At 43.1% G+C, this 56,147-nt stretch overlaps 1 protein-coding gene across 4 annotated transcripts; it reads left to right on the forward strand.

Moving 5' to 3' along the window:
• Positions 1-12,180: 12,180 nt before the first annotated feature.
• Positions 12,181-55,309, forward strand: RBBP8NL (RBBP8 N-terminal like). Of its 4 annotated transcripts, none has more exons than XM_083360843.1 (14): positions 12,181-12,434; positions 16,551-16,722; positions 18,634-18,676; positions 20,566-20,661; positions 22,864-22,976; positions 24,885-24,957; positions 35,237-35,391; positions 36,824-36,906; positions 39,617-39,780; positions 41,184-41,970; positions 44,218-44,329; positions 48,098-48,159; positions 48,944-49,070; positions 53,579-55,309. In XM_083360843.1, the coding sequence occupies exons 2-14, from the start codon at positions 16,656-16,658 to the stop codon at positions 53,704-53,706; spliced, it is 2,010 nt and encodes a 669-aa protein (XP_083216969.1). In that variant the 5' UTR covers positions 12,181-12,434; positions 16,551-16,655; the 3' UTR covers positions 53,707-55,309. The 4 variants fall into 4 exon arrangements, with proteins under 4 accessions (XP_083216969.1, XP_083216970.1, XP_083216971.1 ...); XM_083360844.1 differs by having other exon boundaries at positions 12,181-12,403; XM_083360845.1 differs by lacking the exon at positions 12,181-12,434 and adding an exon at positions 14,425-14,443.
• Positions 55,310-56,147: the final 838 nt, after the last annotated feature.

The raw sequence follows: 56,147 nt of genomic DNA on the forward strand, positions 1-56,147 counted from the left end.
TTCTTGTTCTTTCCCCTCTATTCTGCTGTCTCCAAGTACTGCCACGTTCTCTATTCCAGCTGTATTGTCTTTCTTATCAACAGTTGTTAAGTCTGGGGAGTTGTGTGACAGGCGCGTGTCTGTTTGAATTCTAAAGTCCAGGATTATTCTATTATTATTGTTACTGTTGTCGTTGTTGTTGTTTTTATTTGTTCACAATAGCAATAGCACATAGACTTATATACCATTTCATAGTTCTTTACAGCACTCTCTAAGTAGTTTACAGAGTCAGCGTATTGCCCCCAAGAATCTTGGACCCCATTTTACCGACTTTAGAAGGACGGAAGGCTGAGTCAACCTTGAGCCAGTCAGGATCAAATTCCTGGCAGTGAGCAGAGTCAGCCTGCAATACGGCATTCTAACCACTGCGCTGCCACGGTTCATTTGAAACCACAGTTCTTTAGCTAGTGTTGGCCTAGGTTAGGATGACGTACTGTATTGGTGCAATGTATTTACCGATCCAAGTAATATTATATGGGTAATCTACAATTAAATTCACAGTCAAAGTCTGATGAAAATCTAATAATTCAAGTCCTAGGAACTATTAAAACTGCATATGAAGATAGGCAATTCCAAGCAGGAGGGGGAAAGGAGAGGGGGAGGAAGGGAAGGGAAGGGAAGGGAAGGGAAGGGAAGGGAAGGGAAGGGAAGGGAAGGGAAGGGAAGGAAAGGAAAGGAAAGGAAAGGAAAGGAAAGGAAAGGAAAGGAAAGGAAAGGAAAGGAAAGGAAAGGAAAGGAAAGGAAAGGAAAGGAAAGGAAAGGAAAGGAAAGGAAAGGAAAGGAAAGGAAAGGAAAGGAAGTAAATAGATGGGGAAGGGAAGGGAAGGGAAGGAAGTAAATAGATGGGAAAGGAAAGGAAAGGAAAGGAAAGGAAAGGAAAGGAAAGGAAAGGAAAGGAAAGGAAAGGAAAGGAAAGGAAAGGAAAGGAAAGGAAAGGAAAGGAAAGGAAAGGAAAGGAGATAATTTTGAGATGAAAGCCATCTGGGTGACCTTGGGCCAGTCACTCAGTCTTAGCCCAACCCATCTCACAAGGTTGTTGAGGAAAATAAGAGGAAGAAGGAATATTGGATATGCCTTGAGTTACTTATAAAGTAATAAAGGTGGGATTAAAGACGTAATAAATACAATCCACGACTAGAGTCCATGCCAGCAGCTTCTTGTCATTTGGCCCCAGGGTTATTCAGATGCATTCTTCCTCTGATTATGGAAGTGGATTAGCTATTATGCTCACGATAGCCAGATGAATGCTCTTTCAGTTCAAGATGACGGTGTACACCAGTCATGCGCTTAGAAAGCCCCATTCCTTATTGCACAGGTAGTCCTCGACTTAAGACCACAACTGAGCCCAACATTTCTGTTGCTAAGTGAAACATTTCTTAAGTGAATTTGACCCCATTTTACGACCTTCCTTGTGCCACAGTTGTTAAGTGAATCCTTGCAGGTATTAAATTAGTAACAGGGTTGTTAAGTGAATCTGGCCTTCCCATTGACTTTGCTCGTCAGATGGTCACAAAAGCGGATCGAGGACCCCGGGACAACCTGCAACCGTCACAAAATGTGAGTCAGTTGCCAAGTGTTCCAATTTTGTCCATGTGAGCAGGGGGATGCTGCAACGGTTGTAAGTGTTTCAGTGGTGTTTTAACTTTGGTCACTAAATGAGCTGTTGTAAGTCGAGGACTACGTGTAACCCTAATGCAAGCTTGAATTAGGACTCTTGTGCTAATCTCTTGGGGTTTACTGGATCTTAATTTCAGAATCAGACGCAACTGGTTATTCCACCAGCAGTGTCTTAACACAGGGTGAATGCTTGCGAGAGGAAGAGGTATTAGATTTTGTTGAAATGTGTTTACTTTGAGCTTAAGACCGGCCATGCAACTTTGCTCCAGCATGCGTTCTCGGATATCGCAAAGGCCAAAATTGTTCTAGTGCTAAAGGCAGCGCACAGCAATAGCTGTGGTGGGGTGGGGAACCACGATCAGTTAGTCTCTGTTTTACTTGCTTGGTGAGTTGATGCTAAAAGATGCTTTTAGCAATAGCACTTAGACTTATATACCGCTTCACAGCCCTCTCAAAGCAGTTTACACTGTCAGCAATCTGGGCCCTCATTTTACTGACCTCGGAAGGATGGAAGGGTGAGTCAACCTTGAGCCGGTCAGAATCAAACGGTCAAGCTCGAAGTGCATGTATAACGTCGCCACCATTATTGCTTCTCAGCTTCCCAACGCATTGGGGGGAGGGGAGGGGGAAAATGGAATGCAGGCTCCAGACAACCAGAAGTCAGCCCTTGTGAACCAAGGACGTTTCAGCAGATGTTTGCAAACACAGAGAGACACTTTCTCATAACAATATATTGGCACTTGATTGGACCATATGACCTGCACTAACAGGGGGAGGGAGAATTCTATATTTTAACTATAGTAGATTGCGCGGGAAATAGCCAGAGCTGCTTTTGCTTCATTTGTGCCAAAACGATGTACTCAATAAAGTTTTGCATTAAGAGATGGGATTGTCTCGATGGTGGGCTTGTCAGTCGGAACCTTGACATAAACTCCTGGCTGTGAGCAGAATTAGCCTGTAATACTGTATTCTTACCACTGGTGCCACCACGGCTCCTATATCCTCTTATTGGGGAAATATGTGTCTGCTTGCAGCTGGCCAGAGATGGATTAGTGGCAGATTGCATTCAGCATCCTCGACTTACAACCATTTGTTTAGTGACCTCTCAAAGTTACAACACACTGGAAAAAAGTGACTTATGACTGTTTTTCACTCTGACTGACAGCATCCCCACGGTCACATGATCAGAATTCGGACGCTTGGAAACTGGTTCATATTTATGACAGTCGCAGTGCCCCAGGGACGTGTGATCCCTTTTGGCAACCTTCTGACAAGCGAAGTCAATGGGGAAGCCAGATTCCCTTAACAACCGGGTTATTACCTCACGAGTGGAGCTGTGATTCATCGTCCCAGGACGGTGTGAGCTGTAGAACCAGAAACACTGGAGCTCACAGAACCTCTATTTGCATTGTTGGAGAACTGGATTAATCAGGGCAAGTGCTGTTCTGTTCTTTCTTTCCTGGTTAGAGAAAAGTCCAGCCTGTTTCACCGCCCCGGTATCTTACCACTGGGAATGAATCTAGAGACTCTCATTTTGTCTTGGGAAGTGGAGTTGTTTTCACTTAATTCCTTAGAACAGGGATCCCCAACCTATGGGCTGTGGTCCACTACCAGGACGTGGCCTGCTGGCCACCAGGCTGCAGGACAAGCTCACACTAGCGCCACCACCGCTACACAAATAGGGCACCGCGTGGCAAAAACGGGGCGCCGTAGGGCACACTGCATGGCAAAAATAGGGCGGTGCTAGCGAGGGTCACGCGGGTGCTAGCATTGCCCCATTTGCATCACGTGTGCTGGGGGCCCTGTTTGTGTGTGCACGTGCGCATGTAAAATGCTTCCCCCTCCCTTTCCCTCTGGTCCGTCAACCAAGAATGTTTGGAGACCTCTGCCTTAGAACATAGAAAAATAAGGCTGGAAGGAGGTCTTCGAGCGCAACCCCAGGAGACATTATAGCCAGGGGTAGGCAACCTTGGCTCTTTTATGATTCGTGGATTTCAACTCCCAGAATTCCTGAGTCAGCTTGGAAACCTCTCCCTTTCCCCTCAGCATGGCTGGCTCAGGAATTCTGGGAGTTGAAGTCCACGAGTCATAAAAGAGCCAAGGTTGCCTACACCTGCATCATACCATTCCGGACAAATGGCTGTCCAGTCTCTTCTTGAAAACCTCCAGTGATGGACCAGCCGCTACTTCTGGAGGGAGGTCGTTCCATTGAATTGTTCTCACTGTTAGGAAACTTCTCCTTAGTTCTAGGTTGGTTTTCTTTAACAATCTTCCACCCATTGCAGGTAGTCCTCAACGTTCAACCACAATTAAGCCTACAATTTCTGTTGCTAAGCGAGACCGTTGCTAAGTGAGTTTTGTCCCAGTTTACAACCTTCCTTGCCACCATTCTTAAGTTAAAACACTGCAGTGGTTAAGTTAGCAACACGGTTGTGAAGCGAATCAGATTTCCCCCGTTGACTTGGCTTGTTTTGAAGGTCGCAAAGGGGGATCAGCTTGTTTCCCGGGCACTGCAACTGTCACAAATTGGAGTCAATTACGAACTGTCTGAATTTTGATCAGGGGGATGCTGCAGCAGTCGTAAGTGTGGAAAATGGTCGTAAGTCACTTTTTCCAGTGACACTGTAACTTTGAACAGTCACTAAATGAACTGTTGTAAATCGAGGTCCACCTGTACTGCTTTCATTGTAAAGCTAGGTAGGTAATCCTCGACGTACGACTGCTCACTTAACGATGATTCAAAGTTATGACAATCTCGGAAAAAGTGATTTATAATTGTCCTCACACTTATGACTATCACAGCACCCACCTACACACACACAGACTTGTGATTGCACTTGGGCACTTGGCAACTGGCTCACATCGATCAATTGCAACCAGTTACAGTATCCTGTGATGATCACAATCTGCGACCTTCCCAATTTCCAACAAAAGCAAACTCAGTTGTGGAAGCTGGATTCACTCACTCTGCAATGCTACTGTTCACAGTAGTGGAAATGTTTATGAGCTGTGATTCAGCTGTTGTAAAGGTTGTAAAATGTGAATTGTGTAGATTAGATGTGAATGGAGTTATGAATTGGGGGGATTGTATTTTCTTTGTTTTGTTTTTGCAATTTTTATGCACAGATTCCTCTAGAGCAGGGGTAAAGAACCTTGGCTCTTTTATGACTCGTGGACTTCAACTCCCAGAATTCCTGAGCCAGCCATGCTGAGGGGAAAGGGAGAGGTTTCCAAGCTGAGCCATGCTGGCTCAGGAATTCTGGGAGTTGAAGTCCACGAATCATAAAAGAGCCAAGGTTACCTATCCCTGAGGTAATGCTTAACTAATACACTGAAATGCCCTAGTCCAGGGGTAGGCAACCTTGGCTCTTTTTATGACTTGTGGACTTCAACTCCCAGAATTACTGAGCCAACCATGCTGAACGGAAAGGGAGAGGTTTCCAAGCTGGTTCAGGAATTCTGGGAGTTGAAGTCCACGAGTCATAAAAGAGTCAAGGTTGCCTACCCCTACACTAGAGCAAAAAGCTGAGAAAGGCTGTTCTATACCAGGGATCTCCAAATTAGGCAACTTTAAAGACTTGTGGACTTCAGCTCCTGGAATTCCCCAGCCAGGCAAGTTTTGGGGAATTCCATGAGTTGAAATCCACAAGTCTTAAAGTTGCCATGTTTGGAGATCCCCTAGTCTGATTAATTGTTCTGTCAGGAAATTTCTCCTTTGTTCTAGGTTGGTTCTCTTCTTGATTGGTTTCCATCCATTGTTTCTTGTTTTGCTTTGGGGTGTTTTGGAGAATAACTTGACTCCCTCTTCTTTGTGGCAACCCCTGAGATATCGAAACATGGCTATCATGTCGCCCCTCGTCCTTCTCTTCATTAAACTAGACATACCCAATTCCAGCAACCGTTCCTTGTGTGTTTTAGCCTCCAGTCCCCTGATCATCTTTGTTGCTCTTCTCTGTACCCTTTCTAGAGTCTCAACATCTTTTTTACATCGTGATGACCAAAACTGGATGCAGGATTCCAAGCGTGGCCTTACCAAGGCCTTGTAAAGTGTTCTAACACTTCATGTGATCCTGATTCTATCCCTCTGTTAATGCAACTTTGAACAGTTGCTAAGCACCTACTCTCTTTTATTCAAAATATTCAGAGTGAGACAGTATGTGTTGTGTATGTAAATAGTTAGCAATAAGCCATAAAAGATATTGCAAACACTGTGCAGCTTTGCAAGGGTTAAAGCGGGAAAATAAGGTGCAATCATTGGACGCCACAACCAAGGAGCGGGAAAACAGACAGTTTGTATTGGTTACAGTTCAAACGCTTTCTCTATAAAAGGGTTGCAACATTTGACATTTGACAGTTGACTTTGTGTATTGAATAAACTCGTTCAGTGTTAACCACTCTGAGTCCTCGTCAATTCGAACCAAACAACTGGCGACGAAGGTGGGATTGACAGAAGACCAGAGATAAGGAAGAATTGTCGTGAAGGCGGCAAAGTCTGAGCGAGTCACAGTCAACCGAGCGGCCGCGGCAGAATAGGAAAAAAATTCTCCGAATGGCGCAAATCGGGTCATTGAAGGAATTTGACCCTAACTTCCCCGAAGATTGGGAAGAATATATTGGTCAGGTCGAAGGATTCCTGTTAGTGAACGGAATCACCGACGACCGAAAAAAAGCGGCGGCACTTTTGACAATTTGCGGCACACCGGTCTACAGAGTCGCTGTCGGGCTGTGCCAGCCACAACCAGTCTCCAGCGTGCCCTATGCCGACCTCCTTGCAAAACTAAAGGTGCACTTTACTCCCCGAAGGTCCGAACTTTTTTGGCGGCGCATCTTCGAGAAGAGAAATCAGAGACCGGGGGAGTCCATACAGAAATTCGTCGCTGCCGTTAGGGAAGCCGCAGTTCGTTGCAAATACGATAATTTAGAAATTAGGATTCGGGACAGAGTTGTGCTAGGCTTACGCGATGAACAATTACAAAACAGAATAATCGCCAAACCTACTGGCGATTTACAGGAAGTGCTCGACGAACTCCTAACGTATGAGTCTACCGGGTATCGCGACCCCCCCCGCAGTAGCATGGCGACAGCACCTGAAATTAACCAAGAGGGCTATGTGGACTGCGGGGATTTGGGAAGATGGCACCCAGACAACTTAGAAGCGAAGGGCCCGAACCTGGCCGCCGGCAACAACCCGCAACACCGCAGAGACCACCGACCGGGGCACAACGACCGTGGCGGGACACCGCAACCAGACCGCGCGACAACGACACCCAGAACCGATGCGGCAGCTGTGGCGGCAATCACCCCCGCGCGTCCTGCCGATTCCGCACCGCCAAGTGCAGGGCTTGTGGCAAGACCGGCCACATCCAGGCCATCTGCAGAAACCGCGTCCGGGATTCCCGTCTGAATGAAGTCGATGTGTGGCCAGAGGGTAAGGTAACCCCCAATGCTAGTGGCAAGGAGACCCCTAGATCCCGGGCGAAATTTTCAAACCCAGGGGAGGTGGCCCGAGTCAATCGGAAAAGGCAGGGAAGGGGGCACAATTTTCCGGACGGAAAATTAAAAATCACAGTCCTTCTGCAAGGGGTTCCTTGCAGAATGGAAATCGACTCTGGGGCTTCAGTGTCGATAATTTCCACTGAAACCCTGGAAAAAATTGAACAACTAAGTGGAAAAAGAATTCCACTTAGCCCAACAAATATTCAATTAATGGACTTCCAAAAAAGTCCAATAATCGTAAAGGGAAAGACCAGCCTTAGAGTTAATTTTAAGGGATTTAAGGGGGTCTTAGATGTGGTAGTTACGGAGGGGAATAGGACTAGCTTAATAGGGCTTAATTGGTTTCCTGCCCTGGGAATTTGGATAGGGGGAATAAATTCTGTGATTAGAAATAAGACCCTCGAATCCGTCTGCAAAGAATTTGCAGACGTATTCGATGGATCTCTAGGCAAGTACAAAGGGCCCCCCATTAATTTTAACCTAGACCCCTCAGTAAATCCAATCAGGCTAAAGGCCCGGAGGGTACCTTTTGCCTTAAAAGAAAAAATCGAGGCCGAGCTCGACCGGCTTGTAGGCCTCGGAGTTTTAGAACCCGTTGAGGGCGGTTTATGGGAGACGCCGATCGTCACACCCCTCAAACCCAATGGGGATGTGAGGATCTGCGCCGACTATAAAGCGACCCTCAACATTGGAATGAAAAAGCATGCTTACCCGGTCCCGACGGTGAAGCAGGTCCTCGCCACGATCCAGGACGCCGCCATCTTCGCCAAGCTCGACTTGGCGCATGCGTACTTACAGTTGACTGTTTCCAAAGAGGCTGCAGAGGCGCAAACAATTGTTACCCACAAGGGGGCGTTCCGAGTCCACAGACTGCAATTTGGGATTGCAGCTGCTCCAGGCATCTTCCAAGAAGTGATGGAGAGGACCTTAAAGGGCATACCTGGAGTATGCCCTTACTTTGATGATGTCCTAATAGCTGGAAAAGATGAAGGAATGTTAGTAGAGCGGCTGGAACAGGTACTGGGTAGATTTAGAAAGGCTGGATTAAAATTAAAAAAGGAAAAATGCAGCATAGGGGTTAAATCCACTGATTTTTTGGGGTTCAGGATTGACAAAAGCGGAGTCCACCCTACCCCTGAAAAAATTAAAGCAATAAAAGGGGCTCCTGAGCCAAGGAACAAGGCTGAGCTACAGGCCTTCCTAGGCTTGGTAAATTTTTATCACACTTTTGTGCCACATAAGGCTGCCATTGCAGAACCACTGCACAGGCTTTTAGATAAGAAGACCCCTTGGCATTGGCAAGACAAGCACAAAGTGAGTTTCCAGACCTTAAAAGATATCCTTTCCAGTAGCTCAACTGTAACCCACTTTATAGAAAATAGACCAATCTACCTGGCGTGCGATGCTTCGCCTTATGGCGTTGGGGCAGTAATCAGCCATTTAGACACCCAGGGAATGCAAAGACCCATTGCTTACTACTCCCGCACACTAACCAAGGCAGAGCGGAACTATGCTCAAATTGACCGGGAAGCTTTAGCCATAGTGGCAGGAGTTAAAAAGTTCCACGACTACCTGTATGGCAGGAACTTTACAATACTGACAGACCACAAACCCCTGCTGGGACTGTTTACCACAGATAAACAGACTCCCCAAATTATGTCTCCCAGGATGCTGAGATGGTCCATTTTCCTCTCAGCATATTCATTTTCCCTCCAATACCGACCAGGTAAAGACATGGGTCATGCAGACGCTCTTAGCAGATTGCCCCTTAGCACAACAGAGGAGGACCCTGCCCCAGTGGGACAAGTAATGTCCCTACAAGATATTCCTGATCTGCCCCTAACTGCTAAAGACATAGCTGAGGCAACCAATAAGGACCCCATCTTAAGGAGAGTAATGGCCTGGGTCATGAGCGGTTGGCCCAACGCCAACCCAGACGTAAAATACAGTCCATTTTTCCGAAGGAAGGATGAACTATCAGTTCATATGGGTTGCTTACTTTGGGGAACTCGTGTAGTAATCCCAGGAATCCACAAATCAGCTATTCTATTTGAATTGCATGAGGGACACCCTGGAATAGTAAGGATGAAGGCCTTAGCTAGGAGTCACTTGTGGTGGCCAGGATTGGACCAAGACATTGAGGAATGCGTTGCCAATTGCCATCTGTGCCAACGTTCCAGGCCTGAACAACAACACATCCGCACACATAAATGGGAGCTAGCTAGGAATCCTTGGTCCAGGATTCATATTGACTTCGCTGGACCTTTCCAGGGGTTAACGTTCCTTGTAGTGGTCGACAGCTACTCCAGATGGCTAGAAGTAGTACCGGTCAGTTCAGTAACGGCAGGCAGAACAATACAGGCATTAAGGGGCCTCTTTGCCACTCATGGGTTGCCGGATTTAATAGTGTCTGATAACGGGCCACAATTCACATCTATTGAATTTCAGGATTTCCTCAAGGCCAACTCGATTAAGCATAAGACTTCTGCACCCTTCCACCCCTCCACCAACGGATTGGCTGAAAGGAACGTGAGGACCACGAAGGACGCGCTTAAAAGAATCATTCGAGGTGACTGGCATCAGAGACTAGCTGAGTTCTTGTTGGCTCAACACACAACCCCTTGTTCGGCTACAGGGAAAAGTCCAGCCGAAATGAGGTGGGGAAGAAAAATCTTGACCAAGTTGGACAGACTACACCCCGACCGACTCCAACCAAACATTGAATTAGACATTCCTAACAGAACATTTGAAGTGGGGGACTTGATTTGGGCCAGGAACTACGCCCAAGGGGATAAATGGATTCCTGGGGTGGTAACTGAAATCTTAGGTCCCCTATCATACATCATTGAGGGGGAAGGGAATAGGGTCTGTAAAAGACACATAGACCAGCTGAGGAAAAGATCTAGTGGGTGTGTGCCAGCTGAGGGGGACCAAAGCTCAGTTAGGGCAAACAGTACAGATAACATTAGGCCTGAAAGTGGTGTAGTGGTGGGGCAAGATGACATATTTCCTGATGCCCAGCAACAACAATTCAGTCCAATTGATTGGGAAATACCCCTGCGAAGTAGGCCAGTGACAACTGAATCCCAAACACAACCTAATACACAAGGCAGTACATCTGAAGCCAGTAACCCTGAGCCCAGGTCTAGTAGTAACCAGCACAGTAACCAGCAGCCAAGCAGTCAACCAGGAAAAAGGGTCCCTAGCAGCCAAAGTAACAGATACCCTTCTAGAATACATAGGCCACCAAAATACCTAATGGACTTTGTAAAGAAATGACACCAACTGGGGGGTAAGGGGTGTTGTGTATGTAAATAGTTAGCAATAAGCCATAAAAGATATTGCAAACACTGTGCAGCTTTGCAAGGGTTAAAGCGGGAAAATAAGGTGCAATCATTGGACGCCACAACCAAGGAGCGGGAAAACAGACAGTTTGTATTGGTTACAGTTCAAACGCTTTCTCTATAAAAGGGTTGCAACATTTGACATTTGACAGTTGACTTTGTGTATTGAATAAACTCGTTCAGTGTTAACCACTCTGAGTCCTCGTCAATTCGAACCAAACAGTATGCATACTAATTGTAATCGAGTTTGGGAGCTTTCAGGACAGCATCCTGGGGTAACAGTTCAGCCAAGCTCACAGGCTCAGGCTGAATGGAAATTGGAAAGCCAAGAATGCCATCACTTGCAGTCACAGGCTAGTTTATGATTCTGGAACAGGTGCCATGTGTCCAATTAGAAACAGTACTGTATTTCTGCCCACATTCCTGGGCTAGCTTTCAGCTGGAAAGTGTCCTACTTTGACCTTAATAGCCTATACCAAGTTTGACAAGCCAGATGGAGCAAGAGGGTAACATGAGCAGAGAAGTCAGATTGAAGAAACAGATTTGCAATCGCTTGGAAATTCTGATTTAAGTCTCAGGCCTTGCCAAGTGAAGATACTTCATGAAGAATCTGGTGGAGATTGCTCTGGATGCCTGGGGATTTGCGAGAAAGGTGTGGGGTGCGTATGGTTATTAGAAGCTGATGTTAGACATTATTCCAGTTGTGCTACATTTAGAGCTGGACAATGCTGCTTCCTTGCGCTCTTCCACTAAGCTTGGCAGAGGGCCCTTTTGTAAACTTCCAGAGAAGCACAGATTATGGTAGATGTAATGTATTGGGCCTAGTTTAACTTGAGTTGTACCAGTGGGTTTGAATGCTGTGAGATTGCTTAAGCAGGGAGCTGGGTAACGGTCACCAGCTGCTCAAACAGTCAGTCTCCAGGACCACCATTGGTTGGCTCTAGGGTGGCAATAGGTTGCTTTAAACCTATTGGCTGCCACCTAGTGGCCAGAGTATAAATAGCTGCGTTGCAGCCCTGGTTCTCAGTGCAGTTCCTGCAATTCAATAAAGCATGTTCCTGCCTGAACTCTCTCGCCTCGTCTCCTGTTTCCAGCAAAGAACCCAGTACACAACAGTACGGGTGCCTTGAAAGACTGACATTTTCTTTAAAGTTTCCTTTCCTTTCCTTTCCTTCTTTCCTACTTTCCTTTCCAAATAACAGAATTGGAAGGAACCTTGGAGGTCTTCTAGCCCAGGGGTAGGCAACCTTGGCTCTTTTATGACTTGTGGACTTCAACTCCCAGAATTCCTGAGCCAGCCATGCTGAGGGGAAAGGGAGAAGTTTCCAAGCTGAGCCATGCTGGCTCAGGAATTCTGGGAGTTGAAGTCCACGAGTCATAAAAGAGCCAAGGTTACCTATCCCTGAGGTAATGCTTAACTAATACACTGAAATGCCCTAGATCAGGGGTAGGCAACTTTGGCTCTTTTATGACTCGTGGACTTCAACTCCCAGAATTCCTGAGTCAGCCATGCTGAGGGGAAAGGGAGAGGTTTCCAAGCTGAGCCATGCTGGCTCAGGAATTCTGGGAGTTGAAGTCCAGAAGTCATAAAAGAGCCAAGGTTCCCTACCCCTGTTCTAGTCCAACCCCCTGCTCAAGCAGAAAACTACACCATTTCAGACAAATATTCTTTCTTCCCTCCCTCCCTCCCTCCCTCCCTCCTTCCTTCCTTTACTTTCTTTCTTAATATTATTATGTAAAGTTTTTACAAATAATAAATGATAATATAAATTAAATTCCAGGAGAGTGAGAGAAAATGAAGAGTAAATGAATAGAAAGTGGAAGGAAAGAAAGAAGAGAGAGAGAAAGAAATGAAAGAAAAAAGAAAAAGCAATAATTAAAGAAATGACTTCTAATCTTCATCACAAGTACAGGCAAACTGAATATTTCTTCCAACCCGTAAGATTGTATGCATGCATCTGTTCTGCCAATAGCCCATCCTTTATCCATTTGCAAATCCATAAATCATTAACCTTTCACTCCAGATATAAGCAAAAGTTCGTAAAGGGGATCCAGAACCTTATGAAATTATACCTTGTTTTAACCCTGATTGAACAAATTGGCTTTAAATTTCTTGCTTTTGCTTCAAAATTTTGCTTTTCTGCTCCATAAGCCGCATGTGTGTAACTATTTAGACATTTGGCAATTTAAAAAAAGAAGCATGAAATGACCTAGAACAGACGGAGGAAGAGTGTTCTAGAACCCAGATCTCTGGCCAACCCTTTCTGACTTAACTGGTGGCCCTTTTTGCTTCTTCCCTTGCCTGTTTCTTAACTAAACTCCCCTGACAGGTTTATTAGCAGCATTGGAAAACAGGGCCATGCAAAGTATGCTAGTCCATGAAAGCATCTCTCCTCCGAGCATTAAAGCAGCTGCATCCTTAAGTTTTGCACAGCTCTTCTGAAGATTGTTTTTGGTTATTTAACCAGATGTCAGAAAAAAAACAACAACAGCTGTTTGGTTTTTCTGGCAGTCCCGGTTGAAGAGTACAGACAGCCACACGCAAAAAATCAGAGGCTACGTTCAGAGCAGCACACCTGATTTTCCAAAGGACACATAGGTAGTTGACTTACCACCATTCCTTTAGGAACTGTTCGAAATTACAACAGCATTGGAAAAAAAATATACTGATGACCGTTTTTTCGCACTTGGGGCATCCCCATGGTCACATGATCAAAATTCAGATGCTTAGCAACTGACTCATATTTATGACGGTTGCCGTGTCCCGGGGTCACATGATTCCCCTTTTGCGACCTTCTGACAAGCAAAGTCAATGGGGAAGCCAGATTCATTTAATGACCCTGTTCCTAACTTAGCAACCGCAGTGTTTCATTTAACCACCATGGCAAGAGAGGACGTGAAATGGAGCTAAACTCACTTGACAAATGTCTCCCTTAGCAACAGAAATGTTGGGCTCAATTGTGGCCATCAGACAAGAACTACCTGTAGCCAGTGGTGGAATTCAAATATGTGAACAATCTTTTCTCTGTGTGGATGCCGCTTCTGGAAGTCCAATCTGGGCCTGAGCAACAAAAAAATTAGCTACCGGTTCTGCCGAAGTGGTGCAAACCGGCTGAATCCCACCACTGCCTGTAGCTACTTTCATATTTTGAGGAGCAGATGTCCTCCAGACATGTTGACATGCTTTGAAAATGTGGTGCTTTTTGTCTCTCTGTAGGAATGTTTCTCAGCAAACAAGAGCGGTCTTTCCTCCGTAGCCATCAAGACTAGCTGCCAAAAAAAAATATTGCAATGATGTTCTGCGCAATTCTCTACGTTAAGCTCAACGTATAACTATAACAGAATAATAGAGTTGGAAGGGACCTTGGAGGTCTTCTAGTCTAACCCCTGCTCAAGCAGGAGAGCCTATATCATTTCAGATAAATGGTTGTCCACTCTCTTCTTAAAAGCCTCCAGTGACGAAGCATCCCAACTTCTGGAGGCAAGCTGTTCCACGGGTTAATTGTTCTTACTGTTAGGAAATTTCTCCTTAGTTCCAGGTATCTTCTCTCCTTGGTTAGTTTCCATCCACTGTTCCTAGTCTTGTCTTCCAGTGCTTTGGAAAATAGGTTGAGCCCCTCAATTATTGGAGCACTACTTTCATGTCACCCACAACCCTTCCTTTCATTAAACTGGACATACCCAATTCCTGCAACCATTCTTTATATGTTTTAGCCTCCAGTCCCCTGATCATCTTTGATGCTCTTCTCAGCGCTCTAGCATGTCTGTATATTTTATCCAGTGACTTCTCTCCATAATATTACATACTATCTCTTTCTGAAGTCAGGGAAATCTGCCATGGCAAATTAGCAACCAAAAGAGGTTTTTTTTTCCAGTTTAATAAACCCACAGATTTCTTTTTAACTTCCTTTATTAGTGGAGTTACTAAGCCTGCATTCCAGCCACAGGTACGTATTAATGCAATTTGAGCTTCCTGGAAAAATTTATCTTCCTGAAAGCGTTTCCCATCAGACTCTTGTCACGGGTCCTGAACGGAATTGGCAAAGCTTCAAACTTGTGTAATAAAACTTTTGGAAACCCCTTGGGGAAATGAGACACTATTCAATGGTCATGATAAATTCAGACTGGTAGCTAAAGGAAATCTGTGCAAATGCAGTAATTACCCATGACAAGTAGGTGATTTAGAACACAATCTATTTTCTTCCTTCAGCTTCCTACAATTTATTTGGGCCTTCGAAAAGTGCTGTAAAGTACTCACCTAGGGTGAATAACAGTAATCCTCCAGGGGAACCAGGCAATATGCTTTATAGGCATATTATGTATTTAACTTTGTGGATCAGATATGTCATGTTTTATTTCCTTTTATTAACTTATTTTCCTTAAAACATAAAGGTTGGACATAAAATATTCTACAAACTAAGCAAAAGCATACTCACAGAGAAACCATTATTTATATTACACCCAGAAAACTGCTTGTAGACTATATGATCAAATACTGTCTTATTAAAGTTGTTAAACCACTTTACAAACTGTTCAAACTGTCCAATATTCATTTCCAAGACAGTGGCTAGACTATTGTAAGAAAAGGACTGGCAGAACCTGGAGGCAGAGTTAAAAGAGATATTAGCCTAGAATACCAACAAGGCCACAAGCAGGTGCTAACCTGCAATAGTTGAGAAGATTCCTATGCGTAGACTGTTTATCGATAAATCAGTTTAATTGGCCCTTCATGTGTGGATCTGGTCTTTTGCGCCTGTCAACTACTGTGTCTAAAAATCAGAATTTTGGAGTAGTTCTTTGAATGCTTTATTTATGCCAAAAGAGGATTTGATTCTGTCTAATTTTAAGCAACTGGATTTTCACTTTCTAAAATGCATGAACAAGAGGATGAGATCACCATCCAAACATCAGCTTCCTTTCTCCCAACCCAGTAATAAAAATATATTTTTAAAAAAGTTAATAAATACCTAGGTTTTTGACCTTCTATGGCAATGCTAGACAACTAGTGTTTATATACAGGTAGTCCTTGACTTACAACCTATCGTTTATTGCCCATTCAAAGTTACAATGATGCTGAAAAAAAATGACTTCTAACAGTCTTCTACACTTATGACAGTTGAAGCATCCCCACGGTCAAGTGATCAACATTTGGACTCTTGGCAACCATAGTTATGACAGTTGCAGTCTGCCAGGTCACCTTTTGTGACCTTCTGAGAAACAAAGGAGACATTTCCTGACAGTTAGAACAATTAATCAGCGGAACAACCTGCGTTATCAACTTAACAACTATTGGTTCACTTAACAACTTGTGTCAAGAAAGGTCATAAAATGGGCAAAACTCACTTAAAACTGTCTTGCTTAGCAAGGGAAACTTTGGGCACAATTGCGATCATTAAGTCAGCAGAAGTAACTACCTGTGCTAGTAAATCTCTCCTATGTGTCTGCTTGTAACCTTCAACTGGGTGAAATGCAGGGTGGCCATTTTTGAGTCAACCTACCTCAAATGGTCTAACTTGCAGAATGTGTTCAAAATCCAGAACTCATGACTCTCGTGGGATTTAAATTAGGTAAAATGGTGGTGCTTCAGTGTCTCCATGCTGCTTGTGCTTGCTCTGCCACAGTCAGATGATCACCATTTCTGACTCTCCTTACCAGGAAGCAAGGAAGCAAGAGAAGGAGTCAAGAAATTTAGATAAGGAATATCTCTAACAGGAAGACCCAACAGGTCACCCGTGGATTGTCAAGTGTCAATGCTGCTAACATTGGTTGTTTTTGCTTTGACAACAGATGGAGATGCAACCGTTTTCTTCTTATGTTTTACTCTTAAAGTTAGAGTTAGATGATGCTGGGGGGAGGAAGGTGCATGAGTGTTTAGCTAGACATAACCATACTGAACCTAGTGTGAGAACCAAGGTTATCAAATCTCAATGAATCCTGAGCTCCCAAAGAAACCATCGCATCATGGATCTTTTGACTAGGAAATAGCAACATCGGAACTATTCAGAAAGGGTTTTTGTTTTTTTGTTTTTGCATCTCTAAATTCTTCCCTCTTAGGCCACAAGCTGAACACTGGAGAGAAGGAGAAAACTGATCCGAAACCATCCGATCCGATCGCTTTCATCCCCACCTCGGACCCATCCATGTGACGATACAAAGAACATGGCCACTGAAAATTTTGCGGAAATCTTGAACAGACTCAAGGAAACACACGAGAAAGAAGTCCAAGGTAAGTAATGGTGTGTGGGTGGGGGGTGGGGTGGGGGGTGTGCGCGCACGCGTGCACGCAAAATAGGGCTTCCACACTGTCTGCTTAGTTGGATGAATAGATTTGAGGCAGAGATGTTTAAAATGTAAGCATCGGGTGAAAAAATGGATGAAAAGTGGAAGGATTGCTGATTTTGTAGAGTTACAACTCTTTGTGAACTCAGCCACTCTTTGAGCTGTCAATTGCAAATACAGTTACAATTGCAAATACAATTGCAAATACATGCCAGCTTTCAATCTTGCTAGGTTGTGCAGATTTGCTTGCTTGCTTCCCGATTTAATGTTTACATATATACTGTAGAATGACTTCAGTTTAAATCTACTCTATCATCTATCTGCTCTACCATATATTGATTTCTACCCAACCCATTCATCCATCCATGAATCCATCCATCCGTGAATCCATCCATCCATTCAACCAGAGACACATAAATGTACACGCCTATATACAGTATACACACATATTTCTACACGGGTAGTCCTTCGACTTACAAAAGCTCATTTAGTGACAGTTACAATGGCACTGAAAAAAGTGACCTATGACCGTTTTTTCACACTTATAACCCTTGCGGCATCCCCATGGTCAGGTGATCTACATTCGGATGCTTGACAACTGACTCACATTTGTGACGTTTGCAGTGTCCCGGGGTCATGTTATCCCCTTTTGCGACCTTCTGACCAGCAAAGTCAATGGGGAAGCCAGATTCATTTAACAACTGTGTTAACCAATTTAAGAACTGCAGTTCTTAAACTGCGGTGATTCGCTTAACAAACGGCGAGAAAAGTCGTAAAATGGGGCAAAACTCACTTAACAAATTTCTCTTTTAGCAACAGAAATTTTGGGCTCAATTATGGTCATAAATTTGGGACTACTTATCTATATCTATAATATATCTGTATCTGTATCTATCTATCTATCTATCTATCTATCTATCTATCTATCTATCTATCTATCTATCTATCACTATATCTATGTATCTATATCATCTATCTATCTATCTATCCTCTCTCTCTCTCTCTCTCTCTCTCTCTCTCTCCCTCCCTCCCTCCCTCCCTCCCTCCCTCCCTCCCTCCCGCCACAGTTGGTGCATTGGTAGCCTTTGGATTGCAATGTGGTTGGAGGTGTTTTCGAAAAGAGAAAAGCAGCTTCAGTGGTTTTTTGTAGGTAAACATTTGAAATGGGATTGTGATTTGGCCGAAGGAATTCCTGTCTACGTGGCATGCCTTTTATTCAGGGTAACATTCTTAAGCTGATTACTAAATTATCCTATTTTCAACACAGATAGTCCTCAACTTACAGTCATTCATTTAGTGACCTCTTGAAGTTACAACGGTACTGGGGAAAAAAAAGTGACCTATGATCATTTTTCACACTTAACGACCGTTGCAGCATTCCCCAAATGACCATGTGATCAAAATTCAGACATACAACTGGCCTCTATTTATGACGGTTGCAGTGTCCTGGGGTCATATGATCCCCTTTTGCAACCTTCTGACCAGCAAAGTCCCTGGGGAAGCCAGATTCATTTAACATCTGTGTCACTAACTTAACAGCTGCAGTGATTGACTTATCAACTATGGCAAGCAAGATTGTAAATGTGACAAAACTCACACAAACAATTATCTCACTTAACAACAGAAAATTGGGGCTCAATTGTGGTCATGAGGCCTATCTGTAGATGGAATTGTAATCTAACTAAATGGGTTTGGATTCATGCAATTGGTTAAGCCACAGGGAACCAATCATGGTTTCCATCAACCAAGTTGAGTGTGTTCTGTGATAGCCAATCATTAGATCTTTAATTGACCGGATTGAATTGTAATGTTCTACATCCAGCAGCAAAGATTATAGATTGTTTCTGAACTCTTCCAGGCCTGCAAACAAAACTGAATGAACTAACCAATGAGAAATGTCGGTGAGTGTAACAAATGCCATTCTGTTGGGCATGGGTTCGTGGGCTTAGGTTCTTTAGAACAAGACAGAATAAATTAAAATAGAAAATAAAGTTTAAGATTCATCCCTATCTTCTTAAGAGCCTGGGGGCTGATGCTGGAATCAAAATCTTTGTTTAGCATCTACAGAGGGGAAACATCTGGACAAACTGATTTTCGAATTTCATGAATAAACTACCATTGGCTGGTTGATCCACACTAAGACAGGGCTCTTCAACTTTTTCACCCATTGTACCACTTTTAGGATAGGGCAACATCCAAGTACCACCAGTCGCCTAGCAAGGTGTCAAAAACTTGATGACCAAAAAAAAGGAAAAAAGTGATGAAGTACAGGTAGTCCTCAACTTACAACACTTCATTTAGTGACTGTTTAAAGTTACAATGGCACTGAAAAAAGTGCCCCCCAAGCCACAGCTGAGCAAGACATTTGCCTGCCCGCCTGGCGGTGCTCTTCCTCCTGTCCGAGGTTTTTATTGTTGTGAGCATTTCTGTTGAGGATTGACAGCGGGGGTGTTTGGTTTTTATCCCCCCCCCCACTGGGTGGTTGCAGCAGGTTTTGGTCACTTCACATGACCCTGAGACACTGTGACCATCATAAATATGAATCAGTTGCCAAACATCTGCATTAAATCACAAGACCCTGGAGATGCTGCAACATTCCAGCTGATCAACACTTCTTCTGAGCTCAGAAGCACCAGGATTAGCACTGAGCTCCAGCTGGAGCCTGGCGCTGATCCTGGCGCTTCCGCTGAGCCCTGACAGCCCTGCAGCTCCAGCCATCTCTCGCTCAGGCTTGTGCGGTGCTGCCACTAGTTCAGCTCATTCCCCTCCCCGGCTACAACTTTTCTAGGATGGTCACATACCACCTGCCAGGTGTCAATGTACCACAGATGGTACCCGTACCACTGGTTGAAAAGCCCTGCACTAAGCCATAAATTACTGTTCACAGAGCACAGTGGCTATGTCAAGCCAGAATGAAGCCACATTTTGTTTAGCCTGATGGGCGAACAATTTTTGTTTCCTAAGTACAGATAATTCATGATTTACAACCACTTGTTTGGTGACTGTTTGATGTTACAGTGGCACTAAAACAAAATTGACATGCAACTGGTCCTAGTATTGGTGACCATCGCATCGTCCTCAGAGACACGTGATAAAAAATTGAGTGCTTGGCGACCAGCATGAATTTACGATAGTTGCAACATCCCAGGATCGTGTGATCACCATTTGGTACCTTCCCAGCCAGCCTCCATCAAACAAAATCCGGGGGGGGGGGGAAAGCTGGATTTGGTTAACGATGGCATGGTTGACTTAACAACTACAGCGATTCGCTTAACCATTTTAACAAGCAAGCAAAAACCATCATCGAATTGATGCAGTTTGCTTAACAGCCTGCTCCTGGCTTTGCAGCAGAAATTCTTACCAGTTGTGGTCATAGGTTGAGGACTCCTGTACTTTATCTCAGGGGTCTTCAAACTTGGCCCTTTTATGACTCGCGGACTTCAACTCCCAGAATTCCTCAGCCAGGCACGCTGAGGGGAAAGGGAGAGGTTTCCAAGCTGAGCCATGCTGGCTGAGGAATTCTGGGAGTTGAAGTCCACAAGTCATGAGGGGGCCATGTTTGAAGACCCCTGCTTTCTCTAGTCTTAATTATCCTATCAGCTCCTATTACTTTAGTTCTCCTTGAAGTTGGAGAGAGAGAAAGAGAAAGAGAAACAGAGAGAGAGAAAAGAGAAAGAGAGAGAGAGAGAGAAAAGAGAGAAAAAGAGAAAGAAAAAGGGCAGAGATGCATTTTGAGACCTGGGAATAAGGGTCTTCTCATCTTCCTCCTTGTTCCTCCCCCTTGGCTTAGTGACAACCAAAGAGTTGAAGAGCTCTTTACCAAAAACCACCAACTGCGTGAACAGCAAAAGGCGCTTAAAGAAAATGTGAGAGTTTTGGAAAACAGGTAAACAGCTTTATCCTATCCCAAGAGGGGCATTTGGGAGGAGGGGGTGTTCAAAAGTATTATGATGGGGGCCACAACCACTTGGCTGAACCTCTCTTTCATAAAGGTTGAGGTTAGCCAGTAACCAGATTTGGCAAATTTGTGTAAACCCAATTATTCATATCACGTGTAGAATATTTAACATAGGATCATCATCATAATAACAATGCACAATGTAAAAAAGATGTTGAGACTCTAGAAAGAGGGCAGAGAAGAGCAACAAAGATAATTAGGGGACTGGAGGCTCAAACATATTAGGAATGGTTGCTGGAATTGGATATGTCTAGTTTAATGAAGAGAAGGACGAGGGTGACATGATAGCAGTGTTCCAGTATCTCAGGGGCTGCCACAAAGAAGAGGGAGTCAAGCTATTCTCCAAAGCCCCTGAAGGCAGGACAAGAAGCAACGGATGGAAACCAATCAAAGAGAGAAGCAGCGTAGAACTAAGGAGAAAATTTCCTGACAGTTAGAACAATTAATCATTGGAACAACCTCCCTCCATAAGTTGTAAATGCTCCAACACTGGAAGTTTTTAAGAAGAGATTGGACAGCCATTTGTCTGAAATGGTATAGGGTTTCCTGCCTGAGCAGGGGGTTGGACTAGATGACCTCCAAGGTACCTTCCAACTTTGTTATTCTATTCTATTCTATTCTATTCTATTCTATTCTATTCTATTCTATTCTATTCTATTCTATTCTATTCTATTCTATTCTATTCTTATTCTTATTCTATTCTATTCTATTCTTATTCTATTCTATTCACATGCACATCTGTACATTAAAAATCTCCACTGCTAATTGGGGATATGAGGTAGCTATTGAAAACTGTGCCCGTTTGATACGATTTCTGTTCTAGCAGAACTTGACTTTCAAGCGTTACATCCTGATGAGAAAATGTATATTAGAAATAGAAAAGTGGAATACAGAATAACAGAGTTGGAAGAGGCCTTGGAGGTCTTCTAGTCCAACCCTCGGTTCAAGCAGGAGACTCTATAAGATTCCGGACTAATGACTGTCCAGTCTCTTCTTGAAAACCTCCAGTGATGCAGCAGCCACAATTTTGGGGTTCAGGTTGTTCCACTAATTAATTGTTCGCACTGTTAGGAAGTTTCTCCTTAGTTCTAAGTTGGACCTCTCTTTGATAAGCTTTCACCTGTTACTTCTTGTCCTTCTCTCAGGTACTTTGGAGAATAAGCTGACCTCTACTTTTCTGTGACAGCCCTTCAGATGTTCGAAGACTGCTCTCATCTCACCTACAGTGCTTCTCTTTGTTAGAGCAGACGTATCTAATACCTGCCACCATTCTTCATAAGGTTTTTTGCCTCCAGTCCCCTAACCATTTTTTGGGTAAATTTTGGCCAAATAAATAATAATTCTGAAAAAATATGAACCCCAAAGTGGGCTGAAAGAAATATCCTTGAGGAATAGGAGGAAGAGCCAGTGTCTAGGCCAGGGGTAGGCAACCTCAGCTCTTTTATGACTCGTGGACTTCAACTCCCAGAATTCCTGAGCCAGCCATGCTGAGTAGAAAGGAAGAGGTTTCCATGCTGAGCCATGCTGGCTGAGGAATTCTGGGAGTTGACGTCCACAAGTCATGAACAGGCCATAGTTCCCCATACTGGCTCAGGAATTCTCAGAGTTGAAGTCCGCAAGTCATACAAGAGCCAAAGTTGCCTACCTCTGGTATAGGTAGTCGTGGACTTAGGACCGCAATTGAACCCCAAATTCATGTTACTAAGTGAATTTCTGAGCCAGCAGAGCTCAGCTTGGAAACCTCTCCCTTTCCCCTCAGCATGGCTGGCTGAGGAATTCTGGGAGTTGAAGTCCACGAGTCATAAAAGAGCCAAGGTTGCCTACTCCTGGTCTAGAAGGTCGGAGAACAGAAATTTGAGTTCGAGGCAAAAATGTAATTCGAGAAAGTGTCGTAGATAAGACCCTCCCCAGTTTTCACAAAAATGAACAGAGGGAGGAGGGAAGCACATTGAGACTTACAAGATTCTGTTACTGGAATCTTATAATAAAAGTAGTATTAGCTTTTATGAATTTGGTTTCCAAGTCTGGTCTAGCTTGAAGTACTGACAAGTGGGGTTGGTTTGGTATGTCTGCTCCCAACTGGTTTTGGTGCTCTAAAAATGTCACACTGCTATTTTTATGACTTTGAAGGTTGCGAGCTGGGCTGTGCGACCGATGCCAAGTGACTCAAGAACTTGCAAAGAAGAAGCAACATGAGTTCATGAAGGCCCATTTTCAAAGTCTTCAGCACGTCTTCATCCTCAGTAAGTGCAGCAAATAAATACCTGGATTAGATTGAATAGAGGATTCCCCGGTAGAAAATTTTTGAAGTTGCCGACTTTATACAATATGGGTAAAGGTAGTCCTCGACTTACAACCGTTCGTTTAGTGACCGTTTGAAGTTACATCATCACTGAAAAAGGGACTTGTGACCGTTTTTCACACTGACAACCATTACAGCATCCCCATAGCCACATGGAAAAAATTCACATGCTTGGCAACGGGCTCATATTTATGACGGTTGCAGTGTCCCGGGATCACATGATCACCTTTTGTGATCTGCACATAGAATAACAGACTTGGAAGGGACCTTGGAGGTCTTCTAATCTAACCCCTTATATAGGAGACCCTATATTATTTCAGACAAATGGCTGTCCAGTCCTTCTTAAAAGCCTCCAGTGATGGGGCACGCACAACTTCCGGAGGCAATTTATTCCACTGGTTAACAACTAAACTCAATGGGGGAAGCTAGATTGACTTTACAACTCTGTTTCTAACTTAAAAACTGCAGTGATTTACTTAACTATTATGGCAAGAAAACTCACGTAACAAATGTCTCACTTAGCAACAGAAATTTTACGCTCAATTGTGGTCGTAAGCCAAGGACTTCCTGTAGTCACGAATGAAGGCAAATAGATGTGTCCTGGGATAATGTTGCAGGATCAAGTCTGTGTCAGTCATCAGGACCAGAGGTTTAGTCCTCTGAGTTTTCGGACTCATTCTGGATCCCATCCTCAGGGAACTTCTCTCTCACCAGAATGTGTTGTGATCCTGTAGCCCAGGGGTAGGCAACCTTGGCTCTTTTATGACTGGTGGACTGGTGGAGTTGAAGTCCACGAGTCATAAAAGAGCCAAGGTGGCCTACCCCTGGTCTAGGGCATTTCAGTGTATTAGTTAAGCATTACCTCAGGGATAGGCAACCTTGGCTCTTTTAGGACTCGTGGACTTCAACTCCCAGAATTCCTGAGCCAGCCATGCTGAGAGGAAAGGGAGAGGTTTCCAAGCTGAGCTCTGCTGGCTCAGGAATTCTGGGAGTTGAAGTCCACGAGTCCTAAAAGAGCCAAGGTTGCCTATCCCTGAGGTAATGCTTAACTAATACACTGAAATGCCCTAGACCAGGGGTAGGCCACCTTGGCTCTTTTATGACTCGTGGACTTCAACTCCCAGAATTCCTGAGCCAGCCATGCTGAGGGGAAAGGGAAAGGTTTCCAAGCTGAGCCATGCTGGCTCAGGAATTCTGGGAGTTGAAGACCATGAGTCATAAAAGAGCCATGGTTGCCTACCCCTGCACTGTAGCCCAACACTCTGGAGTGAGAGAAGTTCCCTGAGGATGGGCTCCAGAAGAAGCCTGAAAGCTCAGAAGACTAACTTCTCAGTCCAGATTGGACTCTGAGTGACCCAGATTGGATCCTGCAATAATGTATAGTATCAGAAACCTGTCTTTCTGATGATGGAAAATACCATTTCTTGTATTACATGTGTAGATCTATAGGGGGGAGGGGTAGTTTTTCATTGTAATTTTTGTGACAGATGCAAAGAATATTAAACAGTCCAATTGTCCGTGACTTCCTCTGACTGTTCAGATACCTGGTAGCTCTTGGCCTGTGACATATATGTTCTCTTCCAATATAACCTTGACACCATCTCAGCCATAAGATATAGAATAGAATAACAGAATTGGAAGGGACTGTATAGGTCATCTAGTCCAACCCCTTGCTTAAGCAAGAGACCCTATACCATTTCTGACAGATGGCTGTCTAGTCTCTTCTTGAAAGCTTCCACAATATCTGAAGGCAAACCGTTCCATTGGTTGATTGTTCTCCCTGTCAGAAGATTTGGGCCAGGGAAAGTTGATCTAATTCAACATTTTTCCTCCTTTTTTTCCATTCCAGCTAATGAAATGAATAAGCTGAGAGAAGAAAACAAGAGCGTGAAAGAAGAGCTGAAGAGGTTATGTGGCCCTGAGTAAGCTTTTCTAACTTTATCTCTTGCTGTTTGGGATACTTCTAAGTCAAGCCAATATGGCTGACGTCTTCCTAGCAAAGGTGGGCTGTCCCAGAATGCTTTTCTCCCAGAAAGGTGATGTGTCTTGAGAAGGTCTGAGAAACGTCTAAGGCTCCTTGGCCAATTAGATTTCAGCTCTGCACACTTGAGAGTTCAAAGCAAGATGGATTTGAAGGATCTCAAGAGCTTCTGGTAGGCTTCGCATTCCATTACTGGAGAAGAAAATGTCCTGGTTCTGTTTGGAAAGAGGATAAGTCCTTCCACAAACAGAAAAACCTATGGCTGGACCATATTTTTTAGCCTGCAAATGAGAACTTGCATAAAGGCTCCAAAACAGAGTACTCAAACATCTGCCCTGAAGAAATCTAGCGGATCAGAAAGGCTTCTACATCTTGATATACACAGTCGTCAGCCTACAACTGGTTGTTTAGCGACCACTCAAAGTTACAACGGCGCTGAAAAAAGGGACTTGAACCATTTTTCACACTTACAACCATTGCAGCATCCCTATGGTCACGTGATCAAAATTCAGACAGTTGGCAACTGGCATGCATTTATGACAGTTGCAGTGTCCCAGGGTCATGAGCCTTGGTGGAGCAGTGGGCTAATGCCTCCTTAAGTAACACCAGCTGCCTGCAATTAGTGCAGGTTCGAGTCCCACCAGGCTCAAGGTTGACTCAGCCTTCCATCCTTCCGAGGTAGGTAAAATGAGGACCCAGATTGTTGGGGGTAATTAAGCTGACTTTGTAATAATGCCGCTTGGGGTGTGTGTGTAAAAGCCCTAATAAGCAGGCATATACATAGAATGAAGGCTACTGCTAAGCTTGGAAGCCGCCCTGAGTCTTCGGAGAAGGACAGGATATAAATGGAATTAAAATTAAAAAATAAAAAAAATTAAAAAATGTGATCAACTCTGACCAGCAAAGTCAATGGGGAAGCCAGATTCACTTAACAACCATGTTACTAACTTAACAACTGCAGTGATTCCTTAACAACTGGTCAAGAAAGGTCATAAAATGGGGGTAAAACTTGGCTTAACACCTATCTTGCTTAGCAATGGAAAGGTTGGGCTCAGCTGTGGATTTAAGTCGATGACTACCTGTATGTAATTCTCTATTGAGAGACTGTCTAATGCAGGTGTCCAAGTGAATGTTTAGCACTAGTGTTTGGCTTTTCCATCGCTATCTGAAAAATGTGTAAAGTACAGGTAGTTCTCTACTTACTATCATTCGATTAACAACTGTTCCAAGTTACAAGAGCATCATTAAAATGCCAATGAAGGAAAATATTGACTTGGTTTGACAAATGTCAAGTCAAATGAAAAAAATGATGGTTCTCACACACCCATCACAGCATCCCCACAATCACACGGGCAAAATTCATGTGTTTCACAGCTTATCTCTATTAATAAAGGGGGATTTTTGTAGCTCAGGGTTGACATGAGGTGCTCTCTGAGCTAGCCTGTTTTCTTGCAGACGTAAATTTTATTACCCAAAGTAGGTAACATCATCAGTGCTATATCTAGTTTGAGTAAGAAAACAAGCAAGCTCAGAGAGCACCAAGGACCCCCTCAGTGTCAATGCTGCAAACATTGACATGTTTTTGCACTGACAATATAAGAGACAGCCTGTTACTTTAATTGCTTCATTTGGGAGGGAGGAAATCACCCGGAAGTTGTGATAAGATTGCAAAAGCCCCCCTACAGAATGGGAAGTGAAATCTCATATGTGAAACTAATTGGATAATGTGATTTATGATGTGTAGATAAGGGCGGGGATTGTATGTGTGTTATGATGGGTTTGGGGGGAGGAGATTTCAGATTCTGGCATCCCTCCATGAGTGCCGATGTTTCGTTTCATGACTAAGACTTTTTAGATAAATAATACGCCTGCAATTTGTTTGAATTGTCTCATTTATCGGAACCATGACACTCAGCTTATCTCTATCCTAAACTTGCCATTTTGGTCCTTGTCGTTGAAAGTTGCTCAAGTTTTTCATTATCTCCTCTGGCTTTTTTTACAGTAAAGTTTGTTTTAGCTCTGGGAAGCCAGAATGGCTGGCAGTGGAACCATGATATATAAACTATCCGAGATTTCATGGGTCTTTTCCAAAGATGACTTCAGCATTCATTGATTTAATGCTGTTGAGCTTCCAAGGCATTGGTGATAATTTATGGCTGGGAAGCGATAAATATAATATAAATATAAAAACAATATGCTGAAACCCTAGGAAGACTGCAGAGAAGAGCAACAAAGAAGATAAGGGATCTGGAGGCTAAATTGTTTGTGGGAACCAGGTGTGTCTACTGTAAGAGAAGGATGAGGGGTGATACAATAGCAATCTTCTAATATTGAGTGGCTCTCACAGAGAAGAGAAAGATACCTGCTCTCCAAAGCACCTCAGGGCAAGAGAAGAAGTAATGGGTGGAAACTAATCAAGGAGAGAACCAACCTAGGAGAAATTTCCTGACAGTGAGAACAATTAACCAGTGGAACAGCTTGCCTCCAGAGGTTGTGGGTGCTCCATCGCTGAAGGTTTTCAAGAAGAGACTGGATAGCCCTTTGTCCACAATGGTATAGGGCAGGGGTAGGCAACCTTGGCTCTTTTATGACTCGTGGACTTCAACTCCCAGAATTCCTGATCCGGCCATGCTGAGGGGAAAGGGAGAAGTTTCCATGCTGAGCCATGCTGACTCAGGAATTCTGGGAGTTTTCAGATTCTTTACAACGCATTCATAGCCAAGCTGTGGGAGGAGCACGGCCTAAAGAAATTAGTCCTATCAAAGCTGTGGTCCAAGAGCTTTTTGAGGATATACATGGCAACTAAATTTTTAACTTGGAATGTTAATGGACTAAATTCACCGCAGAAGAAGAAGAAAGTTTTTCAATATTTAAAACAATTCAAGATAGATGTTATATGTTTGCAAGAAACGCATATTAGAGTTTTGGATCAAAAGTATTTAATGAACTCGAGACTGGGTGCGCAATTTGTTGCTTCTGCAGAGAATAAGAAAAATGGAGTGGTTGTTTATGTTAAAAGTGCCTTAACAGCGGATTTAATTGAAGCAGATAAGCATGGAAGATATGTTATGATTGAGCTGTTGTTAGAAGGTAAAAAGACACTTTTAGTTGGACTATATGCACCAAATCAACAACAAGCTGACTTTTTTAGCTTACTTCACACAAAGCTTACCCAGTTGGATTATAAATCTTTTATTTTTATGGGGGACTGGAATGGAGTTATGGATGTACAGTTGGATAAGGCTGGAGCTTTTAAGCGCATTCCAAGTCATGCTAGACTGCCTAAATCTTTTTTTGAAATGAAGGATGACCTGGAATTGCGAGATATCTGGCGTGAGAGACACTTGCAGGAGAAGGATTATACTTTTTACTCTGATAGACACCAATCTTTTTCGAGGATTGATTTTATTTTGTCGACTAATGATTTTTTTTTGAGAACTAAAAAGGTGAAGATTTGTGCAAGAACTATCTCTGACCACAGTCCAGTTTGGTTGGAGATTGATAAGGAAAAAAGAGATAGGCGCTCATGGCGTGTGAATGAGAATTTGTTTAGAAGCCAGAGAAATGTGGAAGAATGCAAACAGCGGATGAAGGATTTTTTTGAGATTAATATGAACAAGGGTACCTCTATGGATATGGTTTGGGATGCTAGCAAGGCCTATATGAGAGGGGTGTTGATACATATGAATAATAGATATAGACGTGTAGTGGAGAATAGAAGGAAAGAACTGGAGAATGAAATAAAGGAAAAAGAAAAGGCTTTGATTTTGAACCCAGAGGATATGAAGATCAAGGAGGCTATTAGATTGTTAAGAGGACAATTTGATAAATTAATGGCTGATCAAGTGGCGACCAATCTGCGGTTTGCTAGGCATAATACTTTTTGCAATGCCAATAAACCAGGCAGATGGTTAGCTTATAGACTGAGGAAAAAACAAAGGGCATCTAATATAGATAAGATTGAGTATAAAGGAAGGGTCGTGTTTCAACAGAATCTTATTAAGGATGCTTTTGTGGATTTTTATTCGAAATTATATACTAAAGAGGACATTAATGCAAAAGATATTGATATGTACTTGGAGAATGCTAGCATCCCGGTTCTTACGCAAGTACAAAAAGAGGGGATTAATCAGCTGATTACAGAAGAAGAAATTTTTACAGCTATTAAGGAACTGAAGGTGGATAAAGCACCAGGCACGGATGGCTTGACTGCGGCCTATTATAAAAACTTACAATTAGAGATGATAAAACCGTTAAAGGAACTGTTCCAGACAATCCAGAAGGGGGGAAAGGTGCCACCGTCTTGGAGAACAGCTTTTATCTCTTTGATTGCGAAGGAAGACCAGGATGCTACTTTAGTTAAAAATTATAGACCGATATCGCTTTTAAATACAGATTATAAGATATTTGCTAAGGTTTTGGCTAATAGACTGATGAGGGTTCTACAACAGGTGGTTCATGGGGATCAAACGGGGTTTATTAGTGGTAGACAAATGAAAAATAACGTGAGACATATAGTTGATGTGTTAGAGTTTTTGGAAAGGCACAACCAGATCTCTGCAGCGCTAATCTTTTTAGATGCTGAAAAGGCTTTTGATCAATTGAATTGGCAATTTTTGTTGAAAGTTTTAGACAAAATGGATTTTGGGGAAAAATTTCTACAACCGATTAGGGCATTATATCAAAAACAAACTGCCCGAATTATAGTTAACAATAGTCTGACAACAGCATGTAATATTGAGAAGGGCACAAGGCAAGGGTGTCCGCTATCGCCCTTGTTATTTGTGTTAACATTAGAGATATTATTGGTTAAGATTCGGAATTCGGATAAAATTAAGGGGATACAAGTTGGAGATCAGGACTATAGATTGAGAGCATTTGCAGATGATCTGGTTGTTACAGTGACCCAGCCAGAGAACTCTGTTGTGGACCTGATGGAGATAATAACACAATATGGGAAGGTTTCTGGATTTAAAGTAAACATACAGAAAACTAAAATTTTGGCTAGAAATATGACAGTTTCACAGAAGGCTCTCTTAGAAGGATTAACTGGATTTGAGATTGTTAAAAGGGTTAAATATTTGGGGGTGACTTTGTCGCCCTCTAATACAAAGCTATATAAAATAATTATGAAAAACTATGGGGGAAAATTCAAAAAGAATTGGAGAGTTGGGAAAAATTGAAATTGTCTTTGTTGGGACGGATTGCAGCAGTGAAAATGAATGTCCTGCCCAAATTTTTATTCTTATTTCAAATGATACCGATTCTTAAGAAAGATTCTAATTTGGAGGAATGGCAGCGTGGTATCAATAAATTTGTGTGGGCAGGGAAAAAGCCACGAGTTAAACTTAAGATTATGCAGGATACTCGTGAGAGAGGTGGCCTTAAATTGCCTAATCTTAAATTATATTATGAAGCTGCTGCATTAGTAGGAATAAGCGATTGGATTAATTTGACGCAACCGAGGTTATTAAATCTTGAGGGCCATGATTTGTTGTTTGGCTGGCATGCATATTTGTTGTATGATAAGAAGGTAGATTCTGTGTTTAGGATGCATATTTTAAGACAGGCACTGCTGAGAGTTTGGAAGAAGTACAGATACAAGTTAAGCAGCAAGATACCATTGTGGGCAATTCCAAAACACGCAATAGAAAATATACATGCTGGTTTCAAACACGATGAGACTACTTACAAGGAAATTTTAAGTTTGGAAAGGAATGTTTGGTGCCTGAAATCATATAATTTCTTGCGAGAAGAGAAGGTTGTTCAAACTTGGTTTCAATATATTCAGTTACGGGCCAGGTGGAAAGAAGACCAGAAAAATGGATTTGTAATGACTGATGAAAATTTGATAAAGCAAGTTAGAAATCAGGGACCAGCACATATTAAACGGATATATCTTGCATTGATAGAGATCGATTCAGAAACAGAGCTGGTTAAGGATTGCATGATAAAATGGGCCCAAAATATTCAGGAAGTTATTACAATGGACACCTGGGAAAAGATTTGGGTGAGGAATGTAAAATTTACACAAGCTCAAAATTTAAGAGAGAATTTTTACAAAATGTTTTATAGATGGCATTTAGATCCTAAAAAGCTTGCAAGTATGTATCCGAATTATCAGCCTAAATGTTGGAGGTGCGGTGATGAAGATGCAACATATTTTCACATATGGTGGACTTGTAAAAAGGTTAAGGCTTTTTGGATAAAAGTCTGGTGGAATATGCAGAAGGTTTTTAAACGGAGGATAAAGTTTTGCCCACAATTTTTTTTGTTGGGAATAATTGTCGACGCTACAGTTGTGGACTCCAAGTTGATGTTGAACTTAGTTACGGCAGCAAGACTTTTGATAGGTCAATATTGGAAGAAAGAGGAACTGCCGACTATACAAGAGTGGATTTTAAAGGTTTCCGACCTGGCAGAGATGGCGAAGATTTCGGCCTATTTGAAAGATCATTCGCAAGAACATTATATTATGGAATGGAGAAAATGGATTGAGTTTATCCAGAACAAGTATAGGGTTAAGAAGTTTTACGTAGCATTCAAATAAGTCTTCCTTCGCTTTGTTTTTTCTTTTTTCTATTTTAGTTTCTTATATATATTTAATAATGCTAAGTTTTGTTTGATCCTATACAAGCTAGAGAGTAATGGATTTTAGAACTTGTAATTGCTAGTATATGGTTGTTTATGATTGCTTTTTTATATATATATACCTTGTATTTAGCTCTGGGAAGTCGGGGGGGAAGGGGGGGAGGGGGGGAGGTAGGGGGGTGAGGAGGGAGGGGGGGAGGGGGGGAGGTAGGGGGGAGGTAGGGGGGGAGGAGGGTGGGGGAAGGGGGGGTTCTTTAAAGGAAAACTGTATTGTAAAACTTTTCAATAAAAAAAAAAGGAATTCTGGGAGTTGAAGTCCACGAGTCATAAAAGAGCCAAGGTTGCCTACCCCTAGTATAGAGTTTTGATTGAGCAGGGAGCTGAAGTGGAAGACCTCCAAGGTCCCTTCCAAACCTATTACAGATAGTCCTCGACTTACAACATTCATTCAGTGACCATTCAAAGTTACGACGACACTGAAAAAAGTGGCTTATGACTATTTTTCACAGTTACGATGTTTGCAGCATCCCCAGGGTCATGTGATCAAAACTTTGGATGCTTGGCAACTGGTTCATATTTATGATGGTCACAGAGTCCCAGGAATCACGTGATCCATCTTTTGGGACCACCTGACAAGCAAAGTCAATGGGGAAGCCAGATTCACTTCACAACCAGCTTACTAACCGAACAACCACACTGATTCACTTAACAGCTGTGACAAGAAATGTCACAACGCGGGGCAAAACTCCTTTGACCAATGTCTCCTTTAACAACAGAAATTTGGGACTCATTGGTTGCCGTAAGTAAGCATGGCTGGCTCAGGAATTCTGGGAGTTGAAGTCCACGAGTCATAAAAGAGCCAAGGTTGCCTACCCCTGTCGTAAGTCCAGGACTACCTTCATTCTATGTTCTAGAAAGTGACTTCAACTGTCAGCAGATGGCACTATTGCTGTATTTAAATTTAGCCGGAGGAAGCCTCGTGAAATATAAACCTGGCAGTGAAGAAAGTGTCCCTTCCTGATTACCACGCTTGATCCCAGTCCTCTCTGCTCTAGGTGAGGCTACAGTGAGGAAACAGCTAAATTTCCAAAGGCTTTTCAAGGGTAAAACCAAAGTAAGATCAGCCCTAATAAGACCACACCTGGAGTACTGCAGCCAGTTTTGGTCACCATATCACAAAAGACATGTTGACAGTTTGGAAAAAATTCAGAGAAGAGCAACTAAGGTGATCAAAGGCCTGGAGACTAAAACATATGAAGAACGGCTACGGGACTTGGGTTTGGCTAGTCTAAAGAAAAGAAGAAATAGGGGAGACATGACAGCAGTGTTCCAGTATCTGAAGGGCTGCCACAAGGCAGATGGGGTCCCGTTGTTCACCAGAGCACCAGAGGGAAGGACGAGAAACAATGGTTGGAAATTGATCAAAGAGAGAAACAACCTGGAATTAAGGAGAAACTTCCTGACAATGACAATCAATCAGTGGAACAGCTTGCCTCCAGAAATTGTGGGTGCTCCATCCCTGGAGATTTTTAAGAAGAGACTGGACAATCACCTGTCTTGAGATGGTATAGGTTCTCCTGCTTGAGCAGGGGGCTGGACTAGAAGACCTCCAAGGTCCTTTCCAGCTCTATTCTATTCTGTTCATTGGGAGTTGCAGTTGACCCCTTTGAGATGAATGAAGAATTGCACAAATCAGATTGCTCAGGCAGTGACCTTGGGCCGTTTGTGCCAAAGATATTTCCACTAGATCAGGGATGACCCTTTTATTGTGCAATCCCACCTCGCAGCCTGGAAAGCAGTTCCTCCAACTAAAAAATGCAGCAAATCTTTATTTTAACTACTGGAAGGAAAGAATGCTGGCTACACCCAAATGCCTGTGAAATGGCATTTGGGATATTACACATGCACAACACCGTCTGCGTAGCCTGGCATTTAGACTCGCCTGAAACGATGAAAGGATGTTTCCCGTTGCATCTGAAGTCCACTAAATCAAGACTTGGTTGCATGGATAAAATTTAATGCCACTTTAGAAGATGATGCATTATTTGGACCACGTTAAATGTTTAGATTTTTTTTTTAAAAAATGCTGTAATTTTAGGAAATGTAGACTCCTTTGCAGAGCATAAAGAAAGCCCATCCCCTGCAACAGATTGTCCTGGTTTTAAAGGGAAAGGTAAAGTTTCCCCCATGCATGCGTGCTAATCATTTCCAACTCTAGGGGCCGGTGCTCATCTCTGTTTCAAAGCTGAAGAGCCAGCGCTTGTCCGAGGATGTCTCTGTGGTCATGTGGCCAGCATGACTAGACGCCAAAGGCGCAGGGAACGCTGCTACCTTCCCACCGTAGTGGTCCCTATTTTTCTATTTGCATTTTCATGTGCTTTCGAGCTGCTAGGTTGGCAGAAGCTGGGACAAGTAACAGGCGCTCACTCTGTTACGCGGCACTCAGGATTCGACCCACTAAACTGCCGACCTTCTAATCGACAAGCTCAGTGTCCTAACCCACTGAGCCACCACGTCAAAACAGTCCCATATCATGTTCTTCATCATTTAATACAGAAAAATAGAGACTCCTGTGATGCCTGAAATGTCACCTGACAAAGCCTTGAAGAATGTCCTATTAAGCTCCTTCACAAATACATACATACAGCTAATGGATGATGATGTTAACCATAATGTTGCCTAGTTATCTAGAAATGTCTGCAAGAAAACAATTAAACTCAGAGACCACGAAGGACCCCACAACTAGAGAACTAACAAAAGGGTTTCCTCTAAATTAGTGCTGTAGTTCTCAACTTACGTCCATAACTGAGCCCAAAATTCATTAGCTTTTAAGCTAATTTTGCTCTGTTTCACAGCTTTTCTCTTTTACAACCACTGCAAGTATTAAATTAGCAACCTGGTTGTTGTGACTCTGGCTTCCCCATTGACTTGGCTTGTCAGAAGGTCGCAAAAGGGGATCATATGACTCTGGGACACTGCCACCGTCATAAGTATGAACCAGCTGCCAAGTATCTGAATTTTGATCACGTGAGCATGGGGATGCTGCAACAGTGGAAATGTGAAAAATAGTTCCTAAGTCACGTTGTTCAGTGCCGTTGTAAGGACAAATGATCACTAGCTTGTAAGCCGCCCTGAGTCTTCGGAGAAGGGCGGGATATAAATGGAATTAAAATAAAAATAAAATAAATAAATGAATTGTAAGTTGAGGACTATCTGCACACACTTACGACTGAGCCAACTTTACTACTGCCATAAAATTGGCTGAGTCATGTGACAATAATAAAAATACCAGACTCCTCAAGTTTCCCCTCTGACATCACGGGTCCCCCGCTCACCCAAAACATCTCCATAAAATGCTTTGCTGCACTCCATGCCACTGCTTGCAAGAGACATAAATGTGGCGTGAATAAACAAGGATAAAAGCAAAGTCCTCGTATTTGATCTGGGATATTTTACGGCGTGGCATTCTCAAGTGGCCCAGTGCCAAAGACGCCTGGCTTCTGGTTTATTTTTATTTTTATTTCATTTCCAGAGCGGTTATAAAAACCACACGAGATATCCAGACAGATGCCTTTAAAACCTCTCTCGTTTCATCTCTGTTTCTGTTTGCTTCCTATGTGCGGCAACAGGGACAGGCCGAAGGCTTTCAAAGGGCAGCCCAGAGAAGGAAACTTCGCCCCAGACTTGTCTTTGTCCATCCTCTCCAGCCGAAGCAGGAAACTGAGTGCGGGGAAAAACCTCAGCCCAAACAGAGAAGACGAGTATCACGAGACACTGGAAGGAGGCACGTTGTCCTGCAACTGGGCCCAGTTTACTTTTCAGTCAGTTCTAGATCTGGAGCCTAGTAGAACATCCAGCAGAAGAGAGACACTACCTTAGGATATTGGATTGGACAACCATTTGTCTGAAATGGTATAGGGTTTCCTGCCTGAGCAGGGGGTTGGACTACATGACCTCCAAGGTCCCTTTCAGCTCTGTAACTCTGCTTTTGCCACCATGGGTATAGGTTCTCCTGCTTAAGTAGGGGGCTGGACTAGAAGACCTCCAAGGTCCCTTCTAACTCTATTCTATTCTATTCTATTCTATTCTATTCTATTCTATTCTATTCTATTCTATTCTATTCTATTCTATTGCGTTCTATTCCACTCCACTCCATTTCATTCCATTATTATTCTGTTCTGTTCTGTTCTATTCTATTCCATTCCATTCCATTCCATTCCATTATTATTCTGTTCTGTTCTATTCCATTCCATTCCATTATTATTCTATTCTGTTCTGTTCTGTTCCATTCTATTATTCTATTCTGTTCCGTTCTGTTCTGTTCTGTTCTATTTCCCTGCTTTGCATGTCAGAGAGCCCAGATTTAAGTCACTTCTTCAGCAAATGCTGGGAATTTTTTTTTGCTTAAAACCATGCCCTGTTGCTCTCAACCAGAATTAGTGGTACAGGTAGTCCTTGACTTACAACCATTCATTTAGTGACCATTTGAAGTTACAAGGGCACTGGAAAAAGTGACTTAGGGCTGGCCTTCACACTTAAAATGATCACAGCATTCCCATGCTCATATGATGACAATGTATTTATTTATTTGTTCAAATGTATTATTTATTTTAATTTTATTATTTTATTAATTGAATGTATATGCCACCTGTCTGGCAGACACGTGACTCTGGGTGACTTACAACCTGGCAAATTTGGGTGTTTGGCAACTGGCTTGTACTTACGACGGTTGCAGTGTCCAAGGCTCATGTGCTTTCCTTTTGCAACCTTCCCAGCTGGCTTCTAACAAACAAAGCCAATGGGAGAGGCCGGATTTGCTTAACAGCTGCATGAATTGCGTAACAACTGCAGTGATTCACTTAACAACCGTGGCAAAAAAAGACCATTAAAAATCAGGCAGGGCTCACTTAACGACCATCTTGCTTTGCAATGGAAATTCGAATCCCGATTGTGGTCGTAAGTCGAGGATTACTGGCACTGAGCCAAATGGATCCATTGTACTTAGTGCCTTCCCAGTGGATTTGGACTAAAAACCCCAGAATTTCCAGTATATCTTATGGGAGGTCATGTTGGTTAGCAATTTTAGGAACTGGATTGTCAGCAGATCCAGAGAGATCCAGGTTGGGAAGAATGGCTTGCAGTTTAAGAAAAGAACAGTCTCCATTTGCAGCACTACGTTGTCTGAAATAAGTGTTTGTGGTCCTTTCTTGTTACAGATCAGTCTCCTGAACACAGATTTTCTCCAGAAAGCAGAATCGCCCCTAACATCCTTCTCCAGGGAGACCATGTTCTTGATATGGTAAACAATTCCCTGTCTGACCCTTGTCTTTTTTCTTTTTTGTCTTCCCTCCTCACATTTGATTCTTGACTTTGGGCTAAAAGGTCTCCTGAAGATGAACATCTAAATTATTAGCTGGAAACAGCCTAGATCAGGGGTGTCCAACTTTAAGACCTGTAGACTACAACTTCCAGAATTCCCTAGTCAGCATGACATGGCTGGCTGAGGAATTCTGGGAGTTGAAGTCCACCAATCTTAAAGTCGCCAAGGTTGGACACCCCTGACCTAAATGAAGAGAGAAAAGAATCAAGTCATGGGCTTCTTTGTAAAAATGTTGACCATCTGCCAAATTATTAACCTTATGTTTAATAAGCAATTATGCTTAATGTTCCTATTTTATACAAGCTGGAGAATTTGGCTTGCCAGGTCCCGGGATTATTCTTTCAACTGCAGCCTTCAAAGTGATCTATTTATATTTGTGATGAACTGGTCTCCTGGGACCTTTCTAATTTAAGGGCTCTGTTCTTATAACTTACTTAATTGGATCACTTGGGAGATAATGTATTGTAGGGATCGGGCAAAACTGGGTTAATTAACTGACCTAGTCAACTACTGTAATCTCAGAGGATTATTTTTAACCCAAACCAGATGCAGGCACTCCCAGGGTTAAACTCACCCCAAGAGGCAAACATGCCATGGGGAGACCCAAATTCAACTAATGAAACCATTTTCATTCTCAGCCTCCAAGAAAAAGACCTGGAGGGTAGAAATGAAAAAGTAACCCTTGTCATATCTCCTAGGGAAGAGGGAAATGGTTATCAATCTGTATGTCTCTCTATCTATTTCTATCTATCCATTTATCCATCTATCATATATCTATCTAATATATCTCTATCTCTATTCATTCCCCTCTGTCTGTCTATCATCTATTATTTATCTGTTTGTATCTATCTATCTATCTATCTATCTATCTATCTATCTATCTATCTATCTATCTATCTATCTATCTATCTATCTTCATTCCTCTATTATCTATCTCTATCTATCTATCTCTATTATCTGTCCTTATCTATTTCTATTCGTGCATCTGTCTATCTATGATCAATCTATTATTTATCTGTCTATATCTATCTATCTATCTATCTATCTATCTATCTATCTATCTATCTATCTATCTATCACCAATCTATTATTTATCTGTCTGTCTACATCTGTCTCCATCCATCTAATCTATCATGATCATCTATCTCTATCCATTCATCCATCTATTTATCTCCTTCCATCCATCAACTGTCTGTCTCTCAGTCAGTCTATCTATATCTGTCTGTTTATCTATCTGTCTCTGTCTATCTGTCTATCTGTCTATCTGTCTATCTATCTATCTATCTATCTATCTATCTATCTATCTATCTATCTATCTATCTATCTATCTATCTATATCTATTATCATCTATCTATCATGTTTTTGAACCATCCATCTCCCTCAGAGAGGGACTCTGGGTAGAGTACAGTAAAGTGATAAATTATAAAAACAGTGATTAAAAATTAAAAATTTAGAAGGAGATAAGGATGATTAAATGCTGCTAAAATTATTTAAAAGGGGAACAGAGGACTCTCAGGGGACTAACCAGCCCCACAGCTGCCCAGCTCCTCTGAGCTCCCCATGCAAGTTTACAGACCCATGTTCTGACTGCCTTTCGGAAGGCCATGTGAGTTGGGAACTGTCTCTTCTGGGGGGGGTGTTCCAAAGGGTGGGGGCAAGGGCAGGGAAAGCTCTCTTCCTGGACCCTGTCCATCAGAGTTCTTCAAGTGACAACTTATGCTGTACCACATGTTTTTGAATGCTGTTTGCTTAATTAGGGAGTTGGGTAACGTCGCTGGCTCCTCAGACAAGCAGTCTCCAGGACCACCATTGGTTGGCTCTAGGGCGGCAACAGGCTCCTTCAAACCTATTGGCCGCCCCCTAGTGGCCAGCAGTATAAATAGCTGCATAGAAGCCTTGGTTAACAGTTCAGTTCCCGCATTCAGTAAAGCACGTTTCTGCCTGAACTCTCTCGCCTCGCCTCCTGCTTGCAACAAAGAACCCAGTACACAACATTATGTATATGACTTACATAAAAATCACATGATTTTAAGAGGGAATTAATGTTATGTACATTTCTATTTTAAATTCAGACTTGGTTCATTGCTTCTAAAGTCCGTTAAAGTACAGGGCCCTTGGTGCTCTCACAGCTTGTTCGTTTTCTTGCATACATTTCATAACCAAACCGGGTAACATCATCTGAACTAGAAAGGAGTGGGGTTTGCTTTAAATTAATACTAGACCAACTAGATCAACAAGTAAACAATACTCCCATCCAGGAGCTTGGTAGACAAGCAATCTATCAGTAAATAACAGCCTAATCAAGAAACAACCAAGAACACTCCTAATAACATTTTATATATATATATATATATATATATATATATATATATATACAGTATATATATATACAGTATATATATATACAGTATATATATATACAGTATATATATATACAGAGCAAACCCCACTCCCTTCTAGCATGGATGAGGTTACCTACTAGGGCAATGAAATGTCTGCAAGAAAACAACCAAGCTCAGAGAGCACCAAGGATACTATAATTCAAACCTAAGCTACAATCTTCTATCAGTCCCGAAAATTGAAGTTTTATTGTCCTCGCCTATTCCTCTCTCCCTTCTCTGTTTTTAGAGCTCTCAGAAGAAAGTCAACCAATTGCAAGGAGCCATTGAGCTGATGAGAACAGGATCCCGAACCTCCTCTCAAGAAAGAGATTACCCAGAAAGTGGATCCCCGCCCCTTCCAAGCAAAACGCCGCCGTCTCCTCAGTGCGACCAAAGTCCCAGCTTTGAAGCGTAAGCGGTTATCCCTCCAGTTCTTTAGAAATTTGGAAAATTTAGACTTTAGAAAAGAGAGGGATGTAAGAGTTGAATGGACTTGAACTACATAGTACATTAGATTAGTAGGCGCTAAACTGGGGTTGGCCATGTGTGCTTGGGTGTGCATGCATGCACGTGTAATTTACACTAGGGCTGTGCGTGCTTTAAAAAAGGGAAGTGTGCATTAGCAGAGGTATAGAATCAAGATGATGCAAAATCTTAATGCCATTTTATAATACCTTGGTAAGACCAGACTTGGAATGCTGCATCCAGTTTTGGTCGCCACAATGTAAAAAAGATGTCGAGACTCTAGAAAGAGAGCAGAGAAGAGCAACAAAGTTGATCAGGGGCTGCAGGCTAAAACATACAAAGGACGGTTCCAGGAATTGGGCATGTTTAATGAAAAGGATTAAGGGTGACATGATAGCAGTGTTCCAATCTCCCAGGGGCTGCCACAAAGAAGAGGGAGTCAAGCTATTCTCCAAAGCACCAGAAGGCAGGACAAGAAGCAACAGATAGAAACTAATCAAGGAGAGAACCAGCCTAGAGTTAAAGTGAATTTTCCTAATAGTCAGAACAATTAGCCAGTGGAACGACCTGCCTCTGGAAGTTGTGGGTGCTTTCATCACTGGAGGCTTTTAAGAAGAGGTTGGATAACCATTTGTCTGAAAAGGTATAGGGTGTTATTGAGCAGAGGGTTGGGCTAGAAGATCTCCAAGGTCCCTTCCAACTCTGTTACTCTGTTATTCTGTTAAGTGCTTTGGGTCTCTGCAAGGCCTCCCTCCCTCCCTCTTTAAAGCCGCGATCTCAGCTTTAGGCAAGGCAGGGAAATGCTGCCCTATTGCTAAAGAAGTTGACTCTTTAAATTTAGACTGACTCTTAAAATAGTGGCATCATTTTCTCTGGCTCAGAGAGACCCCCTTGAAAAAAGTCAGGCAGCTTTAATAAATTGGGAGGGAGCTACTGTGCTTGCCCTCCACGGGGCAGGAAATTCTTCTGGTTAGCACAAGTAGTCCTTGACTTGCAGCTGTTCATTTAGCAACCATTCAAAGTTACAGCAGCACTGAAAACTATGACTTATGACCTTCGCAGCATCCCCATGGTCACAGGATCAAAATTCGGGCATTGGGGGGGGGGCAGGATTGCTGGAATCTCACTGAACAGCCTCAGCGATCCGTTTAACGCCAGAAAGGGTTAGAAAATCAGGGTGCGACTCGTTTAACAACCGCCTTGCTTAGCGATGGAAATTCTGGTCCCGATTATGGTCATAAGTCAAGGACTACTTGTGCTAGGTCCCTCTATGGAAGAACCGGAGCTGCTTACAACGATGAAATCTTGGCAGTCCGTTTTCCAAGTGCTGACGGTGCTGATTCTTTTAGATTTCTACGACCCAACAAATCAGATTGCCGGGCTTCCCCCTCTTCTTGTGAGAACCTGAGGTTTACCACCAAAAAAGAACAGCTCTACCTCTTCAACCAAAGTTTAGCCCTGCATCATCTTGGCCTCCGGAATAACCCCACCGGCAAAGAGGGCGATTTCCCTCACCACCTATTACTGGCTAAGGAAGTAGGCAGTCGAGTGAAGCCCCAGGATGAGTGGGAAGACCAGGCGACCATCTTGGATTTCCCTGGCGCCGTGTTGTACATGAAGGACCGTCACCTGGAAAGCAGGCTCCAGCTTCTTAGCAGCTCAGAGAGACTCCGTTGTTTGTTGATGCAGCCGCAGCACGGAGGAAAAGGAAGAAGAGAAGACAGTTCAGATCAGTCTTGGTGCCAGAGCCCTTCCACACTGCCAAGCGTCGGCAAAGAAGGGAAAAAGGGAAGAGCCAGCCCAAAAGATTTGATGGACGATACACTGGAGCAGCTGTTCCAGGTCAGTAGAGAAAACCTGGATCAAGGAGAGAATACCACAGCTGGGCAGGACAATTCCACCGAAGTTCCTCTGGATTTATCGGATTATGGAAGGGGAAGAGAAAGCGGCGCCAACTGGCCTCAATCCTCAGGGAAACGTGAAGGGCAAAGTCCAGGCAGAGATGAGAACGAAGACACTGCTGTTCAGAAAGCCACTTTATCCAGCTGGCTTGGTATAATCCAGAAACAGCATTACGGGAGCCAACCACTGGAACAATTCCCAGCCAGAGCCAAGGAAATTATAGCAGTTTCTCCGGTAAGAAATATATTTTCCATCTCTATGACTTTTCTTCAGCTATTTCTGCCCCAACCATTTCCTCTGTATATTCAGCTATCGCGTTTCCCCCAAAATAAGACCGGATCTTATATTGATTTTTCCTCCAAAAGACGCATTAGGGCTTATTTTGAGGGGTAGGTCTTATTTTGGGGGAAATATGGAATTAAATGCATCCGTCTGGCTGACAATCTAAACTGGGGCTTATTTTGTGGATGGGGCTTATATTATGAGCATCCTGAAAAATCATGCTAGGGTTTATTTTCCGGTTGGGTCTTATTTTGGGGGAAACAAAGAATTCACACATACTGGTAGTCCTTGACTTATAACAATTCATTTAGTGACTGTTCGAAGTTACAACGGCACTGGAAAAAATGACTTATGACCGATTTTTCACACATGTGACCACTGTGGTAACTCATTGGTCACGTGATCAAAATTTGGGTGCTTGGCAACTGACTCATATTTATGACTGTTGCAGTGTATTGGGGTCATGTGATCACCATTTGTGACCGTCCCAGCTGGCTTCCAACAAAGTCAATGGGGGGAGCCAGATTCACTTAAGGACTACACAATTCGCTTAACGACTGTGGCAAAAGCTCATAAAAATGGGGCACAACTCACTTAGCGACATAAATTTTGGGCTTAAATGTGGTCACAAGTTGAGGACTACCTGTACTTTGAGGCCACTTATAATTGCTTACAATTACACTTGGCTGTCAATAGCGTTGGCCTAGCTAAGGTTTAATTAGGCCGTTATGCTACACTAAAGTATTGATGGTCCCTGAGAATTGACTTCAATTAATACTGAATTCACTGAATTTTAAGGGACGCGGTGGCTCAGTGGGTTAGGACGCTGACCTTGTCGATCAGAAGGTCGGCAGTTTGGTGGGTCGAATCCCGAGTGCCGCGTAACAGAGTGAGCGCCTGTTACTCATCCCAGCTTCTGCCAACCTAGCAGTTCGAGAGCACGTAAAAATGCAAGTAGAAAAATAGGGACCACTACGGTGGGAAGGTAACAGCGTTCCATGCGCCTTTGGCGTCCAGTCATGCCGGCCACATGACCACGGAGACGTCCTCGGACAAGCGCTGGCTCTTCGGCTATGAAACGGAGATGAGCACCGGCCCCTAGAGTCAGAAACAACTAGCACGCATGTGCGGGGGAACCTTTACCTTTACCTTTAACTGAATTTTGAGTTTCATTCAATATTTTGAAAAATAGATTAAGATCTGAGTTAACCTTGTGAATGAAGTCCCGACAAAAGGAAATAAGTGACACCTCAATTTAATAAATCATTCTGGGGAAGTGTTCTCCATTATTTTTATTCGTTATTTTTATTTGTTAAATTTATTGGCTGCCTATCTCGCCAGGGGGCTACTCTAGGAGGCTTACAATAATAAAAAAAGAAGAAGTGTAAGAGTGTAAAGAGAACGGAAGCAAAATAATAGAACAATGAAATAAGCAATGACAAAGTGTTTCCATTGAAATACCCATCAAAACTAAATGTTGCTTAAAGGTTTTCCCCTTTATTTATATTTCCTTTCCCTGGATGCTGATAGTCCTTCAATCTTCACAACCCTTCTCCAAGGCCTACACATTCTATACCAGGGGTCTTCAAACTTGGCCCTTTTATGACTTGTGGACTTCAATTCTCAGCACGCTGGCTGAGGAATTCTAGGAGTTGAAGTCCACAAGTCATAAAAAAGGACCAAGTTTGAAGATCCCTGTTCTATACATTCCCCCACGTAGGAGAGAAGTCTAAACTTTGGGGATGCAACCCAGATGTACATTTTGTCCATTGTATTTGAAGTCTGCTAAGCCAAAATCTGTTAAATTGAGGGCTTACTGTGCCAACTAGCCAAAGTTGCCCTGTGGTACAAATGCAGATGGTAAATCTTCCACTCACGTGAATACAATAATTAAAGAGAGAAGCAACCTAGAATTAAGGAGAAATTTCCTGTCAATGAGAACGATTAATCATTGGAACCACTTACCTCCAGAAGTTGTGGGTGCTCCATCACTGGAGGTTTTCAAGAACGGACTGGCCAGCCATTTGTCCGGCATTGAACAGGGTCTCCTGATTGAGCAGGGGCTTGGACTAGAAGACCTCCAAGATCCCTTCCAGTCCTATTGTTCCATGTTCTGTCCTCTAGCATAGTCCTTGTGAATGCTACAAGACTTTGTAAAGCTGTAACATTTCTCTCTCTTAAACTCTGTGGCCTCTGCAGATATCTTTGCCACAACCAGCTGCCATGTCCAAGACAACTTCACATGATTCCACTGCTGACAAAGAAGTCCAGATGCCTTTTCGAGGAGAGAATCAAGACCCTGAGCAGCCAGGTAAAAGAGAGCCATATTTTGCGCTTTTTGGGAGATTGGAACACACTGTATATAAGACACTGGACAGCCGTTTGTCTGAAATGGCATAGGGCAGAGGTCCCCAACCTTTTGGGCACCAGGGACCGGTTACGTGGAGAGAAGTTTTTCCACAGAACGGAGGGGGTTGGTTTTGTGTGCTGTCTGCATCCCCAAATGGGGCTTTGCTTGTTTGTGCAGACCGGTTGCTGGCATACCGCAGCCCAGTACCGGTCCACAGACCAGGGGTCTCCTGTGAGCAGGGGGTTGGGCTAGAACAGGGTTTTAGGCAACCTTGGCTCCTTTATGAGTTGTGGACTTCAACTCCCAGAATTCCTGAGACAGCATGGCTCAGCTTGGAAACCTCTCCCTTTCCCCTCAGCATGGCTGGCTCAGGAATTCTGGGAGTTGAAGTCCACGAGTCATAAAAGAGCCAAGGTTGCCTACCCCTGATCTAGGCCATTTCAGTGTATTAGTTAAGCATTACCTCAGGGATAGGCAACCTTGGCTCTTTTATGACTCGTGGACTTCAACTCCCAGAATTCCTGAGCCAGCATGGCTCAGCTTGGAAACCTCTCCCTTTCCCCTCAGCGTGGCTGGCTCAGGAATTCTGGGAGTTGAAGTCCACGAGTCATAAAAGAGCCAAGGTTGCCTAGCCCTGGACTAGAAGGTCCCTTCCAATTCTGTTATTCTGTATATACGGGATATAGGATGTTTTAGAATAGCGACTTCCAGAGGAGGTAATTGAATTAAAGCAGGAATGGGGAACCGTCCCTTTGAGCTGTAGGCAATTGCAGCTCCTAGAATACCCTGGTTTAATGAATCAATGTTCAATTTTATTTAGGTTAAAAAGAACCTCCAACTGTACTGCTGATGTTTTTTGAGCTAGGGAGGGAGATGATTTTGACCAAAATGAAGCTTTGAGAAGTTCAAACAGGAACAAGCGATCAGAAAGAAACAAGCATAGCTACCTATAGCAGCAAAGCACCCTCTCCAGTTATATTGAAATCCCATATGTGGGCTTGCAAGCAATAACCCTTTAGCGAATAAAGGCGAATATAGGATGGCATACGGTAGGGTAGGGTAGGGTAGGGTAGAATAGAATAGAATAATAAAAAATAGACTAGACTAGACTATAGACTAGACTATAGACTAGACTAGACTAGACTAGACTAGACTAGACTAGACTAGACTAGACTAGACTAGACTAGAATAGAATAGAATAGAATAGAATAGAATAGAATAGAATAGAATAGAATAGAATAGAATAGAATAGAATAGAATAGAATAGAATAGAATAGAATAGAATAGAATAGAATAGAATAGAATAGAATAGAATTAGAATAGAATAGAATAGATACAGGGGTGTCAAACTCAATTTCATTGAGGGCCACATCAGCATTGCAGTTGCCCTCAGGGGGCCGGGTGGGTGTGGCCAGGGTGGGCGTGGCCTACTGGGTGGGCATGGCTAGAGTGCGTATGGCCTACTGGGTGGGCGTGGCTAGAGTGCGTATGGCCTACTGGGTGGGCGTGGCCAGCTCTACATCGTTGGCATCAAGGGTGCCTATGGGGGCCTGGGCAGGAGTGGGACTGATCTGAGGGTCTCTGGCAGGAGGAGGGTCTCTGGGCCAGGGCCAAGGCAGTGGGGGCCGTTCCCTCACTGTTTCCAGGATGGCTTCGCGGGCCGCATGAAAGCACTTCGCGGGCCGGATCTGGCCCCCGGGCCTTGTGTTTGACATGTCTGGAATAGAATAATGAGAGGAGAGGAGAGGAGAGGAGAGGAGAGGAGAGGAGAGGAGAGGAGAGGAGAGAACAGAACAGAACAGAACAGAACAGAACAGAACAGAACAGAACAGAACAGAATAGAATAGAATAGAATAGAATAGAATAGAATAGAATAGAATAGAATAGAATAGTGATAGGATGGGATGGGATGGGATGGGATGGGATGGGATGGGATGGGATGGGATGGGATGGGATAGGATAGGATAGAATAGAATAGAATAGAATAGAATAGAATAGAATAGAATAGAATAGAATAGAATAGAATAGAATAGAATAGAATAGAATAGAATAGAATAGAATAGAATAGAATAATAACTTTATTGTCACTTTAAATGTACACTAGGCAGCTTGCATTAAAATGAAATTCTGTTGCCTTCAGCTCTCAAAGGGTAACCACCTCCAATATACTCTACATAAACATGACCTCCCCTGATGGCTTCTAACAAGCAAAGACAATTGGGATATGTTTAATGACCACAGCAGTGATTTGCTTAACAACCATGGTAAAACCAGGTGCAGGTCATTTAACAACTTCCTTGCTTAGCAACGGAAATGCTGGTCTCAAATGTGGTCCTAAGTCAAGGATTACTGTACTTTTCAGCTACATCAGATATCAATTAATCCAAATTTGAAAATGGCTTGCTGAACCACTGGTTCTAGAGCAGTAATCTCAATGCACGTTGGAGTTCTACCCATTCTTGAGCGACAGACATTTTTCAGGACGGACAAATTGCTAGAATATGAAACTTGAGATCCTTCATTTTCTCACCAGCTGTCATGTGTAGCTTCCAGAGAGCCCTTGTCATCTTCCCAGGAAATGTTTAAAGTTGCTCAACCAGTAATTTCATTTCTCCTACAAGGGAAGGCTCCCATCCAGGATTACGTGTACCATAAATCTTGTTAAACAAACACCTCGGAGTTTAAGTAAACTTGGAGTCTAATAGACAGTTGGCCTTTTGTGCTCAACTGTGGAACTTTGAGCCTTTCATCAAGAACGACTAGAAATTTTTGGCACTCATCCGACTTTATACAGTCCTGAATGAGCCCCACCCTATCAGACCCTGAGTCCAGGTCAACATTTTGATTTGGAACAGCTCCCCAGAGTCTACAGAGCTCAAGCATTGCCTCCTTCAGTACCAAAATCAACCAAGGGAATAGCTTGCCTTTAGAAGGTGGGGTGCTCCATCGTGGAAGCTATTAAAAAGTGACTGGACAACCAAAGAAGAAATAGGGGAGACATGATAGCAGTGTTCCAGTATCAGAGGGGCTGCCACAAGGCAGAGGGGGCCAGGTTGTTCACCAGAGCACCAGAGGGAAGGACGAGAAACAATGGTTGGAAACTGATCAAAGAGAGAAGCAACCTGGAATTAAGGAGAAACTTCCTGACAGTGAGGACAATCAATCAGTGGAACAGCTTGCCTCCAGAAATTGTGGGCGCTCCATCACTGGAGATTTTTAAGAAGAGACTGGACATTCACCTGTCTGAGATGGTATAGGTTCTTCTGCTTGAGCAAAGGGCTGGACTAGAAGACCTCCAAGGTCCCTTCCAGCTCTGTTCTGTTCTATTCTATTCTCTTCTCTTCTGTTCTGTTCTGTTCTGTTCTATTGTATTCTATTCTATTCTATTCTATTCTAGCAGGGGGTTGGACTAGAAGACCTCTGAGGTTCCTTCCAACTCTATTATTCTATGTTCTAAAACTGGAACATGGGACCTTCTACAAATAAAGCAGAAGTCAAACACGCAACTGAGCAATGGACTCACAAATACTTATGCAATACTGTATGAATTATCCCTGATCCTGGCGATTAGAAAACCACGTGCTTTTCTGTTTTCTCAGCCCTTAAGGGGGAAAAACCCTTTTCTGCCCTACATACTTTCCTCTACTAAAAAAAAAAAGAGGGGGAAAAATGGCGTTGCTAGACCTTGTGACAGACGTTGATCTCCTTATATGCCTTTGTCTCTTTTAGATAATGGCGATGCTGACTCACTGAAGGATGATTCTGATGGGACCGTCGTATCTGAGAGTGAGGTCCGTTTCCATGTTTTGAAGGGGTCAAAGTCATCCTGTCTTTCAAAGATGGGATATGACATCATCAAACAGGATTGGGAAATTGGGTCTTCTGGATTTTGCTGAACTACAATTCCAAACAATCTTTCCTATTGGCATTGTTGATATGGATGGCTGAGAAGAGTACGGGTAGTCTTTGACTTTACGACCATTCATTTAGTAGCCACTTGGAGTCTTAGGTCAAGGACTACCTGTACTGTAATTCAGGAACTTCTAGAGATCTTCAGCTTCCTCACTACGGGTCTGAGAGTTTTGTAATTGCTTCCTGTCTCATTAGGCTTATTATTTAAGCCAGGGGCCTTCAAACTTGGCCTCCTTAAGGCTTGTGGGCTTCAACTCAAGCTGGCTGGGGATTTCTGGGAATTGAAGTCCACAAGTCTTTACTAAGTGACCGCCTGATTTAAACCACAATAAGAACCGCTTGTCTTATGGCTGTACCTAAAAGCACATGTCCCTGTGGTCATGGGAATATAACCAGACCTGATTTGAACATTTGTGAAAACCCGAGCAGTATTTTCAATGTAAGTGGAAAAGAGGACAGATTTCCTGAATCAGAAGTCCCCAACCTTGGCAACTTTAAGACTTGTGGACTTCAACTCCCAGAATTCCTCAGCCAGCCAAGCTGGCTGAGGAATTCTGGGAGTTGAAGTCCACAAGTCTTAAAGTTGACCCCTGCCTTAAATCACCTGACATTTTTCTTCATTCATCTTAAACCTGTCTTTATCCATTTCTCTGATTTATATAGACGGTTGGTACTCGTGAAGAAACAGCTCTCTCAAGAACTTCGGTAAAAGACGAATACTGCTATGTTTCTGAGAACATTCAGAATTTGCAGAAGAAACGGAAAAGGGGCCACGATTCGTCAACGAAAGGTACAAAATTCTTCCTTTACAACTATTTTAGATTTTGCATCCCAAAATGTCATACATTGCCCTGATTTGTGCATAAAATAATCCATAAATATAACCAAGGATTAAAGTGCCGGCTTAGAAACTAGACCACGAGTTCTAATCCTACCACAGGCATAAAAGCCAGCTGGGCAACTTTAGGCCAATCACAGGAGACTGGGAACTCTAATCCCGCCTTAGGCATGAAAGCCAGCTGGGTGACTTTACGCCAATCACAGGAGACTGGGAAGTCTAATCCCGCCTTAGGCATGAAAGCCGGCTGGGTGACTTTACGCCAATCACAGGAGACTGGGAAGTCTAATCCCGCCTTACTAATGAAAGCCGGCTGGGTGACTTTGGCCAATTATCAGGAGATGATGAGTTCTACTCCTTAGGCATGAAAGCCAGCCCAGTCCACCTCACAAGGTTGTTGTGGAAAAAACAGGAGGAGGAAGGAGTATTAAGTGTGTTTGCAACTTCCCTGCAAAAGGGCAATATTTTCACCCGGTTCATTCCAGTAAAATTACGATTGCAATATCCATTCTTTTCCTCCTCCAGTAACCTGGATGCTTTCAAGAGCCCTGGAAAACTTGATTCTTACCCAGCCACAGTTTCCCACTTCTCTTTTTAGACCTTCATGCTTTTAGTGTATTTCCCTCTGACTTCTACTATGTGGAATTAGATCTCTGTCAATCTCTCTCTCCCACTTTCAAACTCCATCCTTATTGTCAACTACAGGAGGTAGTCCTCAACCTACAACCACCAAAATTTATGTCGCTGAGCAAGAAATTTGTCAAGTTTTGCCCCCTTTTACAACCTTTCTCACCACGTTTGTTAAGTGAATCACTGCAGTTCTTCAATTAGTAAGCCGGCTGTTAAGTGAATCTGGCTTTCGCATTGACTTCGCTTGTCAGCAGGTCGCAAAGGGAGATTACGTGACCGCGGGACACTGCCACTGTCATAAATGTGAGTCAGTTGTCAAGCATCTGAATGTAAATCCCATGAGCCTGGGGATGCTGCAATGGTCGAAAGTGTGAAAAGCGATCATAAGTCCCTTTTTTTTCAGTGTTGTTGTAACTTCGAACAGTCCCTAAATGAACCGTTGTAAATCGAGGACTATATAGACAGGTTTCCATGCCTCTTTAGGTTTACTACCATCTTTTCTAACAGTGTCCTCTGGGCTCTGACAAATTGCTGATGGGATTGGTTCAAGAAGAAAACTGCCGAAGGAATTATGGGCCTGTTGTTCCCTCCATCCTGGATTCCATGCTGTATAAATATTTAACCCAAGTTATACAATTGCGCTGCGATAAGACGCGGAGCAGAGACTCCGGCGTTTTAGCACGGAGTGGGCTTTTCTCTAAATGGTGATCCAAACCCCAGCTTGGAGAGGGAAAGGGGAAAAACTTCAACTTGAGTAAGTGTGGTACACACACAGTCCTGCTTGTTTACTTGGCCTTTTCGAAGGAACCTTGATTGACAAAGCACGCCCAGGTTCCCTGAAAGAATTATTGACTTTGCACAAAAGCGTTTTCACACAAATGGTGTTTATTCTACAAACAAGGATCTACAGAAGGGGTAAGCTGCTAACAATAGACTACGTTGTACAGGTATTTCCTACAGGTGTGACTAAGCAGGACATTGATAAAGGCTGGGCACAAACACTCTCTGGCCTGATAACAATTTAAACACTTCGCGTCCCAAACTCCTCCCTTCGTTCTGTTTGCCCGGACAAAAATTGGGAGAGAACCGAGTTGGCCAGCTAACAGAGAGATATGGTGGTTGCAGGGTTTTAAAATGGGGCATGTTTGACAAGTGCCACCGTGCCTTTCCGACAAGCTCTGATTAATCTGGATGGAAAATATTAATGGCGCTTTTTTTTCTTGTTTAGCCCTCCCAGAGCTGGGGCTGGGAAGATGTTAAACAGGCAGCAGAGTAGAAGAAACTGGAGCAAGCCCTCTAACCTGGATCACACTGCTGAATTTATGAGAGAGAATATTTACAGCTCAGGGTGGAACTGAGGGGTCACTGGTGTTCTCGGAGCTTGGGTGTGTTCTTGTAGACATTTCATTACCCAACTAGGTAACTTCACCAGTAATAGAAGGGAGTGGGGTTTGCTCTGAGTTAATACTAGACCAGGGGTAGGCAACCTCGGCTCTTTTATGACTCGTGGACTTCAACTCCCAGAATTCCTGAACCAGCCATGCTGAGGGGAAAGGGAAAGGTTTCCAAGCTGAGCCATGCCAGCTCAGGAATTCTGGGAGTTGAAGTCCACGAGTCATAAGGGGGGCCATAGTTCCCCCATGCTGGCTCAGGAATTCTGGGAGTTGAAGTCCACAAGTCATGAGGGGACCATAGTTCCCCCCATGCTGGTTCAGGAATTCTGGGAGTTGAAGTCCCAGAATTCCTGAGCCAGGCATGCTGAGGGGAAAGAGAGAGGTTTCCAAGCTGAGCCATGCCGGCTCAGGAATTCTGGGAGTTGAAGTCCACGAGTCATAAAAGAGCCGAGGTTGTCAACCCCTGTACTAGACCAACTAGATCGAAAAATAAATAATACCCCAATCAAGGAACTTGATAGGCAAGCAAGCTATCAGTAAATAACAGCCTAGTCCAGGAACCACCAAGAACACTGTCAATAACATCAAGAGGGCAAACTACTGTATATAAACAGAACAAACCCCACCCCCTTCTAACTCTGATGAGGTTACCTAGTTGGGTAATGAAATGTCTGCAAGAAAACCACCAAGTTCAGAGACCACCAAGGGCCCCACTGCTGAACATTGTCAGCAGGCTATTATTTGTAGCTGTGTCTCTCTTTTAAAAAAAACGATTCTAAAAAAGACAAAGGCTCCCATCGGCTTATTTTGCCTATTGGGTGAAGTAAAGTGTAGGGTTTCCTCTAATCTTGATCACTCCTTTAAAAAATGATGGTCAGTTTCGGTCCAAGCCCTCTAGCGATTCCACCATATCAGCGTCCTGCTTCATTCAGCAATAGCAATAGCACTTAAACTTAGATACCGCTTCACAGTGCTTTACAGCCCTCCCTAAGCGGTTTACAGAGTCAGCCTATTGCCCCCAGCTATCTGGGTCCTCATTTTCTCGACCTCGGAAGGATGGAAGGCTGAGTCAACCTTGAGCCGGTCAGGATCGAACTGCCGAACTGCTGGCAGCCGGCAGTCATCAGAAATAGCCTGTAGTACCGCATTCTAACCACTGTGGCACCACAGCTCTTCAGCACTTGAAGGACCTTCTTTATAAGTGGAATAGAGAGAGAAATTAAGTGCCAGAGAAAGAGACAGAAAAAGGAAAGTGACAGAAGTTGGGGAAAGGGAACTGCAGGAAGATGGGTAGCCCTGCCCACTTTATTCTGGCCACACCCACTGGTTGCTCAAGCTGGCCCACTCTGCAGTCCCGCCAGATCAACCAAGGGACCCCATGGTTGGCAACTCCACAGGGGTATTTTATTCTTTTTCAAGTTTCAGATAGTAAAGCACACTACATTTGACTGTGTTTTATCCATTACAAGTAGTCCTCAATATACGACCGGTCGTTTTACCACTGTTTGGAGTTACGACGACCTTGGAACTGGTGTTTTGCAGCTTGTAAAACACTACCGGCCTTTGTGAAATGTCACTCTACTAATCCCATCTCCCACAGTTACGTGACTGCATTTCGAGAGCTTGGTTACCAGCTCTTCTTTATGACCACTTGTGGTGTCGCGCAGTCACACAACCACAATTTGTAACATTATTTTTTTTTTGCTGGTTTCCAAGGTCATTGGATTTTGTTTGTTTTTGTTTTTGTTTTGTTTTTTTTTTGGCAATTTCCAGAAAAAAAAAAAGCACATTTGGAAGAATGGGTTTGCTTAACCACTGCGCTGTTCACTTGTAACCCCATGATTCGCTTAATGACCAATGCAACAAATATTTTAAAAAAGGTCCAGTCATATGAGTGTAAGAACTTATGACTGGCTTTCCGGTCCCAGTTATTATTATTATTATTATTATTATTATTATTATTATTATTATTATTATTATTAATTTTATTTGTATACCGCCCTTCTCCCGAAGGACTCAGGGCGGTGAACAGGGCAGTACATGTTGAAAGACAAAATACAAAAATTAAAAGAGATTAAACAAAATGCCCACAACTCTTACAATAAGTTAAAACACATTAAAAAATAGGTTAAAACACATTAATAAAACCCAACCCCATCCCATCAGGCCAGGCCAGCTTGTTCGAAAAGGTAAGTCTTTAGATCGCGCCGGAAGGAGCGGAGGTCGGGCGCCATCCGGAGCTCAACCGGAAGATGGTTCCATAAATCCAGCGCGCCCACAGAGAACGCCCTCCCCCTGGGGGCCACCAGTCAACATTTTACCACCAGTTATGGTGGTAAATCGAGGACTATTTGTATTAGTGATTTTCAGAGAGAAGATTAATATCCCAGAGCGCACTCTGTCTAATGCTCCATTCATTCCGTTTCTTCTCCACAGCCTGCAAGAAGTCAGTTCGGGGACGAGAGAGTGATGCAGCCACCCACAGCCTGCCTGGTCCACAAGATACGAAGGACACGGCAAACCACAGTCCTGCTTTCACACATCATGAGCACGAGGAGACATAGCTTAAAAGCATTCTCCCTCGGACTTGCTTTGTAGACTAAGCTGCAGTCAAACTTTTCCGGTTCCTATCAAGAATCCTACGACAGCCACCAAAGAATTTTAGGTATTCTAGCTGCTCAGGTTAAACATCCCTCCGTGTTTAGCACAAACCTACATATGCAGTTATTCTGCTATCACAACCGAAATCGTGAGAAGTCGGACATCTCAAGCTGGGCGTTGTAGGATAATTTTAAGAATCACTTCTCTGATTATACTGGTAGTAAGAGAACAGGTAGTCCTCGACCACCATGGTGCCCCAAATTTCTGCTGCTCAGCAAGACATTCGCTAAGTGAATTTTGCTCCCTTTTACAACCTTGCTTGCCACGGTTGCTAAGTGAATTGCTGCAGTTGTGAAGTTACTGACACGGTTGTTAAGTGAATCTGGCGTCCCCATTGACTTTGCTGGTCAGGAGGTCATAAAAGGGGATCACATGACTCTGGGACACTTCAACCGTCATAAATATGAACCAGTTGCCAGATGTCTGAATTTTGATCACGTGACCACGGGGGTGCTGCAATGGTCATAAGTAGGAAAAACGGTCCTAAGTCACTTTTTGCAGTGCCGTTGTAACTTCAAATGGTCACTAAATGAATGGTTATAAATTCGGGTACTCTAGTGCTTTCTTCACAGGATGCACGGCAATAAAGATATTGTACATGAATTAAAAAAGAAATGCATTTGATAGGCTGAGCACCCTGGTGCCAAAACTACCTAAAACATTGCCAAGTACTGGTTCATCAATGCTGCGTTGATTAAATTTCTGCACAATCTGAAGTGTTATGTCATTATTGTTTTGCAAAATAATTTGCTAGAATTCTACATTTAAGAAGATAAGATAAGCACACTCGTAATAGGCGTTTCCTGTAGGAATTAACAGAGCTCCAGGGTTAGTTTTGACATGCAATGAAAGCATTTCATCAGGGATCTCCCTCTGAATAATATGGTCTTCAGCTGTGATGGCTCAGGAATTCTGGGAGTTGAAGTCCACAGGTCATAAAGGGGCCATTGTTGCCCATCCTTGGGCTAAAGCAGGGGTCTTCAAACTTGGCAACTTTTAAGACTTGTGGACTTCAACTCCCAGAGTTCTTCAGCCAGACAGAGTTGAAGTCCACAAGTCTTAAAGTTGCCAGGTTTGAAGACCCCTGGGCTAAAGGAACATTTGGGCTCACATTAGGTAAATACTAGCCAACTTTCCGACAGCAGCTTACAAGACTTTAGAAGATTATGTCATTTTTGTCCTCCGGCATAACTGATAACTATCATGTTCTCATGCAGGTTCCAAAGAGATAGACGTCATTCTCAATTTACACTAAATTTCCAGAGAAGATCAACAAGGCACCTGAATCAGCCAGGGATAGGAAAATAGGCAAGCAAGCTAATCAGAGTGTTTGCAAATAGGCAAATGTAGACATGATGTAGCATCTTTGAATTATACATATACATATACATATACATATACATATACATATACATATACATATTAAAGGTAAAGGTTCGCCCGCACATCCGTGCTAGTCGTTTCCGACTCTAGGGGCCGGTGCTCATCTCCGTTTCAAAGCCGAAGAGCCAGCGCTTGTCCGAGGACGTCTCCATGGTCATGTGGCCGGCATGACTAGACGCCAAAGGCGCACGGAACGTTGTTACCTTCCCACCGTAGTGGTCCCTATTTTTCTACTTGCATTTTTACGTGCTTTCGAACTGCTAGGTTGGCAGAAGCTGGGACGAGTAACAGGCTAAGTGCTGTGGTTACAAAGCAGAAAAATACCTGACTGCAACAGGCTTAGGACCTCATTTCCCATTCAGTTGTTAAGTGAAACTTCACATAACCTCAGCTTACAATTTTACTTCTCCCTTCTCTATTAACTTGGCTTGCTGTAAGCCAATTGGGAAGTGCCCAAATCACATGACTGCAGAACACTGTGACGCTCATAAATGTTAGCATTGGTCGTACAGCTTTTTTTTTTTGCGCTGTTGTAACTTTGAATGGTTGCTAAACAAAACGGGGACTGCCGGGATAAGGAAAAGCTTTGCATCAAAATACCTTTAGGTGCAACAGATTGTGGCTGTCCCCATGTAGGGTTTTATCTGCACTTTATATAGGCAAATAATTTTGAAAATGAGTAACTGTGCTTTTCCTCAAAAATAGTCTGGTAATCTTGCAATAACAAAGAACTTTTGATCTTAGCAAACTTTGATTCTTTTTTTTTTCAGAAACCTATTTTGTTCACAGCTATAACAGTGTGGGTTTTTTCATATTTTAGATCTTCATTGCCAAATATTTTTCAAATTCCCAGTGACAATATTCTCTTCCATGATCAGACCTTAATTTCCTTGTTTTTTCAACTTGAACCTGTTTTCACACAAGCACCCAACAGTTTGAATTCCTTAAATGTTTCAGAGGT

The sequence above is a fragment of the Vipera ursinii genome (assembly GCF_947247035.1).
Source record: "Vipera ursinii genome assembly, chromosome: 3".
NCBI classification, from domain to species: domain Eukaryota; kingdom Metazoa; phylum Chordata; class Lepidosauria; order Squamata; family Viperidae; genus Vipera; species Vipera ursinii.

Bases quoted from the DNA above. Each gene is read 5' to 3' on its own strand.
- RBBP8NL (XM_083360843.1), top strand. From the start codon at position 16,656: ATGGCCACTGAAAATTTTGCGGAAATCTTGAACAGACTCAAGGAAACA. The intron at 22,977-24,884 runs GTAAGTGCAGCA...TTTCCATTCCAG, and splicing joins TCAGCACGTCTTCATCCTCA to CTAATGAAATGAATAAGCTG. The intron at 41,971-44,217 runs GTAAGAAATATA...TGGCCTCTGCAG, and splicing joins AAATTATAGCAGTTTCTCCG to ATATCTTTGCCACAACCAGC.